We start from the raw sequence: 61,249 nt of genomic DNA on the forward strand, positions 1-61,249 counted from the left end.
ATGAAAGACACACAAGCAGCATCTCCTGACTTCCAGCTGAAAGTTTCCTAATGCTGACTTTCTTTCTTCAAATGTGGAACATTTTTCTCCATGCAGCAGATCCTATAGACTTCCTCACTTTGTGGCTCAATTTTCCCGCAACCTCCTCCTGAATGAAAAAGCACACATGCTGGGTAAAGGCACCGGGTATCTTATTAGCACAGCATGGGGCTCTTAATTCCCCTCTTCTCTAATGTGGACACACCCTGCTCGAACAGTGATTTACAGGCGAGCGTTAAATGTAAGCATTTCCGAAACCTTACACATTCATAAATCACCTCTGTTACAATCTTTCCACTCTGAGCTTCTTCTCCCTCTGTAGCTGCACAATTTTTCCTTCATCATTGTCTTATGCGTGATCTGTCTCAGTATTTTCCAGTCTTTCTTAATTTTTGCTCCGTACATTGGGCATGAGTTCAGGATTGTACCAACACTTTAAAATTTGGTAAAAACGTGAGCTCACCACCACCAAAATACAAGAACCTGCCTTATGAAAGTCTTCAATAATGAACAAGAATGAAAGAAAACATTAAGTGTAATGAGTAAGGAGCAGCTGTTAGGTCAAACCCAACTCACTGACTTTAACCCCGTAATCAGCAATAACACCAGAAAGATGCAGGGAGAGAAAACAGAGCCTCAGGTGACTCGACAAAGAGTGCGTTGATTCACCTGCCAGCTGCTGGTGAGTGGGTCTGGCTGTCCGGGAGGGGAGGCAGTGATTAGTAAAAGGCTGAGAGATGACCTCCCCTCCCTGGGTGAGTGGTCACACTCTGCAGGAGCCTAATGAAGGGGCATGAACGCAAAGAAAAGCCCTGCAGGGTCAGAGGCTGAAGTCAGTGAGAAACTACAGAACCCTCTAATCTGGTGACACCCAACACAGAGCACAGAGGCCCGAACACGGGTGTGTGTGTGTGTGTGTGTGTGTGTGTGTGTGTGTGTGTGTGTGTGTGGGTGGTTGTGAGCATATGATTCAGCTAAAGTGCCTTTTGACGGGTCAATTCACCATAAATACATAAAGCAGGAGACTTTCAAATGAGCGTCTGCTACATTCACGCCAGACAAGTTCACAGAGTTTTGATTAAGCCTATCAGTTCCAAGTGAATCTCGCTGGAGTTTTAAATCTGGTTCCTGTAGTGACATTCCCACGCTGGTGCACAGGTAGCATGGTGGTTTTCGTCAACTAGCGATGATTGGTTTGCCAGACCCAAAAAGGGGAGCAACCACAAGGATGGAATAAACTGCAGCAACTAGAAGTATGGTGGAGCCTATGGTGGAAAAACCTTGGATGCGAAAACATTCTAATGCTCCAGATTTAAAATAAAAAAATTCATTAAAAGGAGGGATTACAGTCCAAGAAAGAAAGCAAGTGATGGAGAGATACATCATAAGCATACGTCAACAGTGTTTGTGTAGTTATTTTCAGCGCCAGCAGGGGGAGACAAAAGTTCTGCAGTGCAGGTTTAACCTTTGATAGTTTTGGTTTTATTTGCCTAGATTTTATATCCCTTTTCTCCTCCACACTACAATAGAGGTGAATAGTTTTTCAGGTTTAATGTTGACTAGATTGAAAATTGACTTTCTTCTTAAAATTCTGTATCTAACTGTCTTGTGAGAAACTGTAAGCTAGCAGCTGCTCCTTTAGATAAACTGCAGGGAAAACTGTTTTTTGCCGAAGTGCAAAATACTCTTTATATACTTTTTTGTTATTCCTCAGTTCCTTAAATGACCACGTGAGGCTCCAAAAGCGAGTCAGTCCCCACAGTCCTCCATGTTAAAATGCCCAGTTTTAGCAGAAATAAACATGTCTACGTCATGTTACAGTTTTGGTCTCTATAGCTTATTTTCCTGTTCTAGACAACTATACGTCAGCAAGTCTTAATTTAGAATTCATCTATTTAAATTGGATTAAGGTTTAAAGTTATGCATAGTTAAGATTGTTGTGGCTGTGCATTGCTACCGTCATAGAACAATCCATGATCCGCCTCAGCTCTACTCACGCTCCACCTCTTTGCTCATTTTTGGATGAACTAGGGGTTAAGAAGAGCCAAACACTGCCAAGACGACGATGGCCAAAGCCACCACCTAAGCTTCAAAACCACTCTTTAGGAAACCAATGGATAAAGTCATGGAGAGTTCATCAATCCATATATACAGTCTATGGAATTTTGCAAGGAGATACCACTCTCATATTTATCGTACTGTAAGTCCATACGATAAATATGAAGCTTCAGCCAGAAGATTTGTGTTTGGCTCACATGAATTCAGAAAGAACAGTGATCCTTCTGCCATCTAAAATTTGGGAGAAGACCGAAATTTTAGACATGGAAACCTAAATAAATAAAACCAAAACTGTCAATGTTGTAGATGCTCAGGAGCTTTCAGTTGTCATCAGAATGAATTTTGATTGTTTGTAATCATGGAACCGTCTGCACTTGTGTATCAGTAGAGTTAAATCAATGAGAAAATATGTTTTCACTTCATTTGGGTGGGCCAGCTCTTTAAAGGGCACTTAGACTAAACCGATCCTTTAAAAAAGGAAAGCACTTCAGTGGTGGAACAGTGGGAAAAAAATCTTTTGGCCAAGTATATGAAATATGGGATTTACCCATCACTCACTGGGATGTAAGCCACGGCGTCTGCTCAGTTACCACACAATAAGTGTATCCGCTCACATGCAGTAGCCAAAACATCCCTGAGAACTCTGTGCCCACCGTGCAGATTTCACTTTAATGTTTCATCAGGTCAGGAGGAAGTGCTCTAATTGCATCTATTTTGTTGCCTTTGTGCTCTTACTTTCTCAAGCTATAACATGAGGGAAGAAGTGGGGGTGTGTGGGAAACAGCAGCAGAGGGTGAAGTGAGGCGGATCAGAACGTATTCATTAACCATCTAACTGCGCTCCAGTTCACATTACAACACTGAGAATTTATGGCAGTTTGAACTCCTCGTCTCTTTTCAGAAGTATGTCTCCGTCTCTCTCTTCCCTGCAGTTTAATCTCAGAGAAGGGGCGTTTTAGGTTTCCATCGAAATATTTTATCAGCTCCCAGGATGCTGTCTGACATGGGAGTCAAGTAAATCTGTACCAAGATCACAGCAGCGTCCTCTGATGTTTTTCAAGAACGCCTCATCAGTCTCAGTTAACTCTTAAAAACCCAGACAGATGAAGATCCCTGGTAATCAGATTTCTTTGTGATTCCCTTTGGGGGTCCGGTGGGAAAGCCATCGCATCTCACGGAAGTGCTGAACCATAACATTTTCCCTGGGAGCAGCTGGGAGTGTCTGGTTATTAAAGAAAGAAGAAGGAGATCAAATTGACATTGAGCAGTGTTATGACCTTGTAAGCCTGTCTTCTTGGTGCTATATAAGCTCCTCTTTTACCATTTTACACAATTCAGGTGACTCTGTATGCCAGCACTAATAACTTTTGAGTCTGAATCCTGAATAAAATGTACCAAGAGAGAGATTTTGCTTTTCAGTGATTTTTTTATATATATATATATATATATTTTAAATGAGCTACAGAAAGGAGAGACTAAACAGAAACCAACATTCCAGAGCATTAGCGAGCTTAACCTCATGTTCATTTAACTGAACTGATCTGTTATCTGCTACTGATTGCTAACACTTAAATTTTGACATTGGCTCACAGATGCAGAGCAGGTCTTTAAAGAGTCAACCTTTGAGTGACCTCCCGTTACTTTGTTTAGTCCACAAGTCAAAGGGATGTCAGTTAGTGTCCAGACAAGCAGTTCTCTGATACTTCCACTCTCTCTGAGGGGATCCCCTTTCAACTAAAACCCCTCAGATAGGCTATAAATAACCTTCTGAAGTCATCCCTGATGTGTAATTAATTTTCAGCAGTGGTCCCCCAGAGATGAAGCGTTGCAGCGTAATGACAGGCCCCTCCATCAAGCCCATCACCTGTTGGACTCACGCTATGCTTGTTTTCCAAGCAGTAACCCGAAACCAAACCCCAATTCCCAGCACACGTGGGCACCAGTGAGACAGCAGGTAGAAAATAGAATTTGTGGATGACAGCATTTCCTGACATTAAGGATGAAAAGATGCAATTGATGTGCTTTTAATGACAGTTAGCATCTCATATATGACCTTAGACTTTATTGGATTTGAGCATTTTAATCCACCGCAAAATATACATTTTTTTTTTTTGTAAAAACTAGATTTTTTGAAAGCAGGAACTACACTGATCAGCCACAACATTAAAACCAACTCCAAGCATGTGTTATGTGGGTCTCTCATGTGCTGCCAAAACAGCTCTTAACTGTTGGACACAGAATCTCTGGAGGTGTCCTGTGGCGTGTCTGATACCTGGACATTAGCATTAGAGCCTTTGGGTCTTGTGTAAGGACGTCCCAGGACCGATCAGGATAATATTGAACTGAATGGTGTCAGCAGAGCTTAGCCTGATCTTTTATCTACCCTTGTTTACTCTGCTGTAGTGAATTTCAATAATTTCCTTTTTTTGATCAACGATCATTGAATCTGTTATGCAAAGTCAGTATACTAAATATTTATCCTGTGCTGATACTGCTGTTTTCAGCCACATGCACAATACACAGGTTTTAAAAGGCACTGGGTTACAAGATCACTGTTCTCCTTGATCCTAGTAAGATTCAAAATATGCGCAGTTACCAGAAGTCATTAGGTGTCACAGAAGACTTTGTCACGGTGCCCCATTGCAAGACACAATGCTTTCTGTTAGCCAACATGGAACTGCCTGCCTTCTCTGGTCTTGATAGTATTAAACAGTAAGATGCTCTGCCTGCCTGGTGGTACAACCAGGAACTACAAATTATCTACAGTACTTGAAGTCTTTACAATATAAGAAAATGGTATTGGACTAGGACTCGACACCAGGAGATACTAAATATTAAATTAATACGAGCAGACCGTGAGCGAGAAAGCTTAATCGGGACATTTTTTTTAGTCCTGCAATTGTGGCTCCATAGATCGGGACTTTTCCACGGCACTCCGAGGAAGATTAATTGTTTCGGGAACTGGAGAGTTTGAAGACTGGCTCGGTTTAGTGCACTACTCAAAGGGTTCTATGGAGGACAGAGCAAAACAGGCAGAGTTTTCCAAATTTTCAGGAGATCTACAGTATCTCATCCTTTCAACCATGAAGCTCCTAGTTTGTTCCAAACATCTCCACAATGGTAATCTATCTTTCCCATGCTAAGAAGCATTAACTCTAGTCCTGACAGTAAAAAAGGGGGAGCAGCAAGGAAGAAGAGGCTGTGAGTGCATAAAACCCTTAGGTCCAGAAAGCAGCTCATCTACATCATAGTATGCGGCGATCAAAGCATGAGCTTGGCTACTAGTGTGCTGTGCTGTGTATGCATTTTGCTTAAAGGAGTAATACACTGTTGTTCTCCTGCCTTTGGAGAGAGGTATAGGGAAGACTGCTCAGACTCCAACAATGTCATGGTACATGTCAAGCTAACATCCGCATTTATGCCAATACTCAAGGTTTCCCAGTAGAACATTGTATTTTAACAAGATAATAGATGTTATTCACTTCACCTGTCAGAGGTTTTTATGCTGTGGTTGATTGATGTATGTGACAACATGCAGGAGATATCATCACTTAACTCCCTGAAATCACTGCTTTTACAAGAAACGAGCAACAATTGCACAAAATACAAGATTTATTATCAACTTGCAACAACACTGCACCTGTAAGCTAAATGTGGCATGTTTCCTGAGTAAACTCCACCCTTTCAGATTATTCCCCAAATGGAAAACACCCTCCACCCTCCCTACACTAAATACACACACTCCACACTGTCCATTTCAGCAGACATACAAAGCCCTGCACTCAAACTATGGAAACTCTTACCCAGCGACAGCAGGGCAGAGCATTGTTTTTACAGGTAGACCAGTGAACCCCTTTGTTACAGGAAGTGAGCTCATTTAACTAAACTATCAACGTGAAAAACGGCTACTGAAAGCCGAACTATGTGAATGTCAGCAGATCCCAGCCCCTGCTGAGAATGACTACATGCTAGTTTAGTACAAGAAGCAGAGAAAGACAAGTAGGAATATGGTTTTAATTAAGGCTAAGTGACTCGCCTGCCATGATGGGGGTTAAACATTTGCCACAAGCTGGGACTTTTACATGATTCACTTAATTGTCCATTAGGGAATAGGGCACACGGACAGGATGTGACTCTACATCCTTTCCCAAGATTTTTAGCAGTATATATCTCTCTTATTCCCACCACTAGGGTTCATGCTGGGTTTGTCTTCAAATCTTCCTTTTGTCACCTCAAAAATATTAAAGGGTGACTATTTCTCTTGGAGTGACAGAGAATTAAACTTTTATATATCGAGCAGGTTTTACTAGTGTAATGTTCTGCTATCTGGTAAACCCAAAGACTTCTAAGCTATAGCTTGAGAAATCCAGATGGAGAGAAAACAATTCACATGTTTTAAAGTCCTGCCTGTCAGTTTGCATATTGATTTTAATGTTCTTCTACTTGTTTTTAAAGCACTCCATGGTCTCACACCAGCATGTATGTCTCACATTACATTGTCTGAACCAACCGAGCCCCTCAGGTGCTCTCAACATGAGTCTGTTAGTTGTTACAAAGTGCAAGACTAAAACTTTTTGAGGCAACATTTAGTTTTTATGTTCCAAGCCACTGTCCAGATGAGAACCTGAGAGTAGCAGCAAGTATTTTAAATCTTTAAATGGAAAGAGAAAACCTACCAGTCAGTCAGATTTTTAAGTATGGTTTATAGAGACTATTGTAACAACTATTGACTTTAAATGGATTGTTTTAGTTTTATACTTTTAAATCTTTAGTATAGCTTTTATACTTTAAATTTAGCTTTTATGATTTTCTTATTTGCTTAGTTTTTAAATCCTTCTTTCGAGGCAGAAAACTAACCAGGACTGGATAACGTCGAGCTAGGAAAGTGAGCTGGGCTAAAACGAAACTACTAACTACAAAGTGCTGACTCGGTCAACGAGCTACACTTTCACAATTACTAAGCAAACTATGAGCCAGTGAGAGAGCGAAGTAGACTTAGCTGACAGTCATGGAGAGAGAGTGAGGTGAGGTGGAATGACATCTAGAGCAGGTGCAGGGTCCAGATGGCGAGGATCCAGAATGAATCTGGAGAAAAGCAGTGGTAGTCAGGCTGAAGGTGCAGACAGAATCCAGGCAGAGCAGATGGAGCTGGTCGAGAACTGAGGCACAAGACACAACTAGTTACCATGCAGGATACGCACACAGAAAGTGCAGAACAATGATCTGAGTGAAATTAACTGGAGTAGTTCAACAGACTAGCAGTGAGTCTGAGTCAGGCTTATATGGCAGAGATGGATGGGCTGCAGGTGGACCACACCCTGCTGCAGGTGTGTTCACTCAGGTGATTATCCAATCACCTGACACACACACACACACCTCGCTCACGCCCACCTGTGGAAAAAGGAGGGAAATGAGAGGGAAAGGGAGAGGCTGCCACCAGGCACAACTGGAGGAGGAGGCCATGACAGACAGAATGTAAAAAAAAATGTTGTAGAAAATGTATATTTAGGTTAAGACACATCTGTTGAAATACAGTTTTAATAAATGTTCCTTTCCTCATTATTGTCAGATTTTGCATTTAGCAGTGGATGGTGCCAGTCAACCCTCAGAGCTAAGCTTTCATTTTTCTTACACAATAAAGACTTTTCATAAAATTACAGAGTGTGTAAATATTGTGAAAAGGAGCTTGAGTTTGTGAAGTCACTCAGCTATGTGGTGTTTCTTGCAGTCCATGAAAGAACTGATGACATATTTCAGCCTGGAACAAAGTGATTCCCATCCCAAGAGCCATTATGAACATGACATGCGCTGTCATGTAATATTGCAACAACATTGTTTCAATGACACAATATTATCATTCCAAGAGAGGGATATCCTCATTCATCAGGAATTATCTGGAACTTACCATCATTTGTCCCATTAACGTCATCCACTACAAGTCTTCAGCTGCGTCTTTAGATCTTTTTTTTTTTAAAAAGGTAATCATTAAAAAAGATCAAAGAAGTAAAGACCACAACACTTCCAACAAATTAGCAACAGCTAATTTGCAAAACCCTATTTTTTTTATACATAAATTCAAAACATCCTTACAGCTGCATGGATCAAGCAAGAGACGCAGATTCTTCCTTCTCCAGATAGCTCTGGCATGAAGCCACCTCTTTCTTCTCTGCGGGTATGATAGAAAACATTCAGATGAGGTTACCCACTGGTTGTTGTTAAGAGACTATGTAAGCATACAGATATTTTAACTTCCACCTCGAGGAAAGCCAGGCACACAGCCAGTTGCTTAGCTAATGGGATGGTTTTTATTACGGGACTGAGAGGAAGGAAGAACATGTCACATTTAAGGAAAACCACAAGGAAACATGCACAGGACTGAAACTACAAGCTGCTCTGTTTTTTTCAGTAACTTCCATAATGTATGGTGTTTTAGAATTGCTGGATGAAGCCATGACGGACTTGTCCTTGGGGACCAGCAGGCAGTGCAAGACACACCATATTTCACACAGCTGTGTGTCCACAGCTGTTTTTCTGATTCTGCTGGGAGTCATTCAGCTGTGCTGCCATGTTTTGCTTTGGTCAAGTTTACTTTTTTGCTTGTTCTGGCAGTGCCATCTCATATCAGAAATGCATGATATAATAGAAATCTTATAGTGTGTTTTTGCACATTTGAACCTCTTTCATTTTTAGAAAGACTTGATGCTACAAAGTTGGCTGTCACAAATGAATCAAGCGCAACCTTTTGTTTTACTGTACCGTATAAGTTCGAATTATTGTAAACACTGTATGTAATTTCTATCTCGAGAGGTCTGTCAATTAAAACAGTGATTAAAGAGGCAGTTTGGTGGTTGTGAAGAAGCATGGGATCATGGCAGTTGTTGTCTTCATCACCATTGCCAATAAAACTCTGAGATGTTATAAGGTAGAGACTCGATGGGAGGATTGTCTAACACCAAACATGGCCGTTGTTGGACACAGTCAGCCAATCATGTTGTTGCACTGATACAAATGCAATTCTATGAAATTGTGCATGGAGGAAGTATAGCTTGTGGGGTGAAAAACACTTTTAATCCTAATATTGGGGCAAAGGTTTTAAGCAGTTATTTTTTTAATGAGATTTGACTGGTGATTCTATAAATACAGTTTTTATGTCCCAGTAACCGCTAAAATTGCAGTAATAGCATTCATTTAGATAGAGGCCTGCTCTAGCGAGCCTGAAATGGCTGCTGTTGGTGAATACTGATCCCTTTTCTTGTAGAGACAAGATTGTGGTACTGTTGTACTAGAAACACAGGAATACAACAAGATCCAACTAACAGCATCTCTAATGTCTGAGAAAACACTAAAGTAACACAAAAAATGTCAATAGGGATTAGGATTATGGGTTGTTTGAAATGGGCTTGTTGTTGCTTCCTGTTTCCAGTCTTTATGGTAAACTAAGCTAATTGACTGCTGAATACCATATGCAGTCATAAATTACAGAGATGATAGAAACTACCGCAGAGAATTAATTATTGAACAGCTAGGTACCAAATACGTAGATAAGTTTAGGGAGACTTGTAACTTTTTCACTAATAATAGAGAAAGTTTGAGTAGCTGCAGTTTTAAAATCAATCTTTATTCCTTCATTGTTTCCTTCTTCCTGCTTTCAGAAGCTCACTTGGATCGTCTCTCATGAGCACACAGAATGAACTTTGCGCCGGAGGATCTGGATTTCCCTCCTCAGTTCAGCCAGCATGTGAGGAGCAGCGCAGACTAGTGAAAATACCATGAGCCAGTTTTATGAATAGTGCCATTTAAAAGGGATTGGTTTCGGTGAAGGCCTAATGATGCCATAGCGCTGGCGTCACACAGAGAGAGAGACGGGGAAAGAGAGAGCATTCTTTCCAGGCGCTGGAGCAGCACTTTCAGACTGGGACTGAGGTGGTGTGGCAACTTTCCATTTCACATACGTCACTCCTAAAGTCCAGTTGCTCTCCATGTCTCCGTCCAGTCACAGCAGTAAAATTAAAGCCCAAGTAAAGCTGGTGATACTGTACATCTGTCAACAGGCTCTGAGATGACTGTGAGAGATTCTCCCTGATCATGATGTTTTTTTAATGTCTTCTTCAAATCTTTCCACGGGCTCCCGATGGACTCCATCACCAGCTCCAAAGCTATCAGCGTAAGCGGACTTCTTCCAGCCATTGGGGAAGGAAAACAATAGAGCCAGAGGCCGGAAGGTTAAACAGATGTTAGTTCTCAGTGCTGTGGACCATAGACACAACTGAGGGGGTTAGAAGCAGAGCAGTCTTACCCACAAAATAAATATAACGTTACAGTGGCGCTTATAATGTTAGACTATTCTTGAAAACACGAAACACTTCAGAAAGTGGGTTAGACGATTTTGCTTTCAAACCGTTCAATTGTCCCAGAGGTTTCAGAGGTGATTCATTTCTGCATGTTTGTGTTTGGCCTCTTCTCAGTCCTGAGTGTGGCACAAACACAAACACACACTGACTGGCACAGGTAAGGAGGGAAATGATGTTCAGGTAACTTCCAGGGATTTAACATTGTGCTTTCATACAGTTGTAAAACTTGCAAAAGACTCAAAGGCTTTCTGAGTCTGTTTCTCGTCCTACACTTACCATAACTGCAATAACTCAGAAGTATCTTTTGTCAGCCTTCATTACCTGGTTAATTCCCCAAAACATTCCACCATTTTACTTTTAATGGGGGCCTCTGACTAACACTTAGTAATAGGGCCTAGAGTTTACAGAGTAATTGCACTGTATGAATCAGGTTCCAATGCAGTGAACGAAAAGAAGACTGTTTGAAAAAAGGGAGATACAATTGAGAATAAGGAAAAATAAGCAACTCTGCAGATACTGGCTACCTATCTATTACAATACTTGAAATATGGTGTTAACAAAATGTGTCTTCTACAGAACTGTTCAAGTAATTGTATTATGGGGCGTTTTACATTTTTTAATATGCTGCAGCACCAAAGAGTACGATCTAAAATGCAGGCTACATGTGCCATGGTCTTGAATTGTGTTCCTATTTTATTTTGACATTCCCTGCCCTTGTGTGTCTCTCGACTTTGTTGCTTCCTGTCTCTTTCTGTTTCCCTCCCTTCTGATTTCACCTGCGTTGTGTCTCCCAGTTAGTTCCCTGTGTATATATAGTTGTATGTTTTCCTTTGTTCTACGTAGTTCGTCCTTTTTGTCCTTCTTTTGCCACCCTACTGGATAACCTACCTGTTGGTGGGTCTCCTGTTTTGTTAATTCTTCTGTTGTCTCACCTCTTTCCATCCTGACTCCTTCTCTATGTTCCATGTGCTGCTTGTGTTTTCCAGTTTTGGGTTCTATGTGTTGCAATTAAGGCATTCTCACCAGATTTGTGTTTGTTTTTACGTTTGGAATTGTTCCTTTTGGAGAAACCACTTGGACTTCTAGTAACTCTGCCAGTTATTATTGATTAAAGCTTTTTCATCTCTTTCATCAGCCTGCCCGTTGTGTCTGCATTTAGGTTCTTCCCTGCTAATCTATGACATTATGCAGTGTTTTGAGTCTCGTTCACTTTTTAGTGTTTATATTCAGGGTTAGATTTAACAAAGCAAATTGTATACAAATGTTTTCAGAAGATGAGAAGCAAAATCTGTAAAAGTGCCTTTAATGCAGAACAATATGATCACCTGAGAGAAGAGAGTCATCTTTCAGAGTCCTACAATCACTAATGTGAATGTTATTTGTACCAGAGTTATCAGTGTCTGGTTTGCACAGCTAGTTGTGGGAGAGTAAATATCAGCAAAGGCCTCAGAGACCTCAGAGCCAGAAACTTCCTGCTATTTAAAAGACCAAGTATTTTAGCCTCCGTGGTCATGTGTTAGACTCAGTGAAGAGTATAGATAGCGTATCTGCAGGGGCAAAACATGGAAAAGATTACTTTCACTGTAACTTTTCTTTCTGCCACAGATCAGTGTGAGGAAGGCAGTTCAGTGACATTTAAAAAAACAGGTTGTGAAAGAGGCTCTCCTAATTTTACCAGGTTTTCATCATGTAGATGATTAAACCACAGTAAACATGACTTATGGCTTCCTGGCTACGTTAATATCTCCAGTAGTACTATTACTGAGTGCCATGGATAGCATGTAGAGTCTCAGATTTCTAACAACTGCAGTGAATGAAGGCCAAGTGACACAGACAGACTGATGCACTGATTTTATGCTGCCACCTTGTGGTCACAGATGATAATGCAGAGCAGATGGCTACTGTCATGACCTCCAGTGTCTGAGTGAGGACGAAGACATCTCAATTTCTGCTTTTTCTTACACATAATGTACATATTTCACACATTTATCAGTCGATCACATGGCGTGATCCAGATAATATCCATGTAAAAAACCACACTGAAGCTTGTGTGTCTTTAACCTGTCACTAAAGAAAATGTACTTTTACAGCATTAAAGGATCTTAAATATATATATATTTTTGCATGTATACTTCACATTATGAGAAACTTAGTAATTTAATCAAATCAAGGCATTGGGATTTATGATTAAAAAAAACACTGTACAGAAAAGCTTTTTTCAATGAGTATTTTATTGTTTTTATTTTTGTATAAAAAAACCTTTTTGTCCACTTTAGGCAACAGTTAGCATGAGAGTAGTTCTCACAGCTTTTAGATGAAGTCTAAACTTATCAGTCTTCTCAACAATCACACACTCCTTTCATACAAAGAAACACACAATCACGTAGTGTACTGGAGTTAATTTGGTGCAGTGGTCCCAAACCTAAAAGTCTATTTGTAGAAAGCCACAGACAAAAGCTTGACAATAGGCAGCTTGTAATCATCGTAACTTCAAAGATGGTACTATGTCAAGGCAAGTCACACAAACACAAAGAGCCACAATAAGTCTGCAGCCTCACAATAACTATAAAAGAGTGCTTTGTTAAAATCTGATGATATGGATGATAGCATCATTTAATTAGGTTTGAAACCACTGCTTTGGTGCAACTCTTAAGCAGGTTTATATTAAGACAATAAAAAAAGGCAAAGAAATACATCGGACAACTCATACACAGCAGCACATCCTGTGTTAGGCGAGCCGTTGCAAAAAGCAACAGCTGTAATGTCAGGCAGCAAAACAAAGGACTGATTTTGTGTAAGAAGAGTCGGCACACTTACACAGATCAGTATTAACCAGACGTAGCTTAAAAAAGACATTTAAAGACTAGAAATGTTATACGATTGCATTTACATACTCAATCACAAAACACTTCATTCCACAATCACCACATTAATGATTTGCAGTGCAGTAGCTATTGCGTTCCTACGAGAGGCTCTCCAACACTTCCTACATCAGTCATCAAGAAACATCTCCATGAACTCATTTCTCATGACGGTGGGGAGAAAAACCTGTAAGTTGTAAATCTGTAACATCAGCACCTTTTAGGAATAAAATATGTATCCTGACTAGCATCCCTCCCTCCAAAATCTCTAATAGCGCACATACACATGTGCATGCACACACATCTTTCTCTCTCACGTAGACCTACAAGTGTAAAGTAGGTGCACACATACACACCCCACACATACAGACTGAACAGAAAGTATACAAATTCAGGTTGGTGTTGATCTGATCCATAAATTACTAACATCACATTGTTTTGTATAACTACTTTCAACAGCACAGGCTGCAGTTTTCTTGGACTCTTTTAATGCTATTTTCTTTATATGAAATTTTACTTTTACTTCAGAATCATCTCTTCCTTTCAGAACGACGCAATTAAAAAGGACTAGGAAGATCTATTCTGGCATTTCATCATAACATGACTGACTACATGGCATTACAGTGTAGCAGTATGAAAGAAACATTTCCTTTCATTCCCCCCCAAAATAAAACGACTGCAAGGACCTCAGCTTCAAAACCAACAGTATCTAATCCACAAAAGACACATTACTCAAAGAAATAATAATATCATAGGCATTGCAACTACAGGTAAAGTTTTTTTTCTTTCTTCTTTTTGACAAATCGACTGCATTTGTACGAGCAGTCAAAGGTGAGCAAGAGCAGCAGCTAAGGTCAGTGCTAATCTGCTGCTCAGTGTTGGTTTACCTTCAGGTCTCAGTGCTGCAGGGTCACAACACCTGCTGCCTCAGTTCACAATGTGCATACAGCTCCAAAAAGCAGCAACCTCAGCTCTGTCTTGCACATTGCAAATGCATATACAGTACACAAAAACAAGTATTTCCAGGATTATTAGGTGTATGTTCAGCGGAGGATACGATCAGAGGCCTTCATTTGGCTTGAATACAGCACGAGTCTGCTGTAATGGAAAGCGAGCCGGTAAATACACCGGCTGCTTGCGCACTGCGAATCAACTTGTGTTTAGTGTTGATAGTTTTATGCACCACCAAACAAAAGGCTTATGTCAGCATTCACACACTGTGTTTTCTGTTTGCTGCGCTGGAAATTACAAAGCACTACTTGCTGTACTTCTCATTAACTCCTACATACAAGTGTTTTCATGTTTTTCCATTAAGGCCGCAGTCATCATCCCCGACAGAATTACGTACAAGTTCGCCTTTTAACTGCATCCATATTACACTTCTGGGGAGTGATCTGTATGTGCTTTCAGCATCTCTCCTCCCCTGTTGTGTTGTAACACTCAAGCTCATTCTCCACATAATTCAATGACAGTCACTATAAGAGATTGCAACCTGTAGTCATTCTTCTTAATAGCAGTAATAAATGTGAAATGTGTAATTTACTCATCTTAGATGAAGCTATTGTGCAAAATATCTGCAGAGAAGCTAGTACTAAACTTCAGGAGGCAGTGGAACGACGTTTTTCTCCAAGCAGGACTCTTCTTGGCGCTGCTCTTCTGGGAGGATAGGTTGAGGACTGGGGGGCGTCTCCTTCACTACTGCCACACATTCCTCTGAGCACAGGATCACATTGGTCAAAGGCTTGCCCAAACTCTGCCTGAAGGTGTTGTCTTCATGTTTGTCATTCTTTATCTCCCCTCCTCCATCTTGTTTCCTCTCCACAAACTCATCTCCTCCAGCATCAAGTTCCCTCACCTGCTCCTCCTCCTCTGCTTTGGGCAGCGTTTGAAAGGCCGCAGGCTCTATGGGACTGAGCTGATAGTAGAGCAGAGAAGTGGAGTCTTTGAGGAGGTCAGAGGGGCTCTCCTCCTGGTTGTCAGTGATGCACAACACCGTAGCACCTGTGGGGAAAGGTCCTTGGAGGAGGACCTGCTCCACCCCGGGCACCTGCACCTGCTCAGGTATCTGCCCTCCCAAGGCACGGGGTAGGAGGCAGAGAGGCTGCTCTGTGAGACCAGCAGTGCTCAGCTCTGGCTGCACCGTTTCCCCTTCAGCCTCCTCCCTCTCCCTCCTCTCCTGCTCCTCTGCGCTCTGCAGGTGCAGCACAGCTGTCTCGTTCTCTTGCTCCAGAATATCCTGCTCTGCCAGGAGATCTTGAACCTCCACGACTGAGTGCACCTCGCTTTCCTCTAGCTCAGAGTCCAGGCCAGCCACAGAAGATAGGTCCGGGGAGGTGGGGCAGGTGGAGGAGGGGGAAGACGTTGGGTCAGATTCAGCATACTGGTCCCCAGTTCCTTGTATCAGCATCCTCCTTTTCTCCAAGTCCAGCTTCATGATGGTGTGCAGGTAGTGCGTTCTGACTCGGAGAGGGTTGAACTCGATGCGACCTGCTACGTTGCCGCAGCCGTCTCTAGAGCAGCCACATGGGAAAGACATTCGATCCACCTGGAGAAGGAAACAGTGGAAATTTCAGCTTAATGGTACTTCAACAATAATGAGAGAATAAACACCTGGATATGACTAATTCCACATTAGAAAGGTGTTCATTGTTTTTCAGCTTAAATGACAAAGACAGATGGCACTGAGAATTAAGGAGATCAAGGAAAAAATTGGACAACTAAAGGAGTGTTTGGTTATTGTACAATAACTCTGGTCGAGGTAGAGATGTTTTTCGTTAAAAGTACAAATTGAAAGGAGAAAAAGATCATCTAAAAAGTAAACTATTAATTTTTAGGCACTTATTTTTATTGTTTTGTTTTTTTTCTAGATAAAACCAACAAAGCAGCTCAGGCAATCTAAAAGTCAGCATGCCACAACCTGATGGGCCGTCATTATCAGAAGCATTAGGAACAATAGATATGGCTTTTATTGTTATACACAGTTTCCAAATTAGTATCAAAATGCGCTTTACTGGCCAGCCTTGCTTTGTTTTGTTAATTATCTTTCATTTCAAATACGATAAAGTGCACATGTAACAATAATGTAAAGGCTGACTCAGTTTGTCTATGCATTGACTTAGAAATTCTGATGTCACAGCATTGATCTAATTTTTTAGAAAACAACCTCAGATGTAGGTGCTTTGAAAGGTGTCTCCATAAGAACACATGACAGAGTTTAACTCATGACTTTCAACATGACATCATTGTCATTTAGATTCCAGGGCACTGAAAATGCAACTCTGCCAAAGAGAGGGAGCAACATTGATTAAATTCTTAATAGGACAGAGGTATTAAAGTTGCAAACTTTATCCCCTAAAGGTTTGAACAATGAGATTCTGTGGCATGCTGTGCTCTCTGGAGGTTTGGGACTTTGGGACAAGTAATTCCAATGATTACAATACTATGAAGGGCTTAAAAGGGAGCAATGCATATACTTTCATTTATTAGATGTGTAATTTCTGGAAATAATCTTAGAAATAGTTATGTGGCCTAGTGTTGTACTTGGTAATGTGTTTTTCTTTTCTTTTACATATGCATTACATATACATCACAGTCAGTTACTGAAGGACACTCCCAAAGGAGAATGATTCTCTGACCAAGGCCCAGAAGGGCTAAAACATTAACACGATCAATAAATTGTGATACTGCATAAAAGCAGTGGAGTGAGTGTGAGGACACGTTTCTATCTACAGAATGAATGATTCTAGCTCCAGCTGGGTGTTGTACTGAGGTGCTTTTAAAATAGTTTTCATAGTTCCTAAAATGAAAAAGAAAACAAAGACATATTTCAACTAACTGAAACAGAACAATCAGTCATGACTGTTCTGCACATGCACAAAGGGTCCTTTAAGTTGTTCCTGCCCTGTAGAGACTTCCTCAGTTCCCACAGTGGAAACTACAGCACAGAGAATGCCCACCTTCAAGTGCCAGCTAGGACACTAAAGCAGCTGGCACTATAAAACACACACAGTGTGTAAACTGGGCTGAACTCCAATAAACCATTGCAGGAACACAAAGCAATCAATAGAATCGAATATCAGGGTAACACAGTCATATTGAAGTTTTTCATCTTACCCAATAATAAGAATGGTCTCACTGGAATGACTGCACATGTTGATTTCATTAATGTAAAATTCTGGCTTCGATACAGAGTTGAAATGTGGTTTAGAGTGAAATCAAATCATTACACAGTTAAAAAATATCACAAGATAAAATCAAAAGGCCTTTTTCACAGGAGACATTTTGACCTGTCATAGTAGGAAGAGCACATTTGGTAGTGATAATATTAACAATGGTTCTATTATATTCAAGAGTCAAAGGAAGCCGTGACAGTGAGACAGTGAGCCTGTATGCACAACACCAGCACCCTAAACTAAAGCAACAAAAATACATAAATTATTGATCTAATTATTTACATCTGCCCTCTGTGACATGTCAAAACGTCTTCTGTGAAAAAGACTGGGATAAATATGACAAACGGGGGACACATTTTAAAGACTGAGCCTCAGCAAACTGCACAGTCGCTCTGTTCTCTGTGCAGGTGCACCCAGTCCGAGCCAACCGCTCTTACCTGGCACTTAATACCGGCCTGGCTGCAGCCGCAGTGCCGAGGGTCACAGTACAAACGGCAATCGCAGCCGCATTCCTCCCGAGAGAGGCGGATGGCTCTGAGCTCGGTTTTCTCTCTCGCATCTATGCGGGCGATGCCAGAGGCTCGCAGCAGGGCCCGACGCCGCTTGGTGGGCAGCGGCTGAAGGAAGAAGCAGTCGTCCACCTCCACGCCGTCCACGTCCAGGTCCTCGTCTGACACGTCCTCCAGAGTCAGTAGGTCTGCCTGAGCGCACTCCACCGTGCCGTTCCTCGTCAGCTGTGGACGACAGTTAGTGTGGAACCGTCAGCCGTGGACAATAAGAGACTGATTCTCTGTTCTAAACTGAAGCGAGCACTGAGTATCTCCAAAACGGATACTTCAAAAACAGCTTTAGTTGAAGCTGATTTCACATTCTGCAATAGAACTTTCTAAATAATGGAGAAAGTGAAAAAACTCACATCCTTTGTTTAAGTATAAGAATCGCTGATGAGATATTCTTTTACAAGTAAAATTTATTCTACTGAAGTGAGAAGAGGATTATCACCAGAATACACTTCATGTAAAAGCAGAAAATTGGCCCCTGTCCTGCGTTCCATTTGCATCGGAGGTTGGAAGATGGAGCTGGGAATGATGTTACACCTTAGTTAATGTAACGCACGGTAGAAAACCAAAATTCACATCTATAGGAAAACCTTTGTTTTCTCATTCGTCATTCTTAGCTATACCAGTTGATAACAATGCAAACACCATAGCAACACATCCACAGATAGAAATTAAGCAGCACTGTGTGTGCAGCTGATTTAATGAGACACAAATTAAACAAAAGTGCTGATAAACAGTATGTTACTACAGATTTTACTACTGTTAATGTGCCGAGCAGCTATTTGGGATTTTGAGGTAAGCTTCCTCCAACTTTCAAAGTCTACAGGGGGCATTCCAGTTGGAATTTACGACATGGAACTTCAATTTCCCAGTTCAGATGGAATGTGTCTCTATTATAAATATATATGACATAGAGATTAGATTGTCAGTTACAATGAATGAATGTTTAAGTAACATTTAAAGTTCATACGGCTCCACACTGAGCTTTCTGTTTGGGTAGTTCAGTCCGGTGGTTACCAGCCTAGGGGTCAAACCCTCCAAAGGGTCACGAGATAAATCTGCTGCGAGGCGACTAACGGAGGAGGGAAGACAGAAAAAACAAAGTTCTACTACACATGTATTTATCTTGTGGACTTTCCTCTAATCTGTGAAATGTGGTTTGAAATATTGGAGATTTTTTCCTCTTTGGCCTGAAACGGTCACTTAAATGGTGAGTTTAAAGGTGGTATCACTCTTCAGTGGGCCTGCTAACACCTAACAGCCATGTGAGATGTGGGAAGAGGCTCCAGTTAGGCTGCTTCTTGTCAGGGTGTCACAAAACAAGAGGACAAAATGAGAGTAAATGTTCTTAGTAACTACTGCAGATGAAGATATAAATGCTTTTCAGGTGAGACCACTATCGAGACACTTCCATACTAAATGTAGTTCTCAAAGTTATGTATTGTATCCCAAACAAATAACAATGTATTCTCTAAATATTCATGTTAACAGAATCAGACCAGAGCACTCACTCAGTATCTATTAGTCAAGAGTGAATTACATTTTCAAGGATATCTTAAATCACTGCACACTTTACACAAAGAAGTCACGAATTAAAGACGATGTAATTCAATCACATTCTGAATCTACCTTCATCTTGCGAGCATTGAGCTTCTCCTGGCGCAGGTGTTGCCGCAAAGTGTGCCGGTGGCTGGTTTCCTGTTCACGCGCAAACTCTCCCAGCGTGTAGTGTCTGATGGAGGAGTGGTGGCGGGCCATGCCCAGCGAGCTGCCCCCTTGGCTGGGCACGCTGGTGAAGCCCTGCCGCCGGGGGAAGTAATACACCGTCACCACATCGAAACGCACCCGCTTACCCCCTGGAGACGGCTTGTGCTGTCTGAGGATGGAGGTGGCTGATGTGGGGAAGAGAAGGGAGGAAGTTTTGGGATTGCAGTGTTAAACAGGAGTAATTAAACGCTGCTGTTAATAAACGGTGTGGTTTTGGGCGGGTGCATTGCCTTTAACGTGTGTCTCCTGCTGTTCCTTACGGGTAAAAGCGGAGCTGGAGGGGGGGTTGAGGCTGTCACAGCTGTCAGCGCTGTCACTGCTGGAGATGTCATCGTCAGAGTCCTTGGGTGTGGAGAATGGAGAGCTGTTGTCCACCTCTTCATATCGTCGTTTGAGGCTGAGGGACGAACCTGCCTCCATGGAAACTTGGTGTCTGGGGGCACAGAGCAGCAGGCATCGAGCCACAGTGAGAACACTCTGTGCCAGTTAATACGAACCAACAGATGTGAAGAACTGAACTTTGATTAATGAGAAGAGAGTGGGGGATGTTTTGGGGGTACTTGTGTAATATTTGTTTACTGCTTTACAGACAAAATGTTCTTGTTGTCTCTTGGAGAATTGGTTGATTTATATCAAACCAGCTCCTGTGTGAGGTCAGCACAACAGAAACAAAAAGCTGACATCTGTTTGGTCCGGGCTGCTTTCATCTGTATTCCAGCTCCATCATTTTCGTCTCTCTGCCTCCCATCTCACATGAAATCCTACTTTGAAATGATCAAGTCCAGAAACGTCACCATGGCAACTGGGCAAGCAGGGTTTATGTGAACAGCCTTGAAGAAAATGATCCCTGTGGCTTCACACTGGGTTTTTAAAAAAAAAAAAAAGTTTACCCCCAATTCAGCTATAAACAGTCATGATATGAGTGAATCTGAAGGATGGAGCTGATCGATCACATCTGTAGGAGACCTTAAACAAGTATATATGTTACATTGTGTCACGTATCTCATTAACACTTGTAGAAACAGTCGAAATGAATTAATATTTATGATTTCATTCACTAAAGACAGTAGAAAAGTGTATCTTAATCTGATCATAGTAGCATTCCCTATAGGTTAACATGTGATATGCTACTGACTGCAACATACTGCACTGTCATTCCTAAATGGGACGACTCCAAATGAGCAAAATCCAGCTTTATTTAGGGCTATCGAGCAATATTTCTATCATTTTATACAGTTTAAGCTAAACAGAGTGATGGTGGCAGGATGATGTCACGCAGAGACCGGTCCAGAAGCTGCTCCATGGACAGTGAATAATGAAACAGCTGCAGTCATAGTGGCTTTACTTGAGAGGAAAGTCCTAACATTTACTCAGAGAATGAGCACTGTTTGTTTAAAGCCTTGATTTTCAGGGAGATGCCACGTCACAGAGATGTATGCACACACACACACACACACACACACACACACACACACACACACACACACACACACACAGTTTACTCTTCATTATTTATACCTATTATCTATTCATCATGCCTTGATGTTATTGCACAGTCACTTTGCATTTCACTGCCAGTACTGTACGCCACAAATAAAAACTCAATCCTGAATCATGTTGCAATGCATAATCAATAAGAAGCAGAAACACACACACCTAAAGAGGCTGTGAGGGAACAGGGCCTGGTGTTAAAGCTGCTGGTGCAGCAAGTGAACCATTTTCTAGCATGTATAAATAGAGCAACACAGCAGAGGTGGAGTTTTTGATACTGTGGGCTCATTTTTTTTTTTTTTTTTTGGTATGGAAACCAGGATGTGTTTTCTGTTTCCCTTCAGGACTTAGTTTCTCTTTGTCAGGATGCAGCCTGTTTACACACAATTCATTAACCAGCCAGTGCGTGGATGTGTGTGTTTAACTGTGTGCATGCTGCTCAGACTGGGTTGGGGGAGGTTGGATATTACCAGGCTGACAAGATCAGGCTCGATCGCCCCTCCTCACCCCTCCTCACCCTCTCTACTCTCCCGTTTGTCACACACACACACACACACACACACACACACACACACACACACAAATACACAATGAAACACTAAACCCTCTTACCTGCGGCAGAAACAGGGACCCTTATTCCAACCAACTCGCAGGTCGTTTCTCTTCCCAATCGGAGCTGCACATCAATCTTTAAACGCCCTGTGAGCTGCTTTTCTTTTTTTCTTTTTTTTCCTGAGCCACAAACCCCGATGAATCCAGGCTGCAAACCGTGGAGCGACGGTGACCCAAAGTGATCTTGCCGGATTGTCAATCTGCAACACTTTCTGTCTGGCTAGTATTGGGCTACTTAGGCTTCATGCTCATTGTTCTGCACACTGAAGGGATCGCGAAGAAAACGGGAGATGTCTGTTCGACCGGCGGGTTTGATTTAAATGCTGCATGCCTGATCTGTTTAAAAGGACGGACGGGGCGTCAGATGGTGGAGCTGCGATTTATTTCCCAACATTTTTTAGTTTTTTTTTGTTTGTTTTTGTTTTTTTAGTGCAGCATAGATAATGTAAATGTCTTATTCTCCTGATGTGAAATAGGAGTAATGGAGAAATCCGCTGACATCTGTGTTCGTTTATCCTTCTCCTCACCGGGGCGGCTTCTCTCGGCTGGGCTTCAACTTCTCCGTCTTCTCGCTTTAAAAACCCGGACCGGCCTGGTTCGGTTCGGTGTCAAATATGTTGTAGGATTTCTCAGGAGAAGCCGCCTCCTTTCTCCCCGGTTCGGCCCCGGCCCCGTTTGTTACAATGTAACAATGGAGGAAGAAATTCTTCCCTGTAGCCGTATATATACTTATTGTGACATCACGAGCATGCGCTGCGCCGAGGCATGCCGGGAAACCGAGTGTTTCTCCTCCTCTCCCCCTGATTTTCTTTGTTCATATTCTGCAGAAATCCATGTGCAAAATAGGATGCAACATGTAACACAAGCTTGCATCCTATCTTAATCTTAATGTGATTTACTCAATAGGATATTGTCATCATCGTGTCAATGTCAAACCTAGTTTCCATGGCAACAAAATGACAGTGACTAAGCCTCCACATCTGGCCCTTTGTTGGACAGATGTGGAGGTTGTGCTAAATCATACCAATAAAATTATTATCCACATTATCAGAGGAGCATTCATTGTGTTTTCTCTTTATCACTACATTTTTGTCAAGTTTAAATAAATCCCCTTTACCACAATGCTCAAAGGTCTTTTACACACACACACACACACACACACACACATTTAGACATTTTGTATATATAAAGTAGCAGTCAAAAGTTTGGACACACTTTCTCATTTAATGCTTTTTATTTATTTGTATTATTCTCTACATTGTAGATTAATACTGAAGATTAACACTTTTTCGTTTATAACATAATTCCATATGCATTCTTTTATAATTTTGATGTCTTCAGTATTAATCAACAATGTAGAAAACAATTAAGTAAAAACCATTGAATGAGAAGTTGTGTCCAAACTTTTGACTGGTAGCATATATACATATAAAAATAGAAATTTTCAGCGGACAAGTCAAGCAAAATATAGATGTTGACTCAGACGGAGAATTAAACACTCTTTTCCACAGTTTGACTTTCAGGAAGGCAAACTTTGAGGAATTCTGTTTTTTTTAAAAAAAAACAACTATTTTTTTATATTTTTGCAAAGTTTCTAATCAGAAAGACAACAGAGAGCAGCTAGTGCATGGGTAAGTATTTTAATGATGCTGATGAAATGGGGCAAAGATGAAGATCTAAAATATCAAGCTATCAATTTCATGTACAAAGGACCAAACATAAACTAATCATATCTTTTCACATGCAGCTCTGCTGTGTCTGACAACTTCTTACACATTATTAGCGTTTGGAAGTGGTAACATCCAAAAACAACAATGACGAGATGCAAGTATGTTAAAAAGACGCTTTTAAACAAAAAAAAAACTTCCCAAGTAACACATGATTCATTATAAAAACATGTTAAAATGATAATCTATTTTAAGATAACTTTGGGAAATGGCCAGAACTGAACACAATGAAATGCTGGTGTGCTAAATAAGCAGATAGGGACAGGAAGCACATGAAGACAGTCTGCTGGTGTTGCCACTGTGATCACTAACACAGACAGTGTTTATCATCTTTCAAGATGCCGAAGTAACAATCACGTGCGCCAGTACGCTGTCTACATAAATTATGATGACCTAACAGTGTTTGGGAGTCTGGAAAAACTTCTCAAAAGCAACAGACAGACACAGTTAGCTTTCAAAGGAATCTCTGATGTTTTGAAGGACAGCTAAATTCCAATGATTTCCCTTGACACCCTGGTTGCTTGATTTTGATGCCTCTTGTGGTTCTTTAATGCAACTGTGTGATTGTGTTAGCTTTACCGTGTTTCTCGCAGACTGGCTTGGATTCCGTAAGGCAACTTAGCATGAAGAAAAGATACCATGCTGAATTGCAGACTGAAAGTAAAGTACTGTCAGTGTCTTTTTTGTTGCTTTGATTTTTTTTCCTTTCTTTTGGTTGTTGGTTTTTTTAAGAGACAACAAACAGTTGAGTCTGTAGCACAGAGCTTTGGCACAGCAGATGCTCAGCTAACAAACAACGATAGCAGCTGTAGTGCCATTAACCTCCTTCTTGAGACATAAGCGACAGAGGAAAATGCAACCATTTAAAAGAGACGATGGCAGGGCGAGGAGGAGACTGTTACTTTGCTGTGGTACCAGAGTCACTCCCTCAAAAGTAAGACAGTAAGGTATAGTGGGGAGAGAGCCAGGTGCTTCAGTCACATGTTCCTACTAGCTGCCTCAAGAGGTGTCTTGGGGCATCTCCATATATTCCAGGAACAACAAGGAGTATTGAAGCTCTAGAGGGGCTGACTGGATCGGGCTATGGCTGGGCTATCCTCCTGCCCAGTATTCACTTCAAGATGATGTGGTAGCCATCATTTGTGTCATCTGGAAAGAACGGAATAAAAAAATCAGCATGCAAGGATGTTAAAAATAAACCTGCGACGATGCAGTTCATCGAGGCTCCATGGTAAATATAGAAACGGATAAATCATAAACATTTATTACACTCAAATACCTTTCATTGTGTCCAACACAAAACATACTTCATCTTGAAAGTTCTGAATCATCTGCAAGAAAAGAAGGAATGTTTAATGCAGGAAGGAAAGAAGCAATAGCTGTTTGTTAGAGTTGTAACAACTATCCTTCTCTCTATTGGTCTCATCATCTGTAGCTGTGATTTAAAACCTCTGGAAAGTCATAGCAGCGGCACTCACTTACCTCATCACTAACCAGCACATGGATGCCAGTGGGACCCTGTTTAAAGATCTGATTTATCTGCCTGGGCGAGATGTTGAAGAGCTGAGCAATCTTCTCTGTCAGCTCACTGGCAGTGAGCTCCTCCAGGTAAATAGCATGATATACTGCAAGAAAGGGCAGTAGGAGTCCAAACAGGTGTCAGTACCACAGCAGGACAGGAAGAGCAGTGCATACAGATAGAGCAGGAGTGTAGTAGTACATGTATTTATACCAAAATGTTAGGAATGGGTCTTTAGTTTGGTGATCAGGTGGGTGTGTATTTACTGCACCAGGATTTTTTGTGTGTGTGTGTGTGTGTGTGTGTGTGTGTGTGTGTGTGTGTGTGTGTGTGTGTGTGTGTGTGTGTGTGTGTGTGTGTGTGTGTGTGTGTGTGTGTGTGTGTGTGTTTGAAGGTCAATTTAAAACTCCACATTTCCCCTCATAATTAAGCCAAAATCAAGACAACTGGAGCTTGAAGACCTTCCACTATCATAAAAGTCTGCTGATTGGAAACACAACGGTTCCTCAGTAATGGACAAAGAGGTGGACTGGATAAAAAGCTATCTGAGACATTGTTCAACTGCAGTCAGATCTGTAGGTGGTTGTACTTAAAACTTGCTCACTCATTTGAAACGACATAGCATCAGTAGTACAAGGAGTGCAGTGCAAATTCCCTGTGGCATTTAAGAGGCATCTTGCTAACAATTAAGACCAAAGTGATAAAAAAGCAAGACGTGTTTTTATAGCAGCAAATATGCAACCATACTCGGCTGTCGGATTTTAAACACACGCTGAAAGTAATCAAGCCCCGTCACCAAATTCGCTCCTGTTGCATTTCAGCCAGCGAGTTGCAGCAGCTCTTTATTAGCAACCACAGGCTGCTGTCCACAACTTCTAACATCTGACTGATGGACATCTAGGGCTAGTGACAGTTGCTCGATAGTATTGGTGCAGTTCAAGTTGATAATTTTCTAAATGCTGCACTTCAATGGATCACTAAAGTAAACACTAAAATATGCAACAACCAAGATCAGTGCATACGATGGAATAGTGGAATTAAAATGTGACAGAGGCCATCAAATTTGGTCTTCTTAAGCCTGAAATCACCTCTTCACCCTCTGGCTGGATATTTTCTCCTACTGTCTGTCTTCTAAATATCCTAGTGGAAAGACCTGGAGAGAGTCAACATTTTGGTTGATACGTTCAATTGCTGTCTTGCTGAGAGCTGTAATAAACTGATACCTCTTTTATGTCTGTAAATAAATATGAAGCTGCAGACAGTTGGTTGTTATCTTAACATGAAGACAGCAGGAAACACTTAGTAGCTTGTCTCTGCCCAAAGACAACAATCTTCCTTTCAGCACCTCTACTAAACATGAAATGACGGGGTACCAGGACTCCAATATAAAAACAGCAGCACATCAGAGGTTGATTTTTGATAGTAAGCTCATATCCTTCATGTAAACCAGGCAATTCATTTTAGGACTTTGTTTGGTTGTGGCAGGATGCAGCATGTTTACACATACTAGAATATTAACTGTCAGTGATACGGAGTGCAGATGAGGTATTTGTTTAACTGTGTGACTTGCAGTCACTGCAAATCACTGGAAGCACAGTATAGAAATTGCTGCATCACAAATTTTACAACCATAAAAAATGAATATACAAATTTTCAGGTTTTAACTGTGATTATTACTACAATGATGCTGTGACTTTGTGACATGCAAAATGATGCTACAGGCCACCCATCTTGTGATTCTATGCCTCATTAGTAGATTTCAAATACTTATTGTTCTTAAACAGACATGTATGAACTACCAATGTGTACTGACCAAAGAAAGTGTTGGCAGCGGCATCACCATTTTCGTGTTTTGGTTGCTGTTCCCGTGCCTGCTGAGACTCCTGGCAAACATAGATGGTCAGCCTTGGACGTACCACCCTGTATCCACAGGGAGAAATGAAAAAAATGTTGACTCCAAAAGTCTTTTTTTATACTCTTCGGGGCACTGCATATTCTAAAATGTGATTAAATTGAGTGTGACTCACCGTCCCTTCAGTGCATTGAAGAGTCTGATACCATCAGCTGGCCCACAGATCTGAATAACATCCTCCCTGGTCAGTTTTAACAGGTCTGCCCCTGGTAACGAAAAATTACACCTTGTTCTCAGCCTCCAGAAATGAAACTCCATGTAACTTTTTTTTTGGAGAAAAAATGTTTACAGATTCAACAAAATGCCTTCACAGATCCACATATATGAACAGTCTTTTCATTTATCCTGTCCTCTGAGAGGTCACCATACAGAGATTGTAACAGACCAGCGTTCAGGATCTTGTCAGGGAATTGGTGTCTTGCTAAATGACACTTTGGCAAAGTGGATCCTTTCAGTCATGTAGGGTTGCAACCTTAGTCGCCACTATGCTACTGTGTGTCATCTAATACCTGAAATCTTCTCTACTTCTGCTCACTTTCTTGGTGTTTCTCCTAACCACATACATAGGATCAGCAAGAGTTTTGGGTTGAGCTGTTTTGTTGCAGCCGACTAAGGTACACGGATGCTGAATTTGAAATGTGTATTCGGAGGCCGTTTTACCTGAGAAGTTGGTGAAGAGCCGACAGAAGGGTGAGAAGCGGTTTCTATGAAGCCACTGTTGTGCATCCTGCGGTGTCGCTGTGGGTAACAAATTCTGAGAAAACAAGACAGAATGTGATGAAAACAAGTGCAATCATCAAAGCTTCCTTTGAAAAGTGAGTAATCACAGACATTTAAAGAGAAATGCCATCAAATCTGTTCTAAGTTTTAAAAACATTAAAATGGAAACAGAAAGCTAACACACAAAAATATTAATGCATAAAGATGTCAGATTTTTCTAAGGCTGCTTTATTTTGCTTTAAAATGTATTTTTCAAAAGTCAGCATTTTGAAATCAGGCAAAAACTATTTCCAAAAGTCCATTTTAAAAATAGAAATGAAAACCTAAATCTATCTGTTAAACATTTTTGATGTGGACAGAAATAACATTCTGTTCCTTCATTTCTCAGCGGGTGTACATGGAGGACTAAAGCATTACATATCAGGTAGGCAGCTGCCCAAACATACAGTTGATACAGGATGAAATATTCTGACATCATGTTTCAGGGTAAAATAATAGAAGCGTTGAATCACTGGTTTCCAGTGTCACGCACTCAACAGGAGTTGACCTTGTATTTCTGATGTACCACCACTGAATGCTTTCATTCACAGACTGAGGCAGACGAGGACAGTTTTTGTTTATTTTATCATTTCAAAGGCAAAGGGTGTTAGGGAATCTACGCGTGAGTGAAGGTTTAACACCTTGATGTCAGCTCTGCTTTTGTGGTTATTAATATACAGTTACTCAATGAGGCAGAATGTAGGAGGAAATAAAATGAACTTACATCTGCTACCTGAACAACAGGCTCGGGTTGGTGGTTTGGTGATCCATTTCTAGAAAGGATGAAAAAATCATCCGTGTTAGGATGCAGGAAAATAAATAAAATCCACATTAGGAAGAATCTAAATATCGTGTGTTCCTCACTAATCATACATGGCCACTGTTCATGAAGTATTGGCAGAATCATGAAACCCTCATACCCTTCAGCAACAGGAAAGCTGTTGTGTGTGCTATTGAAGCCAGGAGAGGGAGAATTGTTGACATATGTGACCTCAGGCCAGGGAGAGCACTGCAAAAGACCAACACTTTGGTTATTGTGGCATCTATATAACGTCAGAAAGAAGTTTCTGCTGCCACAAGTTATAACCTTTAGCTTTGTTTTTAATTAAACGTATCCACACTCTTTGTGTCTCTGTCTTTCTGCGTGTTATCCATTATGTTTTTCACTTCTTAGCTTTAAATATGTTCAAGCTGAAACAACGGGCTTCAACTGAAAACTAATAGTCTCATACTGTGAAAACTGATTAATCAAGAAACATCCTCTGGTCACACAATGTGAGGGATTGTGGCTTTTCTCTGTATTATAGTACTGACTATTCAACATATTTGGATTTTGGATAGCTGGTCAGAGAGAAACAAGCAAAAACTGACAGAGTAATCAATAATGAAAAGAAATAGTTGAATCTCTACCTGGATTGAATGCAAACTTGAAAATTTTGGCCCACTGCTCATTACGAAATCACTTCTGCTCTTTTCCTAGCCCTTTTTTGGAAATACGAGCATATTCTTCAGTGTTGTACTTCATTAGAATACGTTGTTTTTTTGTTTTGATCTCTGTAATTTTTGTCCTAGCAGTGACTGGTGCCATTAACACACTTCTAATAATGCTAACCTCTGTCAGGATCGTGGTTTCATAGGAGGGCTGGTACTTCTCCTTTTCCTGCGGCGCCCTCTTCTCCATCTTCTCCCGATCCGTCTTCTGCTTTCTGTCCGCTCCTTTAGGCTGAAACAGGTCATGTAGAGGAAATTAATGTGGTGGCAATGAACAACAGTACCAGAGGAGTCACTAAAACAAATGTTTGCATTGCAGTGCACACAGGATCTTATTTCAGTCTTGTGTCATTTCTCTAACCTTGAAGACTTTGACCTGGCAGGAGGCAGAGTGGAGATGTTCTGTGTACTCCTCACTCTCATTCTCTTTAAACGTGTCGATCTGGATGCGGAAAGGCACACCCTTTTCTCCTCCGTGCTTGCGCATGGTGAACTCTGTGCTGATGCAGTGAACCTAAAAACGAAAGGAATATGAAATTGAAACAAAAAACCTGCTGTAGTAGACATTCAGTTTACGTATTACTCTGTCAAACAGAACAGATGAGTACAGTGAATGTTATTAAGCTGAGCTCTATAATGCCAAAGGGCTCTAAAGTGCCTAAGATCACTGCAATTCCAAAGTTACATGTGCTAAGGAAACAAGTGTTGACCGTCATGCTACCTGGATAAAAACTGAGGTTCTTTTTGATGGGTCCCAAAGGAACTCCACAGTGTTAAGCTGAGTAGGGTTAGCCCTGGGGTCGATTATTCCAACTGACATGGGAATATCTGCAATGGATCAACACAAAACAAGCTGTTATCAAAGGAGTTCTTAATGCTGACCATCATGAAGTTACAGTTTGGGTTAACCATCATTGTTCTGAATGTTTAATAAACCCAAAAACTATCTTATGGTTAATATACACACACGGCTACACAGCAACATTCTTTCTAAAAACAAATCCAACACAACACAAAAGAACTAGAATTTTCTGGAACTCTCCAAGAAGAACAGACGTTTTTCATTCAGTGCTCACCCAGGTCGAGGATGCGATCCCCAGGCCTGTTCCAGCGCCAGCCTTCTAGCTGCTGGTGCTCTGTGTACTGAAGTCGTCGGTCATGAAACACCACACGAATAATACTCTGAAATTCAGAGAAATTCATTTTTACGAAAGGACCAAAGACTAAATGCACTTTATACTGCTCAGACAGACACTGACCTGTGCAAATGTGTTGTAGAATATGTTCTTACCTTCACCATTTTACCAGTGATTTCAGGAAGTTCCCCAATCTTCCGATTGTCAAGCATTCTAATTTCATAGGACTGCCCTGTGATGACATATCCACCCAGTGAATAAATAGATCTCAATTTCTCAAGTAATTCTCATCACAATAATACAATATGTGCAAATCTTTGTATGTTAATTCCATGATGCCAGATACAGAATATATCACACTACTCAGAAACAGTGATACAGCTTGTTACTCATTCTAACAATGGTATGATTATGAAGCAAATTCTGCAAGAACACATAGACTTTTAAGAAATCATGACATATCACGTTATTTAGTTGACAGAGGAGGAAAAAAAAATGTCTTTCACGTACGTAAACAGTACCAGTCAAAAGTCTGGACACACCTTCTCGTTAAGTGTTTTTTCTTTATTTTCATAACTATTTACATTGTAGATTCTCACTGAAGGCATCAAAACTATGAATTAATAAATATGGAATTATGTAGTAAACAAAAAATGAAACAAGTCAGAACATGTTTTATATTTTAGATTCTTCAAAATAGCCACCCTTTGATTCCTGCTTTGTACACTTTTGGCATTCTCTCAATGAGCTTCATGAGGTAGTCACCTGAAATGGTTTTCCAACAGTCTTAAAGGAGTTCCCTGAGATGCTGAGCACTTGTTGGCCCTTTTGTCTTCACTCTGCGGTCCATCTTATCCTAAACCCTCTGGACTGGGTTTAGATCAGGTGACTGTGGAGACCAGGTCATCTGACACAGCATTCCATCACTCTCCTTCTTGGTCAAATAGCTCTTACACAGTCTGTAGTCTGGAGGTGTGTTTGGGGTCATTGTCCTGTTGAAAAATAAATGATGGTCCAACTAAATGCAAACCGGATTTGATGGCATGTTGCTGCAGGATGCTGAGGTAGCCATGCTGGTTCATTGTGTCTTCAATTTTGAAGACACACTGAACTTGAAACTTTTGAAACTTAGCTGATTGGTTCTTGCCATAATATTGAGTCTAACAGTTGTCAAATAGGGCTGTCAACTGTGTGCCAACCTGACTTCTGAACAACACAACTGATGGTCCCAACCCCATTAAGAAGGCAAGAAATTCCACACATTAACCTTGACAAGGCACACCTGTGAAGTGAAAAACATTTCCAGTGACTACCTCATGAAGCTCATTGAGAGAAGGCCAAGTGTGCAAACAATAATCAAAGCAACTTTGAGGAATCTAAAATACAAAACATGTTTAGAGTTTTTTTCACAATGGTTTGTTTGCTACATAATTCCATATATCTTGCTTCATAGTTTTGACGCCTTCAATATAAATCTACAACGTAGAAAGTAGTAAAAATAAAGAAAAAACATTGAATGAAAAGGTGTGTCCAAACTTTTGACTGGTAGTCAAAACAAACTGACATGTCAAGCTGCAAAAAAATGCATGTCTATACTGGGATCAGTGTTTTAAAAACATTACCCCCACAGACCATAGCAGTATATCTTTATATAATGTTTTCTATGAGGTAAATTTTTTGCTTTTAGAGGCTTTGACTTCTTACTCATAGATCTCAACAAATTCGCACAAAGCTGAAAAGGGCTGGGATCCAGAGGCTGACCTTGGTTGAGGTAGGTGAGTGTTTCATCATGCAGTTTAACGGCTGGCGAGGTAGCTGCACACAGAACATACTGAAAGGGAAGGATTTTGTTGTCACTGTCTGGAGGCAGATTAGACTCCTCTTGTTTGAAGATGGGGAGAGCAAGTACATCGCTGGAAAACAAAGACAAAACAAAAACGCAGTAAGTAAACTGCCAAAAATTTCTGGCTTCACTGTGAGACATTCAGTCTTTGCTTATAATAAAAATAATCTACAGAACATCGCTGTTGATGTTCAGCTCTTTGAACTGACACACTTTCAAACTTGTGATAAAAGTTATGTTGAATGTAACACTACCTACCATCACCAGATAACACTTGAGGCTGAATGGTGAGTAATCATTTTCTCTAGCTCTGCAGCTCATTAACTATAATGGGGGCAACACTACCAAATACCAAGGTATCCAAGTCAATCTGTTATTGCTCCTCTCAACTCAAGAATTTCCACAATAAGCAGGCTCTGTTCAGAGCATTGAGCAAGCCAGAAAAGGACACAGAAGAGGGATCCTGTTCCAGAAAAGCAAAGTACTTGAGTCAGCAAAACCTAAATGGATTTCACAGAATTTCCATCACCATAAAAATGAGCATCATAAATAAATATTTAGTTTAATCTCTCAAACAAGCTGCACCAAATCAAAAAACACAGAACTGTGTGCAGACAATTACGCTAATGGGTTAGGGATATGATGCATAGTGATGGGATAAATCTAATGCGCCAGTCAATTTTCTTCAAAGACCATTCTCCATCTAACAGCCAACAAGTCATGTTTGGCTTTTCACTTTATCTGCAAGTGGTGATTAATTTGCCCTTCTGCTTTCTCTCAGTACAGGACCTCACATATCCATGTGCTAAGTCAAAGTGCGAAGAGATTTCTCTGCTCAAACTGCCCACTGATGAGGACACATGGGCTGTCAGAAAATGTGAAACCCTGTCCACAACACGAGAAACACTCCACACAACAGACACAGCATCACTAATGCTTAAAATTTAGTAAATACCTATATTTTGGTAGTACATATTTCAGTGTAAATAAATCTGACTCTGAAAAATGTGTACTGCCAATAATTTTGAGATTTTGAAAAACAATTGTTTAAAACATGTAAAATACACTAAAAGTCAACATCAGCCATCTTAAAATCACAGTGATAAAGCTTAGGGTCGATTAAAAACACAAATTGCTGACATTTTAGCTTAAGCAGGTGATACAGCTTCCTTAAGAAAGTGTCACTACAGTCATCTACAATCTCCAAACAGATGTGTTAATCAATCTGAAACTCTGTATTTAATAAAGCTTCAAGAGATCATATGTTTTGATAAGTATTAATGTGTAGCAGCGTTCAGTCCAACAACACACTTTAGACAGAGGGCTTAACACGCCAAAAACTGATACTGTACCTCATACTGTACGCCCCAGCACCAAGCTCCTGGCCAATGCCGGAGAGACTGGCATCAAAGTCCTGGACCAGTCCGGACTCAATCACTTCATCCGTGAGAGGCAATTTCAGAGCCCACGCCATGGTGACGATATGGAGATTTTTCGGAGTGCAGTTCCGGTTAAAACTCAGGGCAAGTTTCACCTGTTTCTCACAACCTATCAAAATTTAGAGGAGAAAGTGAAGTGACTTATTATCAGCGAGTGTGACTCTAACGTTAAAACCACAGAAACCAGGCAACGTGTAGCTGTTCAGAGGACGAGCATATCCATAAAAACGAGATGAAACAAGATGATCAAATCCGCAGTTTAGTACTTGTCATTAGCAGGTTTTCATTCTGAGCAACACAGAGCCTCTGAGGTTAACAACAGTCCAAACACGTTTAATGCAACGCTGCACAGATGCACTGCTGAGACCCGAACTTCAGATAAACTACAGCATATTTATACTTTACTTATCATTCGCTTTAGAATCGTGCTCCTAGTGGAGATGCAAAGCTTACCTTTAGCTGAAAACAGTAGCTATTTGCTTGCGTTGCATTAGTTTCATGCCATCATGTCGCGCTCCTTCGCCTGTGCACTAAAATAAACATGTCGAGCTAACAAGTTAGCTGCGCAGCCTGTCAGTTAACTCAGCTAGTAGGATGCTACCTCTTCTTTGCCTTCGCTACCGGGTATTCACCGGGCCTGCTTGTCGTTGGTAAGCATATTTATGCATAACAAGACGTTAAAATCGTCTCCAAATCATAAATAGATGTAATATAACGTCTTGCTTTTGTTTGTTTATTTAGCTTCGTCGGGAAAAGGAGCTGCCGTAATTTCCGCTTCGCTTTCTTTCTTCTTCGTTGGTTTATCCACAGTACTGGTAAACAACTTTGTTACTCATTACCGCCATGCATCGCTCAGTTTAGGTACTACTGGGGTACTTTCAGCTAGTACTGTGTGTCTGCAGCAGAGGAGGCCTCAGTTTCAGGACTGTATTTCTAGGACACTTGTTTTCCATGACCTCTTTTTTGGGCCAGATGACATCAAAAACACTTGTTTACTCCAAAGGCAACCTAATTTTTCTAGCTCAGAGGCACTGGCAAAAAAAATTACTATATCCAGTTTTGGGTGGAATAAATAAGTACTTGAACAAAAAAAAGTTGTGTTTTGGGTGAAATAAACCTTTAAACATTTAATTCTGCAGGAATCGCACTTGGACACTTAGATCTGAACAATAATATAACTTACAATGTTACTTTTCTCAATAGTTTGTGCGATATCAGTTTCAGGATCATGTACAACCTCTCTTTTTCACATCAGTATTTCACTTTCATTTACAATGTCAGTGTAATGTCCCATATTCCATTTTCAGGTGTGATATTTCAATTTAATGTGTAATGTGTATTATGTGATATTAGTTATTGCCTTATTTTCATTGCCAGCATTACTTTACATTTTTCTGTTCTAACCTGTTTGTTTCAGCCTAATTAATTTCAGAAATTTATCACACATACAGTGTAATAACTTAACACAACGTAGTACTTTGAGTGGAACAGACTTTTAAAACTGTAAGTTGTATTTTGGGTGGAATAAACATTATAAAAATTGTAAGTACTTGGACAGAAAGTAACATTTTGAGTGGGAACGCCCTTTAAAAGAGCTGTGAAAAAAAACACCCTTTTTACATTTACATTCATACTACAGTCACTTACAGTTACAGAACATACCTAGACAAAAAACATATTGACACATAACACTCAGGATTGATTAATAAAGACAGGGTTTATTTGATTTATCTGACAGAAAATGACAAAAAGCATTCAACTTTTTCACTCGTCTCAGTAAAACCTGAACTTTTCTGTGCTTTGTGGAGTCAAATGTATAATAGCTTACATCTTATTAATCTAATTTAGCTCTTTTTTTTCTATTGGATAACTTAGTATATTAAACCATATTATATATTGTCTTCCCGTATTGAACATGAAGGTAAACACATGTTAAAGCAAGACCTTTGTAACACTACGGTTAGGTATACGTCCACTGCAATATAAGCCTACTGTCATTTAAAAGGCAAATATGAGGTGGAGCATAAAATGCACCGTTCAACACATAAATCACAAACTCAAAGACATTTTAATAAAATGTAATTAATGCATATTAGCTTTCATATTTTGTAGTATTTTACATTTCATCTGCTTAAAAAGTAAATTAATCTTAATAATAGATGTTGCTTGTCAAGTTGTTGATTGCAATTTTGCCAGTACTGCTACATTTTGCAAAGCCTCTCACAACACAAACATTAAATCCTGTGACAAACAAAAATTGAAACCTTGACCGTACGTAAACCATTCATAACCTTTTCACTTTCCCTGCTGTCACTAAAGTGCAAAGAATTCTTGAAATATTGGCAAAGATAAAGAAAACTGACACAGTATTGTTCTTACAGAAAACACCTTCATACTGCAGATGCAAACTGTCATCAAACTTGTTTCAGATTGAAAATCATAACACCTTTTCCTTTCCTAAACGGTTCATTACGGTTTTTAATCAATTTGATTGATTTTAGGCTTGGTATGAGTATTTCAAAAAATCTGGCACTAATGTTTCAGGCAACATGACATCATATTAAGTTGACTTCAACAGGCCAAACGAGCTCCTATTTTGCAAATACGCTTCGTCTAACTCAAGGTGACAAATGCAGCAGAAGGCTATTAAGCGAACAGTCAAAGCAGTAAACAGACAGAACGCAAAAATAAAACACTCTCAGAGCATTACGAACACATTGAACAGACGGTGTAAAAACAAAGACAGACTGGTGAATTCACACATGTCACTCACACAAACACTAAGTATCTGTATGATCAGTCATTCACAATCAAGCTTCATGAAAATCAAAAACAAGTTTACAATTGTGGCACTACAGACAATAGGCCCAGCTAAGACTTCGTTGTAATAAGACTCTGTTGTCCGAGGAACATCAGAAGTGACTTTCCCCGATGGACACCGGAGCCAAATGAGAGGAAATGACTACAGATTTCAAGCTCATCTTTCATTGATTATCACTTAAGAACGATCAAAGTGATGATTGTCCCAAAATACTTGTGGCAGAGTCAGGAGTCCACGGAGAGCAAAGTCATTTCTGGAGCTCCTCAGACAAATAATTCAAATGAAAATAAGATTATGGGTCATTTTTCTGTCAGAATCTCATTTATGTCTGCAGAGCTGCTCATGCAGGACAAATAATATGTGAATATTAAATAAATGAGCAGCTAGAGCTTTCACGTTATCCACTGTGGCCAAAGTATATTATTTAAATATCATCATAATGCGAGCCAATGTCAGGGTGACATACATGTGACTAAAATCAATGTGACTTTACGCACAAACACTTAAAATAAGTCGGAGGGGGAACCTATAAAACCACTCGTATAAAAGTTCATCAAATGCTTTTAAATATGACATGTTATCATCACTGTATTATTATCACTGACTATGATAAGAGGACCATGCAGTTTGACTTAGTACGCACCACGCAGAAGTAGTGTACACATTTACACAACTATTACTCAGTTTTCGTACTCTTTCATCATTTCCTTAATTTTCTCAAAAAGTTCATATTCTTTCAGCCTTAACGGAGTCGTCTTTACAACACAATCCAGATGTGCGCTGCTGCATTACATGTTCAAATTCCCAAAAGGACAAAAGATCAGCGGCAAACTCTCCCACAGTGAGGTCGTTGCTAAACCTGGAAGACGTTAATCTTACTCGTGTTTTTCAGTGTCTGTCGCCGGTTGCAGAACCATACTCGCACAACCTCCCGGTCATAGTTTAGCTCCCTTGCGATCTCCGTAATCTCCTGGCCTGTTGGCAGAGCATTCTTCTCAAAGTAAGAATTGAGGACTTCTATAGCCTGCGGAGTGAAACTGGTGCGCCGTTTCCGTTTTTTGGAAGGTTCACCACCAACAAACTCCATCAGATTCTGCTGGCCTTTCTGGTTCCAGTGCTCGGCTTCAGCCAGCCACTTCTCCAAGACCGGCTTCAGCTTCTGAGCACTCTTAGGGGTGATATCCAGCTTCTCAAACCTGCGGTAACAAATACAGTTCACACTGTATGACACTGTATGTATTGTAGCTGCACTTAACAACTGAGGAATTAAATCAGTTCCATCCTTGTGAATTCACATAGACCAGAATTTCAGAAAAAAATCCACAAGACTTCAACCAAACAAATGTACTAACAGACCTCTCCAGATATTGACAACTCATCGGCTGTCAACACTTAAACATAAAATCTGTTTGGTTTCTAATACAATAGCAGAAAGGTTTGCAGCCACATTAGCAGCTCTGTGGGGCTGTGTGAAGTCACAGTAATGGTTTCAGCTAAAAGCTAAGGTCTGTACGCTCACAGGGACAATACTATTAAAATTTTGATGTGATGGTGACATTAGATGAAAACTAAACCAACAAAGCTTTTACAATTCATCCTTTGAGGAACATTAATATATCAACAAAATTTCACCATCACACTCAAAACTCAAAAACTAGAAATATCAACCTCATGATGTCGCTATAGAAAACTCTAGGGATCATTTTAGTTATATCAGTTCAGTCTCAGGGCACCACAAATGTCAACTGTCATATGACATGCTGCCATCCATTGCAGGGCTAAAAATCGGACAGGTCTCTCTTGAGAATGAGACTCAGTGTCTCAATGAGACTACCTGTATAAATAAAGGCTAAAAAAAAAAAAAAGATGTATTTGGAGAATTCTTAAAATGTGTGCTCACAGAATCTAAAAATATTTAAAAATAAGTGTTATCTCTAAGTTGATTAACTCCTTGACGCCTGAATTGATTTACAATTAAATTTAAAAAAAAAATTGTGTTTGTTTTCCAGCTGATGCTAAAATAAGTGGAGATTGTTAATTTATCTATTACACATAGAAGAGATATATAATAATAACAAATATATAATAATTAGGTCCCACTCCGACCGGTCCCACGAGAAACCTGTGCTTGCAAAAGGTTCCGAGGTACGTATTGAATACGCACAAACAGGCATTGGGGAAACAGATATGCTGTTTCAGCTGCAGTCTGACTGAAAGTGGTATGTTGTGAATTCATGACAATAGGCATCAAGGGGTTAAGCCATTCACATTAAAATGAACTGATAGATTTAATACTACAGTATGTCAGTGAGCATGACTGCAGTTCAACCAGAGTAAAAGCTGGCATGGTTGACTCACTGGTATTAATGTTAGAACAGGGTTAGAAATGCAATTTATGTGGATATACTGTAAACAGGTAAACATATGCACAAGTAGACCTCTTTCACAGTGGATAGTGGATATGTCAAAGCAGGAAAAGCAAAGGAGTATTTAAGAACATTAACGATGGTTGTACCTGCTTGTTAAGTCTGACGCCACATGTGACTTACTAATAATTAACATCCAGTTCAGCATCCAAACGCGCTTTTAGAGCCAGAACGTGAAAATTTTCACAATCACTTCAGTGATGTCCCAGTTAGGGGTAAAGAGGATGAAAAGTGCAACCAAAGGTAGAGTAAAGGAATCTGTGATCAATGAGGTTTTATGGTGCTGAAGTGAGTGAGACATTAACGGTCATGCATTTAGTTATTGACATCTAAAGATGATACATGCCATGTTCTGGCTGAGGTATGTCTAGAAAGCAAAAATGAACAGGACTGCTTTAATTTTGAAGATGAAAAACTAATCATGAACCTGCCAAGTTTTGGAGTGTTACTGCTACTCCCTCGCAAGATACAGATGTATCATTAGGATAATGTAAATACAGCGCTGGCCATATATTTTACAAGTCGTAGAGTGGCAGATAAATTATCTCCAAATAGGTGCATGTTAAGGGTCAGTCAGTGAGATGCAGGATCTGCAAGTGTCTGTAATCATGACGTCATGGACTGAATGCATTGCAAGAAAAGCAATAGAATGACAAATTGATAGATTTTGGGGCTGTACAGTGGCTCAGTGGTTAGCACTTTCGCCTTGCAGCCAGAACATCCCCGGTTTGCATCCCTTGCTGGGATCTTCCTGCATGATCTTCCTTAATTGGTAACTCTAAATTGTCCATAGGATGTGTATGTGAGTGTTATAGTTAGTCTCTATATGTATCGCTGCGATAGACTGGCAAACTGTCCAGGGTGTCCCCTACCTTCACCCTAAGACAGCTGGGATAGACTCCAGCAATCCAACCCACGACCCCAATGAGGACTCAGCGGTGTATAGATAATGGATGAATAGATTTTTAAATCTATTTAAACAACACAGGATAGAGCACTGCATCACTCTGGAAAGATAAGAACCTCATCCTACGCAGTGGAGGCTTGGGCCCATAAACGGTATTATCAGCAGGATAATACATCACATCTTAACAAGCAGATTGTATTTAGGTGAGCTCGGTCCAGGGCTTGGTATTGAACATCACTTAACAATGCTTTGCTCTTTAATGGAACAGAGCCATTGTGAATGTTTGTACCTCTGCTTTGCCTGCAGTGAAAAAGCTCAAATGTATACACCCTGTTATTGATGCATCACTGACGCCTTAATAACTCACATAAATTAGTATTTACAGGGCATTAGTGGAAAAAGATTTCACATGGAAGGCAACAAAACCAGGAGTAGCTCACCTGCAAATAGCCGACTGGCTGTAGGCCGGACCCTCCGTTGCAGTAAGAGCCTGCCCTACTTGCGTCTGAGTAAGCCCTAAGGACAGCCGACGGATCTTAAAATTCTTGGCAAACTCTCGGATTTCCTCCAGATTAATGCCTTCCTCGCTGCTGACGGCCTGCTGGGGTTCTACAATTTAGAAAATCTGGTTAAAAATATCTGCCTTCTTAAAACGGATCTATGCCTGTACAGGAGAAGCAGGTGTACATACTGCTGACAAGCTGGCCCACTTTTGCTATGTCTCCACAGGTGATGGGTACTGTGGAGGAGAGCGTGGTGGCCGTCTTCAGGACAGACGGCTGAGGAGCAATGACAACTGGTGACTGAGTGACAGCTGTTACCGAAGCCTGGGAGGGTACAAATAACAACAAATTACATGCAACATCTTATGGTCTGTATGAAAATATAAACAAAATATGTACATACATTTAAGATCTCTTTCAAGATTTTACTGTAAATGTTTAATTTCAGTGTCCATTGTGCAGTTAATTTGTCCGTTCTGACCTCAAAACTAAATTCAGACTGGTTTTGTTTGCGTACCTGTGTGCTGGGTTTGGCAAGTGTTGGAGCAGCAGCAGTTTTAGGCAGAACTGCGGCAGAAGTTGCGATTGCAGCAGCTCCATTCCCTACAGTGGCAATGATCTGGCCCTGGGTGTTGAGAAGCAGCTGTGGGGCGACAGTCTGCACCTGAAGACCCTGGAGTGGGAGGGTGGGAGTCGCAGCCCCTCCAGCCAGAGAGGCCGGGTTCACTAAGAGCGGGAGGGTCCCTATGACCTGTAAACAGTGAATAAAAGAGAAATATGCAGACGTACTTAAATATAACCCTCTGGATCATTTTTTTGGTCGTTTTCCAAAACCACTTTCAGGACATGGTAGTGTTTTTGCTATTGGGATAACCTATTAGCAGTTCACTCAGGATAAAGTGATGTTTTTCAGGAATAAACACAACACGACTCCAATGAGCTGCCATAGTGGTTGGGCTGAGTGGCAGAGCTATTTGAGAGTACAATCATTTTTCACAGAAATTGTCTCATGCTCCACTGCCTTGAAATAACACTGCTGACTAATGTTAACTGGAAGCTGTGCTATGATTTTCAAGGAACTGAAGAAAACACATGAAAATAATTTAATGCCTTTTACTTGGACTTTACTTTGAGTGTGACTATTGATCAACGTGAATCAGTACAAACGTTTGGCAAAAATGCACCAACTGCAAATGTTTTTTTTATTTATGAAGTCTGTTGTGTGCTCTAGCCTTGTTTTTAGATAATGGCTACTTTAAGGGGCAATTGTGGTATTGCCCAGGCATTACACAGTGTTTTTTCATTGTATTTAAGGAATTGTATTATCACAGCACTGGTGTTTTATTGTGCTTACCTGCCCCTGGGCATTTGTGATGATCTGGCTGGTGATGCCAGCCATGCTGGACATGGCACTGCTGATGATGGGAGTGGATGTGAGAGAACTGAGGAAATGAGGCTGCGCTCCTAAAGAAGCAGCATTGATCTGAGAGACAATAATCACATCATGTTCATAGAGCACAGCAAAATGAAACCACGGCACTCAAACCGGTTGCAAACAGTTGTATGAAGACGTTCTTACAATAGCTGGGTTGATGGACAGTCCTGCTGTCTGAAGAGCTGCCACAGAAATGTTGGACTGAGACACGCTGGTGGTGGCGGCAGAAGTCGCCTGGCCTGCTGCCACCTGAGCAGCAGTGACCTGTGCGTTGGTAACCTGTGTCGGCTGAGGAGTCACCTGCTGCAGGGCGGCCTGAACCGGCTGTAAGGAGGCTGCTTGAGGCTGAAACACCGTCTGCGCATTTGTCTGTAGCTGCGGCTGGACCGAGTTCAGGACGGTTGCAGCTGCGTAAGAAAGTATTTAAGATGTTATTGTTCAGTAATGAAGTCATTTATCGTGAGGAAAACTGACTGCAATGCGTGACTGTCTGCACTGCAAGCATGCAAATGCACGTGTGTAATATTTTAATAACACTAAGAGTTTGCAGCTGAGACTGATGGAAAATCTGACCTGATCACGGTGCTACATGAAAGTAAGACGATCACCAAAGTTATTACAATTAATCCTAAGAGGGACATTACAACCAAATTTTACGACCACTGACTCATTATCTGTTGAGACATTTCGCTTCATACTGCAAATATTAAACTCAAACAAAAGGGACAAGCAGAGATACCAAAGTCAGCAGGGATGATCCTCTGTGGAGCAGTAATATTTGTATAAAAGCTCTGGGATTCCTTACAAAAGTTCAGTCTGGACCAAAGTGAAGGATGATGTCATTCCTACACTCAAAGAGCATGTCGAGAAGAAAGGATGATGTGTGCATGTTGTGTTTTATCAGTCAACTGATCTCAAACAATGAAATGTAGACACATTCTGCATATGAGAGATCAAATGGGGAGCAGATCTACAAAGAATGCCTTTTACCTTGAAGGCCTGCAAAGGGCAGTTTGAGGAGGTTTCCAGCAGGATTAGCTGCTGCGAGACCAGGCAGAGTAGCTACATTGGTGGTAGGAAGAGTGAGAACAGCCAAGCCGCCCTGGCCGCCGATGGAGCCCGCCATACTGAGGGGGATGAGCAGCGGCTGGCCCAGCGACCCCGCCTGGGCCATCATACCGGTCATCAGAGTGGCCAGACTTTCCTGTGTCAGCACCTATTGTGGTGTAATGGAGTGAAAAACATTGTTTTCTATTAGCATTACTGCCTTGGACAACATTATTGTCATCTTAAACTATGCTTCCAATTATAGCTGTACTTTTAGAGGCACTATTTTTTTAAACTAATACTGTTGTTACTGTATGTGCACTCAGAAACTATACTATTGAGTTGTTCTTTTACAATGTTAGGGGTTTTGCTACTGCAATTGCTGAAAATGTTGTGCCAACAGTTTCTACAGCCTCAGGCTACAAATTCAAGCATTTGAGATGAATTTTTCTCTATTTTTCACATCCACAGCGCATGCCAGGTAGTGGCCTCAAGATATATCACCTACAACAGCCTGTGGGTGACAAATGTGACAATAATTCCCCCGACACATGACTATTGGACAAGAAATAACAAGTGAACAGGGAGAAATTAATTGGGGTCAATGAGAATTTCATGATTTGAGCATTTTTCAGACACCAGTGCCCTCCAAGCTGTTAATTTCTCTCCCCAGCTTCAGGAAAACCAGTCAGACAACCAAACTACTGACTACACCTTTCTTCATCTGATGGGTAAAGATGAATACAGACAGTGTAGTGAGTGTGTAAGTTCAGAGTCATACCTGTGGACAACCTTGTACGGTGATGGGCATGGTGGTCTGTGGCTGGGGCAGGGACATGCTGATGGGAACAGCGGGGGTCAGCGTTTGGACAGCAGGAGCAAGAGCCTCGACAGACACCACCTGCTGCTCACCCAGCACTGCAGGAGCACAGACAGGGTCGGTTCCTCCTGACATTTGAAGTTTTTTTTCATTTCACAGCCAGCTCTCATCAACCTTTCACCACTGTGTCATGCAAGCAGGAGTAATAAGTCATCCGGTCTCCATCATCATCTAGTAGGGCCGTGATTTACCTACTCCCCCGCTGCTCTGGGGCACCGTGGCACTGTCTTGGGTGCTGCTGGCATCAGGTTGCTCTGCCGCCTGAGCCACTCCCTCCTCAGCTTTGCCTTCACTCTTCCCATCGGATGCTGATGATGGTTGAGACGCATCGACTTCTACCTCTAGCACGCGAATAGTCTCATGGCCAGACATCACAATGACCTGTGCAGTGACCAGGGATACATGAGATGATTTAAATGCAAAAAGAACCGGCCGAATAACTTCTTCATCTGTTAGAGGCTGATAAATCTCTAACTTTGCTATTAGTTGTGATAAAATATGATAAAAGCCTGACTTGATCTAGCACTAGAGGTGTCACCAATAGCCTAAACTTCCCCACTTTGTCAATTCCCTCTAACAACATGTAGTAAGCCCAATACTGCCTAACTGATGATTCATGGTATGCAATAATGAAAGACCTAACGGAGAGGCAGCACGACAACCTGGGCTGGAGGACAAGGTGCAGAGAGACAATGCAGGAAGAGAGAGGAGGATGCATACCTGGTTGTCTTTGGCAGGGTATTTCAAAGTGCGGGGTTTAAATGGCTGAAAAAAGACTTCTGCAGTCAGACAGTGAATGGCTAAGGAGAACAGAGAAGCCGAGCACATGTTAGGACACAATGACCCAAAACCAAACAAACAGAAAAGAAAGAGGCACAAATGAAAAAAGCATGAGTACACCAAAACAATGATAAGAGCATCAGCCAACAAGCAGCTCAAGCAATGCTTTCCTTCAAGTTCGCCTCGGCGCATCCGTGAAGAGTATTGCTTTTTGTTTGCTGACTATGTCTACACAGAATGTTACCAGAGAGAGAAAAACCACAATTAATTATTAAGCACGGCAGTGTAAAGATCGGTAACCCTCACAAGCATAGAGCAGCACGTATTATTAGGCGATAAAAGTGGCACCTGATCTCAATGGACTGCTGCACGGCAGTTAATCGTTATGATGTGGTATGTTGGCACATGGAGGTGACAGGAGCAAATGGCAGCAAAGAACTTGAAGGGATCAGCGTGTGACTGGACTTGCTGTCATTATATCTGGAAGAGGAGGAGGAGGCGCTTTCACTTCTCTCAGACAAACAGGTGAGTGTTACCTGCTCATTGACAGTAAGTGGGGCATCTTTGGCAGGCAGATCCTGGGAGTTCATGGCTCGCTGCACCACCACAGTCACTGTCTTCCTGGCATTCTGGGTAAACAAACACTGATTAAACAAACTCCTTTATATATGCTTTGCAGCCATACTAGGACTACAAATCGATCTGGACCCCTGTCAGCTCGTAGCATTTGCACTTTAGGGACAAATGCTGCTCAAACAGACCCACATGCTGAAGGCAGTTCTTTTTAAATTCATGGCTATTTCTGTCATTGCAGGACCAGACTATTTGGAGGGGCCTATAAACAGGCCACACTGTGTTGTACTTCTGCTGCACAAAACGTGACCAAACGGGCTGATCGTGGACACGAAGTGGCTGCAAATTCATCACAGATCGCAGAAAAGAGTCGAGGTGCTGCGTCCCCTGCTGCAATGCCCCGTTCGTGAGGAGGATCTGTCAAAACTTCAGCGGCTGTTGATGGCTCCCCACCCCCATCCTGCCCAATAAAAGTCTCGCCGCGTCGGCCACTTTTGAGGACAAGCAGCAAGCGCCAGGCACAGGCGACACAAACCACCTCGACCCGTGCCTAGAGACCGAATATTATGGATTTCCCTCTCTTTATCATAAATATATAAATTATGCTAATTACGAGCATTGCATATTAACCAAAACTCATTTCCTCTCGCCATTTCGCTGCGCTGCGCGAAGAGCCAGCGAGAACACAGTCCGGTTATTGTATTCAACTTACCGCGTAAATGCAGCTTATTTTCTGTAATCCTCCGTTCTTAAAAAGGTCCTTGTCACAGTTTGTTTCAGTCACACATAATTAAAAATTCATCTCAGCTCCCAGACAGGCGCTGTGACTGCACACAAAAGAGGTATTTGCATTGATAAGGAGGCTTGCAATGTTAGGATCTCCTCTCTCTTAATATTTAATGACGATGCCCTTTCTGCAACTGTTCAGATAATCAAGAATCCTTGAGGTGTCTCACAGAATCCTGTTTGAGCTGTAAAGTCGGGCAAAATTGCCACAAAATTGGCCTTTTGCACTACGTCATGAACATAATTTATGCAAGAAAAAATCTTGCATTGAAAAATGTCTGCCTCGACTTGAGAGGTGCCATGGTTCTCTTAAAGGGGCCGCAGCGCATAAAGAGCAGGGAGGCTGTGGACTGGATGTACAGTCTGGAATAAAAACACAATCAGTACACCAACACACTCCCAGCACTGCTGTTTGTGTAAATGACAGCATGGTTGAATGAATTAGTTTTTAAAAATTATATTAAAAAAAACTATAATTTACCAAAATCAAGTGCTCTGATTGCACTCAAACAACACATTTCTATATATATTGACAACTATATGTAGAATAACAGCTTTAAAAAGGGCATTTAAATGATAAGCGATTACAGCTTTGTTACTATGAAATTAAATGTGAAATCTTATTAAAAAGATTAATTTTACCTCACGAATCATTTTAACCTTAAAAAAATACATCCTTGTCACTTATTTATAACATTAACTTTGAATATGCTTTTATATTTGCACTCTGATTGTGTTCGCATGTATTAATTATGTTGTAAAGCAATCCGTGATAACAACAGTAATATTTTGACAGTGAAAACATATACAAATATATGCTGTCAGTTTTTTATACACTTCTTTTGATTTTCTTCCACCAGTCAAATGATTTTAATGCTATTAAAAGATTGACTTAATGAAAGTTGCCTATATCAGGTGATTGTTTTTCTTGTTTTTCTGCAAAAAATGTCCGATATCATTGCTTTTACTGTATCGTATTTAGTAAATGTGTTAATTTTACTGGTTTAAATATCAGACTCACTTATGCAAATGAAAAGAAGTAGTGACAGATTAATTCGTTCTTACTGTATGCGGGTTCTTATGGGTTGTACATATAAATTTTAATTTTGTCGTATCAATATTGCAACGCAAAATACGTTGCTGCAAAGTTCATTTGTCTCCTGTTGTTTCTTTCACTGATATTGTGGCTAAAGAAGTACCATGACTGAAAATAAATCGCTCACAGTAGATAAGAATGGGTGTTAATCGAAAATTTAATGATGGCTTGTTTTCATTTAGCTGCTTCAGTTTCAGACTAGGGAATGTGTGCTGAAAGATATACTGTGTATTACTCATATTTATTTTGGCTGTACAAGTCATTAGCAAAACACTATTATATGTGTAATATCAAAACTAACATCCTTCTTTGCTACATCAATACACTACTATATACACTTGGCCATTGACTGCATATGTAAATTAGCTGGACTGGGTTGTGGTCTATATGAAGTAAACTAATAAAATAAACTAGAAGACATTATAGTTCTACAGAATATGACCAGGCACTACTGTATAGATTTTGTATTCCATACAATACTGCAGCAGCTTAACCTTAATTTAAATTGGCCAAATAAATGCAATAAATAGTTTTGTAGAGTCTTAACCTTAATATTAATACTGAATTTTTCTTCTTCTCTCATTTCTTCATTGGAAACCACTTTGACTCACTGTCTGTTGTTTTATATGTGCTACATAAACAACAGTGAGTTGGCTATTGTACAGCCAGAGGGCCTGAAGGTCTTACCTCAGGAAATTGTTAGCGTCAAGCTATTTATTTCCTGTATTCTGGTGAATTTTTATGCACCATTTTCTCCATCACTATAAGTTAGAAACATGAAATATGTTTATGTAAAGGCAAACACAAAATTCAAATAAAAAGTAATATAATGCAACAAGGCTCTCAGGGCATTCTTTATTGCTTTCAAATGTTTATGATCAACAGCGGAGTAAATCATTCCTCTATGTGTCATCACACCTATAGGCATGCTTTACTCTGCTGTCCTCTTTTGTGTTCCTTATTTGGGGAAGTAACTACTTAAAATGTGCATGTGGCACCTTTTCATGTCAGTGATAGATTCTTTCATTTTACACTGAACAAAAATGTGATCAGTATACAGACACTCTTTTGACTAGTGACTTTTAAAGGCCACCCTAAAATGCAGTTTTATTTAAATGACACAGTATAACACATGACAAGAAATAGACGAGAAACAGTTGTTGGCTGCTGGATGCTGGAGTGTCATTTAGGGTTGTACAATGTCCACAACTCTACCATTTGTCCTCTAAGAAGTCATTCCAGACAGACAGTCGCCTTCATCCACACGGAATCTATGCTTATTTACAACATTAAAGTATTTATTAGGGTAAACTGGGTAAAGCTCACAAGTTGCTTTGATAAATGCGAACTTGTTATTTATGAATAACAGTAATTATATATTTTTTCATTTGATATTAATTGCAAATTTGTGGTGAGATATTTAGATTTTTTTTAAATGGTTTGATTATTGCCTATGAAGTTGAAATAATGGGCCTACAACAAAAGTTATCCTTTTATTTTAACTTATTATGAGTGATATTTAAATTCCTGACATGAAAATATTGTCAAATCATCAGTCAACAATGCTTAGCCTACAGCAGCAGTAGTGGAGAGTTCAAGGTAGCCAATGGCTGATGGCAAGCCATTAGCTAGCTAACATACACACCACAACAACATATGCACACAAGCAACATGTTGCTACATTTTCAGGAATGTTTAGTTTACAGTAGTGAAGAATTCAAGCTAGTTAGCCAGTGCTACAAGCTATACAGCTTAAAGCTTTTAGCTTAATAGAAAGTCAGCTAGTTAGCTTTTAAGATATATATATAGGGTATAGTATATAGTATATGAAAACTAAATTCTTTACTCGGATACTCGGACGGGAATGTTTCCCTGGTTTACCCCTCAACATTAAAACATTTATACCGTCATAATGCAGCAATAGTAACGATAATAAATATCCATTAATGTTATAATATGACATTTTCCTGTGATGTCTCATTGGCCTTTTCAAAGAATCAAAACCTCACTTCACCTTCCTTCACTCGTGTCTATACCAGTGGGGGGCGCATGCGCGGCTGCGTGCGTACGTGCGTCGAGCCGCAGACACAGAGCGGGTGACGTCACCGCTTCCACAACAACAAGAAGCTGAAAAACAAGGAAGTGGATGATCGTGTGAAGCCGTAACCTGTAATAAGGCCGTGACAAGATACGCAGAGCTCCGTTCAGTAAGATACTCCTCAGCCTCCGGATCAGTCCACAACCATGAACAACAAAGGTATTTCTCCACACACCGTTTAGCTTGTTAGCCAGCTGTCCGTTAAACGACGCTGACGGTAAAACTAGAGACGAGGAGCTGTCGTTATGGCCATCTGAAGCGGACTTCACGTTTAGCTACGTACATAACAATAAACTGACGCTTTCTGGGTAACAGTGGAGCACACGCGCTGAACCGAGCCGTCTAGCTGATTATCAAACACTATAGTTAACAGATGCCTAAATTTACTGTCACATTATGTTCTTATTACATTAGTGGGCAGCTCACATAATTTCCAGTTAGCTAACATCACTCAATACAGACAGATTTAAAGGCAAAGCTGACATGACTTTACTGTTTTGGTCTGCTGTTCTCCTCTTTGTTTTACAAGATCCAGAATGAAAATCTCAATTTGTACCAGCAATTTTAGTAGTATTTGAGCATTATATGTATATTTATGTGTGTGCACACACATATGTTGCCTCTGATTCAAATTTATTTTAAAAATCGCCCAGGTTTTAATGCATCCGTGCACTTATGCTGTGGACTGCTACTAATCATTATTTTAATTCTACATCCCTCTATTCAATATTTTCTCACGCAATCTTTGGCCTAGGAAATATTACCTAACCGCAATAAAAAAATACATATATTTTTTAAAAATGTCCATAGCAAATTTCTGGAGCCCACTGGGGTGTCTTAAGGTCTTGTTTTGCCTCAAGAGTAGACAAAGAAACCACAATTTATTCAAACTTGATATAGTGAAACTAAGAATTTTTTTTTTTGGGGGGGGAGGGTTGCAATCTACTATCAACGTACATTGTTTTTCTGTTAATACACTAATTTGTTAATTGCCATCTGACCTTTTATTTATTGTGGCATCTTGTCATTTTATGTACCCTATTTCAAGTTGGAATTACAAACTGGAAGTTGTGTAGATTTTTCCAGAACAATCCTCTTGAAAGAAATATTTTCTTTGTGGCTAAATTAAATTGAGCATCCAGGCCCTCTCCAGGTGAACCACTGGAACAGACAGTACTTTTTGATAAATTCCTCTGATATACATATTGGTATATTAAGCTTTTTTCTTAAATTGCTGCTGACATTGAATTGTTCTTTGCCCTAAATATGACATTTTGCCATGGTCTCTGTCTGTGACTAATATTTAGCCTCTGAAATTCTTGTTCTATACTGCTTCAACACTTAAATACTGCTGCCACCACCTCACCACCACTCACTTAATGTGGGATTTCTGTGTCAGTCACTGTTACGACTACATGAAAAGTATTTGTCATAAAGTAAAATGTTGTTTTGCAGGTTCATATCCACAGCAGGCTGTGTACCCTCAGCAGAGCACTGCACCTGTATACCCTCCTGCTATGCAAATGTCTCCTCAGGCACCTCCTTACACAGACACACCACCTGCATATTCTGAGGTAACTATTGCATTTACAAGTTGTATGATGTCACATTTAATACACACAGTAACGGTTCTCAAGTGGTTTAAATCTGTTCTTCCATCTCTGCAGATATACCAGCCCAGATATGTGCTTCCACCTCAGGTGCCTGGCCAGGTGCCTCAGATGTCCTCTCACTACCCTGGTGCTCAGGTGTTTATGCCCATGCAGGCACCTATGCCGGTCGGGCCAGTGGGCCAGAATGTCCCCATGGCTTACTATCCCATGGGCGCCGTTTACCCACATGGTTCAACAGTGATGGTGGAAGGCGGCTTTGATGCTGGTGCTCGCTTCACAGCTGGCAGCAGTGTTTCCATCCCAGTGAGTATCCACTCGGTTGAGGAATTTAAAGAAGCCCTATTAGGATGTTGAGGAGATGCTTTTTTTTTTTTTTTTTAAAGTTGATCAACCTATGTTTATGCTTGTCTCTTCTCTTCATTAGCCTCCACCTCCTGGACACCCCCCTAATGCAGCTCAGCTGGCTGCCATGCAGGGTGCCAATGTTATGATGACACAGCGCAAGAATAACTTCTTCCTGGGTGGATCCAGTGGAGGTTATACAATCTGGTAACAGCAACTCCTCAACTCTTTCTTCATGCCTAAACCGTGTCCCCGTTCCTGATGATTCCCCAATTCTTCCCCCATCCCATAAGCCTCCCTCTTCAGGCTGCTTGGCCGTGCCACAATACTGATATCACCTAACGGAATGTAATATTTTAGAGCCCTTGTGAAAGGTACAGTACTCCACTTCTGACCTAGAGATCAAATGATAAATGCCACTGCCTGGAGAGGACAAATGCAAATTTTTAATGTTATAGAATCCATTCCATAATTCTTCAATGGGTCTAACCTCTTTGGTCATTCCAGATTGGACTTGGACTCTTTCAGGCATCTGTATTTGTTCAAGAGACCTGCTCTCCTTTGATCGAACGGTCACAAATTACATTGAGATGTTCTTGTATTCCTGTAAAGCTACGTAAATGAAATGTTGAAATATCAGACCCGCATTCTATAGTTTAGCTGCTTTATGGTGAAAGTGAAACGCAGTTACAAAGTTGCAGTTAAAGCGCAAAAAAAAAGAAATCTCCACTTGTCTTTTTTTGAAACCTTATAGTGTAGTTAAATTAGTAAGTGTGTAATAGTTCCATGTAAATACCAGTATGATGATCATGAGAAATTACATCTCAAGTATAAAAAAAAAAATCTGCATCCTGGATGCTTTTAGCTAGAATTGTCTTGTCTTTTGCACAGTATCCAAAAAAAAAACCACAGCAAATTTGTTGCACAGTGAATTGTCTATCGGACAAATTGTTCTATTTAAATCACGTGTAAATTAAATAAATTACATTTAAGCAAAAAAAAAAAAAAAAAACTAAATTTGAGAAAAGATTTAATGCAATATCTAAAGTGGTTTACTGTACCTTGTTGGGCAACTTGTAGATGAACATAGTCAAGTGCCAAAGAGCACTGGGGATAGCCCTAAATTAAAGCAAATTAACTTCAGTAAACTTAAAGGAAAGAAATTTAAAGTAAATCCAAATAGTAAGAAGAATGGGAAGGGGTGGTTGGTGTAACATTTTAGCTTTTTTGTCTCCTGTTTCTATTTCACAGTCGGATACCCAGAGTTTATACACTAAATGTTTTATTGTACAGATTTTAAGAAGTTCCCTCCCTTGTTTCTCTTTCACAACTTAGCATCATTAAACTAAGTACTTATTCACCATAGAAAAACATCACCTTTTGTGATAGTATTAGTTTATAGTCAACATTTTCAGCAAGGTTGAGGAGACTTCATCAAATATTTCACAATTTCTTTTTTTTTCCTTCATTACTTTTTCCAAACTTAAGTGATTTACATGAGTAGTTAGGCTAATAAATTTGTTAGTATGACCAATGAGCTGGTTGTACCAAAGATCTGGTCTACAATGCACTTACGTTTGGTTGTGACTTGAAATTTTAGACGTCACAATTTAAAAGCAAACATATCTTTGAAAAACAAGTTGTGACACTGTCGGCCCATGGAGCCTTCAGTGTGTCGTGACTGCAATCGTTAGTTAATGTGTTAGTGTCACTTTACGTGGGTTAAATGCGTCTTTAAGTTCCTTTATACTTTTGCACCTTTGCTATGTACAAATTTGATTAAAACACTTTTTATCTGAAATGCACTGCTAAGCAAAACTGAGAAGTTGCAGACAAGGGGCTACTCTTTTTTTTCCAATTTTGTTTTCATGTGTTTTTTAAAGAAAGCTGTGACATTTTTGAACATTTTTAGATTTTAAAATTCATCCTGTCTAGTCAATTTTAAACTAGTGTCAAGACGCGTAGTGTTGTTCAGTAGCCTGTAAGTGTATGCAAACCTTTTGCAAGGAGGCTATATGACTGTCAGCATGATTGTTTATTTCCAAGACGTTTTTGTGTCATTGAGCAAACACAGTACAGTATCTGGCGAACTTATATAAGGCATCTGAAACTAGATAAGTCATCAGCATGGACACCATCAACTAATAATTGTAGATATTTCTCATTTTGGTGTCAATGTGTCACTGGGTATCCGACATACCATATTAAGTTTTAACAGCTGTGGCCGCCAGAAAACAGAGTGTTCATGTCGGCACACATTTAGCGATTTCAGTGTTACCTAAGAACGACCATCTGTCTGTAAACCTGCTTCATTCCTCTGATGAACCTCTTCTGTGCAGCTCTCATACAAAAGCTACAAAAACAGACGTGACTGATGTGTCACTCAAATATTTTAAATAATTCTCTGTGTTCACTTATTCCTGCTCATGCTGTCATTATGTACAGCTTTCATGGGAGAGAGGCCACAGCTTTTAAAACTTAAAAAAAAATGTAATTCAAAAAAATGTTTTCTTTTTATTTCCATCTCTGCTCTGATTGTTTGTAAAGCAGCATAATGGTGGCTTTGTCCCAGCAATATGAAGTACTGTAAACTACAGCTGACCAGTAGATGCTATGCCAACCACAGCCAGCAAAAGGATCACTCTTTGTTGAAGGATTATGGACATTTATAGTTCAGGGATTCTCTTTACAATATTTTGTAAAATAGATGTATGTACTAAAGTGATGTGATGGGACTTTGGTACACATTCTATCTTTTAAGATTACTAAAGGAGATGAGTGTCACTACAGTTTGCTGAGACATGTCAAAGATGGAATACTTTGAAAAAAAGAACTTAGGTGCACTTAACTTTTTTATACTAAACTTAAAATTTAAAATGTAAGTTTAGAATAAAGGTTATTTTGGAAATTTGAAAATGTGGCAACTTTGTTCTTTCATTTGCATGTACAATATATTATTATAACAGGACGGGGATTTATTACAGTGTTATGATACAAGACTGTATGACATCTGAGATTTTGGTTTGTGTGGATTCAAGTGTGTATTTTCAAGGGCACACTACATGAAGGGTAAGTGATGGTTTAATCAGCATATTTGTTTGAGCAGGTTCTTCTTCTTTCTTCTTATTAATGCTTTTTTTCATGCACATATATAATGCATATTTTAACAGCATTAAAACCACCTGAATAATATTGTGTAGGACGTGAATGTTGTGATCAACAAGCAGGTCTGACCAGCTGAGGTATGAACACCTGATCCTGTGGTGTCTGGCGCCAGGGTGTGGGGACCTCCTTAGATCAGACTTGTTCCAGGACATTCCACAATCAGACTGGGAGGCTAGGACAACACCTTTGGCTCTTTGTCGTGTTCCTCAAGCCATCCCTAAGCAGTTTTTGCAGTGTGCCTTCCTGTCTTTGTGGTGCAGGGAGCTTTGTCGTGCTGGGGAGGCTGTTGCCATGCTTGATCTGGGACAAAGTAACATTCACATAAATGCTAAAAGTTTCCCAGCAGAACACTGGATTGTAACAAGAAGATCAATATTAATTCACTTTACCTGTCAGTGGTTTTAATGTTGTGACTGATTGGTGTGCGTACAGATGCAAGCGCATGCACATAAGCTGAACAAGGAAGCACAATATACACTGCCCGGCCGGGAAAAAAAAAGTCTCACACACTAATATTTTGTTGGACTGCTTTTAGCACTTTTTTTTTTCTTGATGCAGGCCAATAATTTGACCCTTGAGAGAGATCAACATCCTTTCCATGACCACAGGATACATCTTCCAACATGGTCGTTTAAGAAATGAGAAGCTCCTCACTGCATCAGCTAGGGTTAAATAAGTTGTTGCAGCTGAAATGTATTCATTACTACAATAATTATCTAATGGAAGGCTACTACCTATTTGCTTAGTTAAATCCAGTTGGTGACTTTTTTTTGGCCAGGCAGTGTATTTCATGTCAGAATACTGAAGTTACTTGCAAGCTAGTCTCACTTAGTTTATTGTAGTGCATAAAGAGGAGTGAACTTTGTTCGGGTTTATACAACAGATTACAGCTGACAAGTGAGGACTAGAAGCAACATTTCAATTAAACAGTTAGGATGATGTAAGTAGTCCACAGCTGTAAAAACGTAATGTGACATGCATATTCAAGTAATAGTTCAGGAAGACTTGAGTCTCTAACAGCAGCAGCTTTATTGGAAACGGATATCATATGGAAAGTAAACACAGGAAAACGTGACTTTTTCAAAAAGACCAATGAAAGAATTACTAAATGAAAAATTGCTTCCAGAAATGACTGCTCATACCTGCAGCCTACACCTAGTGAGTCAAACTATTGTCATACTTCTTCTTGACATCAGCAAACATTACATATTTGTATGAGATTGTACTGAATTTAGTTATGCGGATCAAACTTTGTAATGTGCAGTATGTTTTGTAATGTGATGTTTGAGTTCCTGTGGGCAGCAGTACTCATCAAAGACCCTGCCTATTTCACAATACATTAAACACAATATTACACTGTGTTGACTTTAGTCCAAAATAGTTTTATTGCATTCTGTATGTATTTCAAATAAGGAAGTCATCAGTAACAAAGCGTGGTGGGGAATTACACACACAACAAAATCAGGTGCAAATACAACAACAAATAACATTGAGCTGTCCTAAAACAAAGAGGACGTTGTTTTTGGCTAGCTTATAAAAGAATCGCATAGAAAATCTAGAATTTTAAAAGCAGACTGATACAAAAGTGACAGCCCATAATAGCACCACAACATGCTTACACAAGGGTTGTTTAGAAAAAAAAATACAGTATGTCTGATTGAAAACGCATTTCAAATACTAAAGAGAGAAACATGGCTGATAAATAGTGTTGCAGAGAAGCTCGTCCTACTTTACATTGTTGCTGAGTATTTTCTGATCTGTAAGTGTGGACATTTTTAAATCCCACCACCTGTTTCGTGCCCAGCTCTGCTAGTCTGCACCCACCTGTTGTGTTTCACCTGCTTCACATCCATCAACATTCGCTCCTACAGTCTTTACAATCTTTGGTTTCAATTGTGCATTTTGGATAACATCTTAAACTAGGCTAATCTCTGAACAGTGTGCAGTCAGGAGCGGGTTTCCCTCAAAAACACAGGAAAAAAAACCACAATCCTGTTTCTTATCATCCGTCTGCAGATCCTTTTTTTTCCTCTCTCAAGCAACACTGACTCCTAAGAACTTTTCCACTATGCTCATATGAAGTACTCCTTCTTTTCGCTCACACCCTGGCTAGTGTACTCCTCGTCAGGGTCCTCTCCTGGAGCCAGCTCCCCCGTCGTCCTGTACGCTCCCTTGTTGTGGCAGAGATACCGGTACAGCAGGAAGCCCAAAGCAGCTAACGTCAGCAGGATGAGAACAATAACCACTGGAAAAACACAGCAAAAGTTAGAAGACATTAATCGCTTTTTGATGCAGTGAGAAAAATCTCAGGATGAAGTGAAAACAGTTACCTGCAATAACAGCAGAGTCTGGGCCTGGGGGCACCGCTGTTGTTACCACTGAGGGGTGGAAATGACACCAATAGATTGGGTTTAAAGCAACTGGTGTCAGATAGTAGACACAGTGGAGGTCATGTGATAATACTGTATTTGAGGGGAAGTAAATGGTGTAATGTAGAACCACTGTGGGAGACTGACTACAACAGCAAACACAGAAACCTCTTTTTTTTTTAAATGCACTGATTTAATACAGCAATTCCCGTCACACAAATGAAAAAAATGAAGAAAAAAACCTGTGTAGAGGCCCTAAATGCTTATCTGCACGACAACTTTAGATATCATTTTTGCACATTTTTACTGCTAATTATCAAGAAACCTTTCATTTTAAAGATACCACTTGAAAACATTGAGTTGTGACCGTTTGAATGTCAGCTAATAGATAACAAATCTAATATCTGCCTGCTAAAACTCAGACATTTGCACATTAAACTCAACTATTGTTGCTGATTCTAACTTTTAATTTATCCCAAACTTTCCTCTAACTGCTTTTTTGTTAGCAACATAGACTGTTACCCTCAATGATGGTGGTGTTTGCCTGTGTGGGGAGTGTTAAAGTCGTCACATCTGTCGGTGAAAGAAAAACACAACATGTGTTGAGAAAACAGCACAAACAATTGGATTATAGCATCAGAATAAGTGTTGGCTGCAACCCAGCTTTCAAAGCCAATCAGCTCATTCATAAGTGATCTTAAAAACACAACGCGCTCACCCTCTGTCACAGCTTTGTCTGCATGCGGGGCCGGCGTCGTGAAATTATCTGTATCTGCGAGATAAAAAAGCATGTTAAAAATGTCACAGCGCTCTATCTGCAGCGCACAGTTTGCTAGGAGCGCCTTGTGTAACAGCATAGCTGCTGGCTGAGGAGGACAATAGTAATCTGATTAATAAGGGCTGGAGCTGAAACAAACCTGACAAATTCTTATTTATTTCTGAATACTCTGTGATGCAACAGTTTTAATCAGAGAACAGAAAAGTAGAAATATCAGGCTACTGGGAAAAAAAACACATATTACAAGTAAACATTCTGCACAAAGTAGAGCACATAGGCATTAGAGACAAAGCTGCAAAGAATGGTTAAATAACTGATTAGTTGATCGACATAAAATCAGTAACTTTTAAAATATTTGGCTCTGAAATGTGACTATGCTTGACTTTTCTGTGTTTTACATTAAAGTAAATTGAATAACTTCTGGTTAAGGAGTGCTGGTTGAACAAAGCAAGATATCTGAAGAGGTCACCTTTGGCTCTAGATTATTTTGAAGGACATTTTTTGCTGTGTTCTGATGTATGGACTGGTACTTGCATCCTTGATCAGCAAAACATGCTCGAAGTAGTAAAACTAGTGCATTAGTATGTTTTCTTAGACTACAGGATATTATTTGTGTTGCATTTCATGTTATATTTGTGGGGAGTGGAGCAAATGTTGGTTACTTTAGAACGCTGGTTGGCTAATCTGTAATAAATAATATTCTATTTGTTAAAAAGTAGTGTCTTAGTGGTTTACATTGCACCATGAATTGTTACTCTTTTTTGTTGGGACTGGAGCCGATATTCATTATTTAACGCTGTTGGGTAGATCAATCTATGATGACACGTGCTTCAGATGCTTATTGTGTAGTTTTTTCTATGTAAAACTGGAAAGTGTAAGAAAAGAACCCAAACCAGCTTTTTGTCAAATGCAGCAACTACTGACTGTTTTCATTTTTCTTCATATTTTCACTCTTAAAACATCACGAAACACTAAAAAAAAATGTCCCACAGAGCACAAGGTGGCTCCATAAATGTCACAGATATTCAGTGTACTGTAAAGTAAGAGCAAGAAAAGCAGAAAAAGGTCATATTGAAGTATGCGGATCCATTAAATGTTACATGTTAACCATTATTTAGATAATTACTAATAGAGCTGCCAATTCTTTTTCTGTCAAGCCAGTAATCAATTAATTCAATATTAACCAATAGTGGCAGCTCTAATGATGTCAAAAGAAGTATTAAGTTAGTTTAATTAGTGTAGTTTAGTACTCAAGTATTTTCCAAGTATTGCTGTAAACAAGTTTCATAAAATAAAAAGTCAGACAATGCTCCCACTAAAGTGATCAAATGGTAACTTACCATTCATGGTGAGCTCTGGTTCTCTGGATACCTGAAAGAAACACAGAAAATGTGAAAATCTAATAAACATATCTCACTTACATTTCCACTAAAAGTTAAAAAAAAAAAAAAAAAAACATGTTAAAGCGTTTCTACGTGTTGCACGTTTCATTTTAAAGGTGGAATTTCACCGGTCAACACGTCTTTCCTGCTTTGTTACCGACACACTTCATCCCAGCTGACTCTTTGTCTGCTCAGTTAAACCGGTCTGACCTTTAGAGGGAAACTAAACTTCTGCTGAACTACTTCAACACTAGAAGAGGCCTGAGCTCGAAGGAAAAAAAAATATCCATTTTCAGGTCAAGTCTTCTCGCTTCTCAATCAGCGGCTCAATCAATCAGTCGTTGTTCCAGCAGCTGCAGTGGGATTCTTACCTGCAGCGGAGGAGTCAGTCAGTCAGCGGCCGCAATGATTTTCACACCTTTTATTCCCTCTAAGTTCGCTTTCCACGGTGGATAAATCCAACGCACTCCGCTATTTTAGGGATGAAATCTAGACGCAGCGAGACTCAGTTTCGGCGTCTGAAACTGCGTCTGTGAAACTCAGTAAGTTTTCCTCCCCAACACTCGTGAGTCATGAAACACACGCTCTCCATTTCCGCCCCTCCCTTCCCCCACCCCTCCTCCTCCACCCAGAGATCCTCTATGAGGGTGATGCATCACTCCTCAGTCCAACATATAGACTGTATATGAGCCACGGAGCAGGAACGTGTGTCACTGGAAACTAATTTGGACCATTCATATTTTAATTTGAATGGCTCAGCTTGAGTAGCTGTAATGCATACTTAAATATGGATTTATTATATTGAAGCCATTTTTTAAGACAAATTGGAAACCAAATGTAATATTTTTAAATTGAAGTCACTGAAATAGCAGCGGCTGAGAATCTGCATACAAATGATCCCCTATGAGCAGAAATATGTGCCACCAAAGACCGAATTTAATCCTTTAATATTTAATTTAATATTTTGTTCAGTTTTATTAAATTGTATTTTTTCTATTTGGGTTTATATATAATTCTTTATTATTATTATTATTATTATTATTATTATTATTATTATTATTATTATTATTATTATTATTATTATTATTATTATAGTTTTATTTTTAGCATAATTTTTTTTCTATATTTTGGTGTGTGTGTGTGTGTGTGTAATTTTAATTTGGTTTGAGTATATATGCATTTTTTTCTTTTTTCTTTTATTTATTTATTTTTTGGGTCTTACAAGGTTAAATCACATCTGTTCACTATTCTGCTTACTCTTCACTTTGTATACATATATATGTGTGTGTGTGTGTGTGTGTGTGTGTGTGTGTGTGTGTGTGTGTGTGTGTGTGTGTGTGTGTGTGTGTAATCTATCATTTTAATTTATTACATTGTGAGCATATTCCAATGAACTTGAGACTGAATGTAATATATATGTATTTTTGGACTGTGGGAAGAAGCCAGAGTACCCAGAGAAAACCCACACATGCACAGGGAGAACATCCAAACTCCATGTAGAAAGATCCTGGGAAGGCCGGGACGCGAACCAGGGATCTTCTAGCTGCAAGGCGAAAGTGCTAACCACCACGTCACTGTGCAGCCCAGTCCAAAAACATGCTGAGGTTAATTGATCATTCTAAATTGTCCATAGATGTGAATGTGAGTGTGATTGTTTGTCTCCCTGTGTAGCCCTGTGATAGACTGGTGGTCTGTCCAGTACCTGTCCTGTACTTTGATAGCCCATTCGATAGTCAGTAAACACATTTGGTGACCACCCACTTGATTTGTCAGTGGTTTTATGAAAAGCGAGGAAATTGTTTTTTAAAATGCATTTAAATTGCTATTTTTGTCCTAGTAACAATCCAACACCTTAAAGACATTTAATTTATCTGAATAGTCTTCAGCTAAATGACAGTAACACAGTGTTTAGTCGCCCCAACAAAACAACAACCATCACTAGCTACTAAGGGCCATTAACAGGCATATGCCTGGAATCTTGGTGACATGGTGTCATTTTAAATACAGAATGTATTTTTAGGTTCCTTTATTGGTTTACAAAGCTATGCATGGCTATCCATTCACATTCACATCTACAGACAAATTTAGAATTATCAATTAACGTCAGCATGTTTTTGGACTTAGGGAGGAAACTGGAGTACCTGGAGAAAACCCACATATGTACAGGGAGAACCTGCAAACTCCATGAAGAAAGATCACAGGCCCATGCTGGGATGCAAACCAGGGAGCTTCTAGCTGAAAGGGAACAGTGATAACCACCAAGCCACCAGGCAGCCCTTGTTTTAAACATGAAATAGAGATTTAAAAAAAACAACTTGAACTCAAGTGTATTTTCATAAGCCTGCATTCCTTTAATGATCAGGTTGTATTTATCCTTTGATGTACAGCATGGGTCAAAAGTGACCCATATTCAATGGAAAATGGGTATGTCTTGACCCATGTTGTGCATCAAAGGGTTAAATGCCACTTCAGTCACTGACTAAACTCCTAAAAACTCCTCTGTGTATCAAAG

General features: G+C 40.1%; 5 protein-coding genes across 8 annotated transcripts; 1 reads left to right on the top strand and 4 right to left on the bottom strand.

Moving 5' to 3' along the window:
- Positions 1-13,940: 13,940 nt before the first annotated feature.
- On the bottom strand, positions 13,941-22,615 carry csrnp2 (cysteine-serine-rich nuclear protein 2). 2 transcript variants are annotated; one of them, XM_023291104.3, is made up of 5 exons: positions 21,911-22,615; positions 20,038-20,240; positions 19,670-19,932; positions 17,918-18,214; positions 13,941-15,853 (listed from the first exon to the last, which is right to left on the bottom strand). In XM_023291104.3, exons 2-5 carry the CDS (start codon positions 20,225-20,227, stop codon positions 14,900-14,902), a joined length of 1,704 nt encoding a protein of 567 aa, XP_023146872.2. In that variant the 5' UTR covers positions 20,228-20,240; positions 21,911-22,615; the 3' UTR covers positions 13,941-14,899. The 2 variants fall into 2 exon arrangements, with proteins under 2 accessions (XP_023146872.2, XP_023146953.2); XM_023291185.3 differs by having other exon boundaries at positions 20,068-20,240; positions 21,911-22,614.
- A 919-nt stretch (positions 22,616-23,534) lies between these two features.
- tfcp2 (transcription factor CP2) lies at positions 23,535-34,534 on the bottom strand. The gene is made up of 16 exons (XM_023289881.3): positions 34,190-34,534; positions 33,650-33,845; positions 32,216-32,367; positions 30,610-30,686; positions 30,395-30,500; positions 30,040-30,146; positions 29,680-29,832; positions 29,440-29,550; positions 28,748-28,836; positions 28,552-28,600; positions 27,729-27,822; positions 27,184-27,274; positions 26,970-27,076; positions 25,120-25,262; positions 24,917-24,968; positions 23,535-24,786 (listed from the first exon to the last, which is right to left on the bottom strand). The coding sequence occupies exons 2-16, from the start codon at positions 33,769-33,771 to the stop codon at positions 24,749-24,751; spliced, it is 1,491 nt and encodes a 496-aa protein (XP_023145649.1). The 5' UTR covers positions 33,772-33,845; positions 34,190-34,534; the 3' UTR covers positions 23,535-24,748.
- Positions 34,535-35,434: 900 nt separating this feature from the next.
- On the bottom strand, positions 35,435-45,962 carry pou6f1 (POU class 6 homeobox 1). Of its 3 annotated transcripts, XM_023292257.3 has the most exons (12): positions 45,821-45,869; positions 45,072-45,164; positions 44,476-44,555; positions 43,947-44,136; positions 43,657-43,793; positions 42,819-43,044; positions 41,973-42,235; positions 41,748-41,876; positions 40,911-41,144; positions 40,582-40,717; positions 40,331-40,499; positions 35,435-37,753 (listed from the first exon to the last, which is right to left on the bottom strand). In XM_023292257.3, exons 4-12 carry the CDS (start codon positions 44,125-44,127, stop codon positions 37,411-37,413), a joined length of 1,818 nt encoding a protein of 605 aa, XP_023148025.2. In that variant the 5' UTR covers positions 44,128-44,136; positions 44,476-44,555; positions 45,072-45,164; positions 45,821-45,869; the 3' UTR covers positions 35,435-37,410. The 3 variants fall into 3 exon arrangements, with proteins under 3 accessions (XP_023148025.2, XP_023147947.2, XP_035812857.2); XM_023292179.3 differs by lacking the exon at positions 44,476-44,555 and having other exon boundaries at positions 45,821-45,962; XM_035956964.2 differs by lacking the exons at positions 45,072-45,164; positions 45,821-45,869 and adding an exon at positions 44,884-45,014.
- A 3,131-nt stretch (positions 45,963-49,093) lies between these two features.
- On the top strand, positions 49,094-53,959 carry dazap2 (DAZ associated protein 2). The gene is made up of 4 exons (XM_023291308.3): positions 49,094-49,247; positions 50,544-50,662; positions 50,756-51,004; positions 51,126-53,959. Exons 1-4 carry the CDS (start codon positions 49,235-49,237, stop codon positions 51,252-51,254), a joined length of 510 nt encoding a protein of 169 aa, XP_023147076.1. The 5' UTR covers positions 49,094-49,234; the 3' UTR covers positions 51,255-53,959.
- Positions 53,960-55,569: 1,610 nt separating this feature from the next.
- LOC111583036 (glycophorin-C-like) lies at positions 55,570-59,351 on the bottom strand. Its single transcript, XM_023291984.3, has 6 exons — positions 59,109-59,351; positions 58,696-58,726; positions 57,296-57,349; positions 57,100-57,150; positions 56,539-56,586; positions 55,570-56,453 (listed from the first exon to the last, which is right to left on the bottom strand). Exons 2-6 carry the CDS (start codon positions 58,700-58,702, stop codon positions 56,281-56,283), a joined length of 333 nt encoding a protein of 110 aa, XP_023147752.1. The 5' UTR covers positions 58,703-58,726; positions 59,109-59,351; the 3' UTR covers positions 55,570-56,280.
- Positions 59,352-61,249: the final 1,898 nt, after the last annotated feature.

This window comes from Amphiprion ocellaris, chromosome 8 (genome assembly GCF_022539595.1).
Source record: "Amphiprion ocellaris isolate individual 3 ecotype Okinawa chromosome 8, ASM2253959v1, whole genome shotgun sequence".
NCBI lineage: Eukaryota > Metazoa > Chordata > Actinopteri > Pomacentridae > Amphiprion > Amphiprion ocellaris.

Coding starts and splice junctions, on each gene's coding strand:
- csrnp2 (XM_023291104.3), bottom strand. CDS start 20,227: ATGGAGGCAGGTTCGTCCCTCAGCCTCAAACGACGATATGAAGAGGTG. Junction 19,933..20,037: donor GCAGGAGACACACGTTAAAG/GCAATGCACCCG, acceptor TCCCCACATCAG/CCACCTCCATCCTCAGACAG. Junction 15,854..17,917: donor AGGCCGGTATTAAGTGCCAG/GTAAGAGCGGTT, acceptor TTCCTTCTCCAG/GTGGATCGAATGTCTTTCCC.
- tfcp2 (XM_023289881.3), bottom strand. CDS start 33,771: ATGGCGTGGGCTCTGAAATTGCCTCTCACGGATGAAGTGATTGAGTCC. Junction 30,501..30,609: donor TCACTGGTAAAATGGTGAAG/GTAAGAACATAT, acceptor TCTGAATTTCAG/AGTATTATTCGTGTGGTGTT. Junction 27,823..28,551: donor CTGTTGTTCAGGTAGCAGAT/GTAAGTTCATTT, acceptor TTGTTTTCTCAG/AATTTGTTACCCACAGCGAC.
- pou6f1 (XM_023292179.3), bottom strand. CDS start 45,125: ATGAACTCCCAGGATCTGCCTGCCAAAGATGCCCCACTTACTGTCAAT. Junction 43,794..43,946: donor CCAGAGCAGCGGGGGAGTAG/GTAAATCACGGC, acceptor GTGCTCCTGCAG/TGCTGGGTGAGCAGCAGGTG. Junction 40,718..40,910: donor TTGCCAAACCCAGCACACAG/GTACGCAAACAA, acceptor GTACCCTCCCAG/GCTTCGGTAACAGCTGTCAC.
- dazap2 (XM_023291308.3), top strand. Junction 50,663..50,755: donor CACCACCTGCATATTCTGAG/GTAACTATTGCA, acceptor CCATCTCTGCAG/ATATACCAGCCCAGATATGT. Junction 51,005..51,125: donor GCAGCAGTGTTTCCATCCCA/GTGAGTATCCAC, acceptor TCTCTTCATTAG/CCTCCACCTCCTGGACACCC.
- LOC111583036 (XM_023291984.3), bottom strand. Junction 57,151..57,295: donor AGACAAAGCTGTGACAGAGG/GTGAGCGCGTTG, acceptor TTTCACCGACAG/ATGTGACGACTTTAACACTC. Junction 56,454..56,538: donor AGACTCTGCTGTTATTGCAG/GTAACTGTTTTC, acceptor GTGTTTTTCCAG/TGGTTATTGTTCTCATCCTG.